We start from the raw sequence: 72,089 nt of genomic DNA, 5'->3' as shown, positions 1-72,089 counted from the left end.
GACCTTTCGTCTGCTTTTTAAAAATCTATTGCGGTTCATGTGCAATACAACAGAAACCTTTGCAGCGAGCGTTTCTGGTTTCTCCCCAAACTACCAACCAATTGCTTGCATTTAGATGGCTGGAGTCTAGCCCTTCGTTATTAATGCGGTGAGAAGTGTTTCCATTCACCCTGGTGCCCAGGAGCTGGATATAGCCTCTGCGTCACCTGAAATCCAAGAGCACCCCTGTGGCATGTGGCACAGAACATTCCCAGGATCTGCAGGCCACTGCCTCGTTTTTAATGTGCCTGTTTCCTCTGAGTGCTTTAGAGCAGCATGGGAATAAAAGGTTATAATTCTAAAAGATATCGCTGCTTCAAATTGTGGTAACATGGCTTTTCCCTGGATAATCCCACTAAAGGGCCTTACAGCTTCCCCTGTCCTTTATCTATAAAACAGCCTTCTTGCTTTCACTGCTCCCTTCTTTTGCTGCTAGTGGAACTGGGAAAAGGTGTTTTTACTGGCAAAAAACCCCCATGAAGTAGGTGTGGAGATACCCATGACGAACTTTGTGTAGAGATGGACTCAGTGGGACATAGCCAGGGGTTCAGGCATTATACAAAATCCCTAAATCAATCATAAGGAATTTTAAAAATGCCTGAAATACCGTTGTTGTGGAAGGGAAGAGACTAAGCCCAAGCTCCTGCCTGCCTGCCCTAGGCAGCCTTTGCAGACAGTCAGGTGATGCATAGGTGGGTGCGTTTTGGGTCATAGCAGCATGAAAACACTCAGGATGTATTGGCTACAGAAGCTGAAGTTATTGATGGAAAGGTTTTTTCATAGAATCATCACAGAATCATAGAATGTTTGGGGTTGAAAGGGACCTTAAATATCTCTAGTTCCACCCCCCCTGCCATGGGCAGGGACACCTTCCACCAGACCAGGTTGGTCAAAGCCCCATCCAACCTGGCCTGGAACACTTCCAGGGATGGGGCATCCACAACCTCTCCGGGCAACCTGTTCCAGTGCCTCACCACCCTCATAGTGAAGAATGTCTTCCTTAAAACTAATCTAAATCTACCCTCTTTCAGTTTAAAACTGTTACCCCTCCTCCTGTCACTACATGTCCTTGTAAAAAGTCCCTCCCTGGCTTTCCTGTAGGCCCCCTTTACGTACTGGAAGGCTACTATAAGGTCTCTCTGGAGCCTTCTCTTCTCCAGGCTGAACAACCCCAATTCTCTCAGTCTGTCCTCATAGGCAAGGTGCTCCAGCCCTCTGATCATCTTCGTGGCTCTCCTCTGGACTTGCTCCAACCAGTCCATGTCCTTCTTATGTTGGAGGCCCCAGAGCTCCAGGTGGGGTCTCACCACAGCAGAGGGGCAGAATCACCTCTCTCGACCTGCTGGTCACGTTTCTTTTGATGCAGCCCAAGACACGGCTGGCTTTCTGGGCTGCAAACATGCATTGCCAGGTCATGCTGTGCTTCTTGTCAACCAACATTCCCAAGTCCTTCTCCTCAGGGCTGCTCTCAATCCATTCTCCACCCAGCCTGTATTTGTGCTTGGGATTGCCCCGACCCAGGTGCGTTTTCTGTGTAAAACACTTTCCCTCAATAGAGGTGGCAGCAGCGGGGTGGAGGCAATAACCGCAATATTTGACAGTCAGCTCAAAAGCAAGACCTCTTCCCCAGTGGTTAAATGACCCTCTTTTTTTGACCCCATGGTTTTGCTTGTGGGGCTACTGCAGATCTGGTAATACCAATGTAGCCACTGCAGCAGCACCCAGTTGTAAGCATTAGCCAGGAAGAACAGCGCAAGGAGAAGAGCTGCTCATTAAATAAGATATTACTTCATGTAATGAGTTCCAGGAAAACGCGTTATATTTTGATTATGGGCATTCAGAGAGGGAACTGCTAGTACAGCACTTGAGATAAGGAAGAGGCCAGATAGACTTAAATAGCAAATCTTAGTATGACTTCTTATGTAATTATCTGTCCCCCATCACCATGAGGTCTGCATGTTTTAGGCAGCTAAAAATAGAGCAGCCTCCCCCCGCTTTTCTCTCCATCCAGCCTGCGGGCGGAAAGACTTGACTCACTCATTTATGTTTGGGTGAGACCTGCGAGCCGCATCAGGAAAGGGAAACAAGGGTCACACATGCTGAAGCTATACTGGTCTCTCCCTAAGCTGCAGCGGAGAGAGAGAGAAAATATATTCGCCCAAATTATTAGTTGACCTGAATGGACTAGAAGCTATCCCTGGAAAGTGTCGCTTCTCTGTGCCCCCGGCTTTGGGGAGACGAATATCTCCTGCTGAGGCACCCCATGCTCCCAGCCACTCTGGGCTGCAGAATAACAGCCAGGGCTTATAGTCACTTACCTTTTGGTTTTGAGGGGTTTGCTGCACCAAAAATAGACCGAGGCTTTTATTCGCCCACCTGTCTGTGAGCCTAAGGGAGGTGCCGCCTGCCTGCAGCGGTAGCTCTGGCAGGGCAAGCCGCGCTGGCGGAGGCAGGATGGGTGCTGGGGATGACAGCGTTCCTCGTGCTTCACCAGGACAGTACAAGGACATTTAGTGCATCCTCATACTTACGCCACCCTCGGCTGTTTCCTTTTGAAGAAAATATAAGCGTAATATTGATTTTCTAACAGGACATCCCATGCAGTACACTCACAAGATGCTTTAACTTGCACTGTCATTGCCAATGTTTTATAGCATTGAGACTAGAAAGTTCAGTTACTACACAAAAAAGAAAACATCCTATAGGCTGGAACAGAACCATGGGCAACAATTTTTCCAAACTGCTTTTTTAAAAAAGTTACTTTGAGAGAGAAGGCTTGGAAACCCTGCCGTTAGAAACACCATTTTTATAGTACTTTCTGGTTACTGCCATGAGGCATGCCAGATTAATGAATGAGGATAATTTTAATCCAGTGCCTGCTATTTAGTCATGTGTCCTAGAGTGGGTCCCAGGTGTATGTTTTGGTGACAATTCCAGCTCTGCGTTTGAGTCCATCATTGAAATTCACTGTATTATACAGGTAGGAATATTAAGTGGCAAAATTTGGATCCCAGTTGAGATCCAACATCACGGTTGTCGCATTGTTTGGATCTAGGGGTTTGGTTTGTATTTTTTATATAATACCTACACCTGAAACGCAGGTATTTTCGTGTTTTTGACCACATGCTGCAGTCAGGGAGGCTGAAAAGTCTGGTGTCTGGGCTTGGGCTGCGCAAAGGAGGAGACTGCCACAACACTGCTACGGTCTGGGCACACGCTTATGCTTTGTCCCAGCCTCTGCTAAAGTTAAATGAGGATAATTACATTTTCCTCCCTCCTAGAAGAGCTGGGAGACAGCCTGTTGATAAGTTATTCCCCAAAGTGCTTGCCAACTGCTTAAATAGTCTGTAAATATTTTGCAGAGACTCTTTCACTGCAAGCACATCACATTTCCGCTCCAATTTTTTCAGGCTTTTCCCCAACTTCCCAGTGATGCTGTTGGAAGAGCAGACAGAGGGCAGGGGCACACCAGGGTGGGAGAGGAGGGGGCAAGAGTCCAGACCAGAGTGTCCAGGGGCAAGGATAAGGCTAAATGACCCAGGACCTCCTCCTGGGATGAGCAACCAAAGCAGCTTTGCAGTCTGCCTGTAGTATCCAGTGACTTCGCTGCGCTGCTGTGCCAATGGGATGGAGCTCCTGGGTTCAGGTGGACAGAGCGGGACACCTCAGCTGGGAGAGGAGACCATCAGTGGAGATGATGCAACCTCAGTGGGGCTCCAGTGAAGGTGCCCATCAGACAGCAATCATCCACTCTCTCGCACCCTATGAAAACTGGAGGGCAGCAAATGCAATTACCAGGCAAAGGGAGGTTCTGTTTTGTGTAAATCACAATTAAAGCGCAGATCCCACAGGGTGTTTTGGTAGTTAGGCTTTCACATGAGTACCAGAAGCGATTCCATAAATCCATGGAAGAAAAAAGGTCTGTGAAAGCTTATTAAATACAATTTCTGGCATAGAACTGCAGAAGGCTGGGAGAGCATAGCAGGAAAGTATTGGTACCTGTTCTGCTTCTCTTCCTAGACTCTTGTTGCTGGTCACTGTTGGAGACAGGATATTAAGTCAACTGGACCCTTGGTCTGAGTTTGTATGATTTTTTTTTTTTTTCATTTTTCTGTGAAAAAAATCATGTTTCTGTCTAATCAGGCTGGAGAGCAAAGCCTAAAAAGAAGGTCAAGGCTCATGAAAATTCATGGTGGTAGTCCTCTGCTTTATACCCAGTTTCATTATTATTTTAGAGTCTGGCTTGTTTGAGTGTTTGCAGTCACCTGCCCTAACCCTCACTGTGTCCGCCAGAGTCCAGGCCTGGACTTCAGGAGCACAGTGGGGCAGCCTTCTTTACTACTTGCCCTTTACCTTGACATGTCCACTGATTCCCATCTAAAGACTGATTGTCTCCCTTTTTTTCTTTGAGTTATTGAAACCGCTGATTTCTCTGTAGCCTGTAGTGTCAGTTTTCAGTATTTTAACACCAATGATGTTCCAGCAGTGCACAATAGCCTTTTCTGAAACAGAGGCATGTGAAGAAAAGAGATTCAAACCAGCAGGCTTTGTGGGGTGGTTAAAACCACCCTCCAAATTTTCCATTTTCAGCCCTTCTTTTACACAAGTTTGGAAACAGCACCTCAGTCAGAACGGAAACATGCTGTGGGAGTTTCTCCTCTGGAAATCTTAATTGCTAATTCTTGCTGGACAGGAAGAACTTCACCCAAAAGCAAACGCCTTGGTGCATCAGCAGCACCAGAGTGTGGCAGGACAACCTAACCATGAAGGACTGTCTGCCAGGCACCTTCAGCAGCGCTCAGAAGCTGTTCCAGGAAAAATCATCACGCCGGGAAAATAAATCCAGACCAGCACAAAAACAAAGGCTTTCTGAGGAAGCATCCTATGCCAGCAGGAATGCATGCCAAGGCATCCATGAGAAAGAAAGAAAAAAAGAACCAGTCACTCCCAAAATAGGCAAGATAGTGAAACCGTGGAAAACCACAGAAGACTTCCTTTCACTTGCCCATTTCCCTTGGCCCTGCAAACCGGCACATCTGGTAGACTAAAGGCTGGGAGGATAAGGCATGTAGCGGAGAGCCCCAGGGGCCTATCAGGGGGTTCGGCACTTGCTGCTGGACTGTCTGATGCTGCAAAATAAGGTCTTAAGCTACACTGCGATTGTAAACACAATTTGGGGCCAGGAGAAGAAGGCCAGACCAGCTCAAGTCCCAGCTCCAGAAAAGTGAGTGGCTTTAGGAAGCATGACGGCAGGGAGGGAAATATAACAAAACGCTAGCTCGGCATTTGCCTTCCAGGCAGCCGAAGCTCAAGCTCATTTCCATATGGCAAAATACCTTAGGGGACAGGCAATTTTTCCACTAAAGTTTGCAAAAAGAATGACAGAGATCCTATTGGTTGCTTGGCAATTTTTTCCCTCAGCAAATCGGAACCACTTATTTGCTCGATGGCTGTACATCATCAGGAAATTTGCTGCATTTCTCCAGTGAGACTCCTGCCTTGTGCACTCTCCTGACAGTCCCATGTGCACTGAGACTTAAAACAACAAAACAACCTCAGCCTATTTAAAACCGTCAGCAAATTAGTAATCTCAAGACATTTTTAATACCAGGATTTGTTTCTGCGGGTATTTACATTTTAAAAAATTTTATTGTTATTCTACTGAAGCAATCAGTGTCTGAGACTGGCCGCTGATGGCTGTCACTGGGGCTACAGCTGGCTGGATGTTCGTATGAGCCTTGAGCTCCATATAAAACACATTTGTTTCTTTTGTATCCTCACGACAGACATGCCCCAGGCTCAAAAAGTACCCCCAACACTTAAAACCTCATGTCATTTTCAGAATACATTAATTCACAGACAGTTTATGCTAACTTATTCCTGTGCCAAAATTGACACTTCACTTGAACAGACTGTTTTCCTCCCCAGACACATGTAAAGATAGCAGTCATATCCCCCTCAGTCTTTTTCTGCTGGGTTTAACAAGGCGAATGAAGTTTGCTCTTGTAAGAGAAACTTTTCTTCCCCCTTTTCTCCACATGCTAGTGCCCAGACGGTCGAGTCTGGTGACAGTGACCTCAACATGACAAAGCTGCTGGTGGCTCCGAGGTCATTTCTGTTGGGTTGTCCGTAGATGGAGTTAAATGAAAAGACCTGGAGGTATTAATTAGTTGGATACAGCTTTTTGCATCTTTTATGAAGATAGAGTTGGCCATTTTGCTGCACTCCTGGTGGCTCAACAATTTCCACTGGAAGCTGCCTTTTTCATTTGTTTTACATTTACCGAACTCAAATGTGTTCAGCCTCACATTTTCCACACTTGTAGTCTGCTATGGGCTGGATTTTTTTTTTCTCCATCTCAGGAAATAGGGATCATTTGTTTCCAAGAGCATGCCCGTGGAAAATTAGTTAATGTTAAATACATCCATCTGTTCTTTTGAAGAGCTTTACCACCTGCTTACAATGGAAAGGAACCTGAAATTTGGCAAGGAGAAACTCTAGGGAGACATCTTCTGCTGTCCCCATGAAAATCTACCCACACTTAGTTTCCTATAAATTTCTGAAAAATGCCACTTTCACATGCACCCACTAGTGCATGTGTCTGACTGTTCCATGGGGCTCAGACCTGCTCCTTGGCACGGAGGAAAAGAGCCAGGGTGCATCACCCTAAGGACCATGCGCCACTGGTAACAGCAGCAGCCCATCTCCTCACGTGTTATTGCCTGTGTCTTTGGCTCACTCAGTCCAGCACAAGGTCCTGAAGATGGCAATGGTCTTCTGAAGCTTTGCTTTAAGGCGAAGAACACATCTGACTTTTTAAATAAAAATACCTGCATGATACATAACCACAAATAAAGAGTAAAAATGTTTCAGAATAAAAATGTCACTATATTGTGTAAGACTCTATCCCCTACAGAAATTTTCTCTCAGGAAATTTTACCATGAAGTATTTGCACCAGGACTACTGGTACGCAGATATATCCCCATGCTGGCACAGGGGAGAATTAGTAAGGCTGGATTTACACCTGGCTTTGACATTTTGCAGTTAGCTTTTCGTGTCCTCATACCACCTGTAGCACTAACAAGTGCAATCAGAGTGCAGACATGAGTGCAACCCAGACACACCATAAAGCAAGTAAAATATACAGACAGACATCTGAATGCTTAGTAAGACATAATGTATGCTAATACACAGGTAAATGTGACAGGCACAACAAAGGCATCCCAGCACCAAACTCTCCACTTAAATACTTGTCCATTCGAGGTGTGCAGACAGAACATTGATGTATAGACTGAGGCTATGGATGAGCTGCAAAACAAGAAATAATCATCAGCTTGTGTTGAGGTGACCCAGGAGGGACAAATGCATCTCAGCTGCTTCTACCTTTTCTGACTCCATCCTGCAGTTGCCCAGTACAGGCACTTGCTGAACTGAAGCACTATGGTCAATTTTTACCTACTCCTATGCGAGAAAGGAGTACACGGTTAAAACACTGCATAATACACACCTAAGTTTCCAGCTCCCCACTAGCTTGCATGGCTTTCACGTGTTTGTGAAAGTACCAGACAAAAAATATCAAGGATAACCTACACAAGGAATCAGTAAAAAGCAGCTGTAAAAAAGAGGGAGAGGAGAGTAAGGAAATTAAAAAAGCAGGTATTTGTCTCCCAGTATTTTCCAATTTTGCCCATCACAACATAAACATTTTTCAGACAGCAGAGTGGAAGGGTTTTCTTGTTCAGGGGTGTCTCCGGAAAGGAGAGAAATGGATGGATGTCTGGGAACTGAATGAGCTTTCTGGAAGAAAGTGGTATTAGGTCCTGCTTCATACCAACCCCAAGCAGCAAGATTCATTAAGATTCAAGTAAGTAATTTTTTTCTTCTTTTTTGAAACCTTTACCTAACCATTGATTTAGCTATAAAAAAATAAATTCATTGTCCATGGTAAAAGAAAATGTTTACACTTGTGATCTGAATTTTCTTACACTCATGAAAACTGGAACATATCCTATAACTGTGCTATACAAAAATTTAGCAGAAACAAATAATTGCTGTTTAACTGTCATTCGGGACAAAGATTACAGACTACTGTCACAGCTCTAATGTATTGACTTTGGTTAATTTTTTTCAATTTTGTTCGCCTGATTCCTGACTTCCCAGTTCAAGTCATCATATTTCAAAAGTTGCTGAGCAACTTCAGGTTTTACCAAGTCAGTGAACTCTAATTTTAGATGCTTTGCACTCAAGTAGGCAAACGCTTGGTTGCACGTGAGCAGTCTAAATGACTTGAAAGGAGCTGCTTATGTAAATAAAGTTATATATGTACCTTTACTATTCACTGGATCGGAGCACTGGTTTCAAAAGCTTTGACTCAACTTTTTTGTTCCTCCCCTTGGCTCCTGAAATTAATGATTAAATAGGAAAAACAAACAATGGATAGTTTAGCTTAACTCCTAAGAATTTTTTTATTCCATTTGAGTGAACCAATACATTCCTTTGTGAAATGGGAAGCAACAGTTAAAATTGTACATTTTTATGTGCCATCTATTCTAATGTGGCAACAGAGAAGTCAGTCTGCAAAATTTTTCTGCATTGCGGCAGTCAATTTAAGACTCATTTACTCTGTGACTGATGTTTCTGCAAAAATCTCACAGTGATTGTAATAAGTCTATCTGATATTTCATACAACTTTAGGTTTTATCTCTCTACTGTTATATCATTTGGCATTCTAGCCTACGTCAGTTGAAATAAACAGTAATCTTCACATTAGCTTCAGAAGCAATGATACTAATAGTATATGAGATTAACAGTATAAAAATGAAACACTTCTTTGCACATACCCTCAAGCCCACTAGTTTTCTGAGACACTTCATTAGTACCAGCACATATGCAAGAAATCACTGGAAAGTCATCTAGTAGGCTAACTGCAAAAATTTGTCTAGATATGGAGGAGTTTTTTGACTGTTACTTTAGGTCTTACTTTCTTCATCCTGTCGGAAACTATGGCAATATCCTGCCTACAGTCTTACCAGTACAAGTCTGTCAACATCTGAGTGCAAAATCTGCTCCAGGGCATGTTTTTACATCTTGGAACACGAAATACATTTTCTTATTGTTATTTAGAGTAATTAAAACAGTAAAAGTCAGGTGTAAGACTTGGAAGCTTTATAAGAACACTTGCTTCCCAACATCTGGCTCAAGAAGAAAGGAGATACAGCAGCTAAGGATATTAAATACAAGAAGAAATAAGGTCACTGACTGCACAGTTGACGTAGGAAAAAAAATCAGAGAGGACAGGTTCAGCAAAAAAATGAAAAGAAACAGAGATGGCAGGACAGCATGTTTAGCCTAGGATTAAGTCTCCCCCATTTTCCATGAACGTTGTATTTAATTAACATTTGATTACTCATTGTGGCCAAAACCATGCACTGGATGAAAGCCCGGCACTGAGGAGGTGCAGACAAGCACGTCCCCAGCCCCCAGCAGCTGCCCCACGCTGCCTGCTCACTGCGCCAGTCCTCGCATGGAGGAATTGCCTTTGGAAATGCTGAGCTGATTGCAGACGACCTTGGCATGATTCCTGGACCCGGTAGGCCAGTGCCGGTGGGCACAGCCTTCGTCAGCCCTGCTGCAGGTACTGCAGTGTGGTGCTGCCCCGGCTGAGCCCTGGCCCCTTGCACCACGAACCAGGGCTGCACGCAGGCAACTGCACACATGATGGGGCTCCGCCACCCTTGTCCCCTCTTCCCTACAAGGTAAGGAGGTGTGTTGGCCTCATTTCTGATGAGGTTCTCTAGACAGCAGAGTACCTCAAATAACAGCAGCATTAAGAGTGTTAACATTGCAACAGGCAGCCTGTCTCAGCAATGACCTCTGCAACCCACCAGTGTTTGGTTTTTTTTTCCTAAAAAGAGCACAGCCTATACCAAAAGCAAGTGCCTCGGTCCTCTCGAAGGTCTGCTGTGCTGACACCCTGCAAAGCCTCAGGTCTGTGAGTTTGGAGGTATTCCTCTCTCTCCTGCCGTGCTTTGGGTTTTAGTTTGTTCTTTAGTGGTGTTCCTGTCTAGCTAGTTGCAAGCAAGATTTGTGTTATCTTCTTTTGTAATAAAAAAATAATTTAAAAAAATAGTTCTATGCTTTCCACCTTTCCATCTGTTTTTTGCGTCAGGAGAACAGGAAAAGAGAAATTACTTCTCAACACCAGCCAGTGCATACACAAAACTTGGAAACGTTCTTAGTGGTCTCTGCACAATCTAGGATACAGTCAAGGGACTAACCTGAGACTATGAGCATAAACTCTCACTCTCTTGTTGGATGTCTGAATGCTACTAGACTCACTGGACCAAATATTTGCACTATTATATCCAGAGAAATGCTTACTTTCTACTAAGGTATACTGATATTATGTGGAGAACCATATAGTTCAACTTGTCTACATTTGAAAGTCAGAGACTGAATGGGAGGATGTGGAGAACATGTTATAGAAAGGGAAAATGAGTAACGAAAGGAAGAATGCAGTTAGAAATAAAATACTAGGAGGGTCTTGTGAGCCTGAGCCATAATGTGAAGCACAGATAAAATAAGTACAATCAGTAACCACAGATAACGATGTGACTGCAGATCCTGTAGCAAACAGCACAGTACTGTAGAGTTTTCTCCCCGAGATGATGTTTTAACCACCCTGAAGGCCTCTGGTAAGTGACCTATAGGAGAATACGTCCGCTGAGTCATTTTAGAGGAGGAGAGGAGAAGAATCTCCTCTGAAAAGACATGGGATATATAGCAGCCAAGGCTTTATTTTTATCAATGACTTATCAAGCCAGCTATGAACATTCACCCTTTTAATCACAGACTTATTAGGACCCATACATATTTAATCAAGACTGTAACTCTGAAGGTGCTCTAAATGCTTCTACAGGTAGTAGTGTATGTTTTAGCATATAGCACCTTGCATTTCAACATTCAGGTGATCGTGCTAATGCTGAGGTAAAATCCAGACTTCTAGCACTAAATTTTAAAAGCAAGTAGTCACTTCCCAGTCACACCATCAGTTTGTTTATTTACATTTAGCAAGCTGCCTATTGAAAAAAAACAAAATAAAACAAAACCAATGCTGCAAATAATTTGATTAAAAGATAGATCAGATCATCTAGCTGTCTGCATTACCGCTGGGGCTGGTGGAAGCTGTGGTCTCATGGTGCTTCCCCTCACTGTCCAGAAGAGAGCTTCCAAACAGGAATGCTGTTTCATGCACAGGTAGCAGAAACATTCAGCAGCTGCCCCTGCTCTCGCTCAGTCATTTTTCTTTCTGCTGGCACCTCTATCTGTGGTTACAAACCAGGGCCCCACGAAGCAGGCGGCCGACTTGACCAATGCTACTCGATCATGCTGCCAGATCTTCCACTGCTCATTTCCTGCAGCACAATCTGAAAGAAAGCCTGTTTCCACGGCTGAGCTGGTCTGGACAAAGATAAATCTGAAGGCTGCCTAGTGACTACTGTATAAACATACAAAAAGTCTGATGAGCTAACCTACAAGGCTTTGGTTATTTGGTATAATTAAGTGGAGAAGATGCCAAGAAAATAATTACCGGAAAGTTTTCTTTTGACAAACTTATGATAGAAATTTCTCAACAGCTTCAAGGAACTCCATGGATGAGCTAAGCCCCTCCAAGTCCAGCAGATTGCCCCTTTTGTCATGAAAGTGGAATAATTCAGTCTCCTCCTCTTCCAGCTCCTCTCGAAATAGGTTGGTCTCTGAGGTAGGAATGATAATGATGCGAGGGACTGTATTGCTAATGACAGAGCCCAGGACTCCATTAACTTGACTTTCTTGAGTTGCCATCTGTGAAGTACCTGAGTCTCCTCCTCTGCTGACACTGCTGCTATTCAAACCGACAGGCAGAGAAGCTGCTCTTAGGGAGCTGGTCACGAGTGTTGCTGGGGGACTGTGTAGGACTGGCCGACCAAGCACCTTCTCCAAACAGCTGGAGGAGAGTGAAACCTGGAGCGGAGACATAAGCTTTAGTGTTGTCATACAGCATATGACTGTGGAAACCAGTATTTGAAATATTCATTACCACTAGTCGCTATTTGAGTCACCAGTCATATTTTCTAAACACTTGAATCATTAGCTAGAAAGAGGAAAAATCATGATGTGTTAACATCTACAGCTTGGAAAGGAGGATGTTAAATGAAGCAAAAGAAGACATGCTCAAATATCAGCAGAAACCAAAAAGAAAAAAAAGAAGAAAAGCCCATTCCTATATCTGACTTATGTTTTAAAAAAATGTTTCTCCATTTTTTATATATCTCAAGGTACTGGATAATTGTACTTCTCTCTCTCTCATGGAAGAGAGCTCAGATAAGGCTCAAGCACAGTGTATTCTTTATTTGCCTAAAATTTCATCATACTTGTGACAACCTCTATCATGGTGTCCCCAAATAGCTCCTGGTACTGCCTCAGGACAGTTAGTGGCTTTGCATTCATACATTGGACTGTACTTCCACCAACAAAAAGGGAAAAACAGTGACTGTGATTTTGCTTTTCTAATCATTTCTCATCTGCCTATTTTGAGAGAACTCTAATTTCTAACTTGGCCCTGATGGCAACTCCCCTGTGACCTTTCCATAACTCTTCGTGCACAGTATGCAAATCCAGAGTAAACTTGTCGTGGTTTAACCCCAGCCAGCAACTAAGCACCACGCAGCCTCTCACTCACTCCCCCCCCCATCCAGTGGGATGGGGGAGAAAATCAGGAAAAGCAGTAAAACTCCTGGGTTGAGATAAGAACGATTTAATAGAACAGAAAAGAAGAAACTAATAATGATAATGATAACACTAATAAAATGACAACAGTAGTAATAAAAGGATTGAAATGTACAAATGATGCGCAGGGCAATCGCTCACCACCCGCCGACCAACACCCAGCCAGTCCCCAAGCGGCGATTCCCTGCCCCCCCTTCCCAGTTCCTATATTAGATGGGACGTCACATGGTATGGAATACACCGTTGGCCAGTTTGGGTCAGGTGCCCTGGCTGTGTCCTGTGCCAACTTCTTGTGCCCTGGCTGGGCATGAGAAGCTGCAAAATCCTTGACTATAGTCTAAACACTACTGAGCAACAACTGAAAACATCAGTGTTATCAACATTCTTCACATACTGAACTCAAAACATAGCACTGTACCAGCTACTAGGAAGACAGTTAACTCTATCCCAGCTGAAACCAGGACAAAACTAAGTAAGCTTTGAAAGTGCTAGTTAATATTTAAATACACTGGTAACAGGAGGCATAAGTGATCAATTTTGGCTTGCTTTAGAAAATGACAGTTAAGGTTACAAAATTACTGTGCCAGGTATAGAGAGAAGTTAGAAGTCCCTCCTTCCTGGAGAAAATCAACATTTAAAGTAAAATGCAGTTTTTACTTCATTAGTATGTGAATTCCCATGAAGCCTAATGGAATTCAGAGTCCGACTAAGTTTTACTCAGATTGCTATAAAGTCTCTGTCAGAGTTATAGTTCTATTTATTTCTTTTAATACTGTTGTAAAGCATATTAATTAACTATACTAAGTCTCTTCATAACTTGAGCTTCCCACAGTAGTTTTGTAAATTTTTTCCTCTATTGCAGGCATTCCTGTTCTTGTCATAAACCTCATTAATTCAACTTTAGTCTTCTTCAAGCATTCAGGCATGTAATTCCCATGAATTTATAGGGGTTTGGTGCTGAAACATCTTTTAAAAATTTTAGATCAGTTTCTAGTATGATTACAGCCCAGCAGGGGCTGTAGTCTTGGCCTCCTTTGTCTCCACCTAGTCCGTGGCCTGTGATGCTGCTTTTACACTGACAAACTAAATGGTTCCTTAAATCAAAAAGGGAAGGCTTTTGTTTTGTTTTGTTTGTTTTTATTTCTTAAGATTTGGGGATCATCACCTCAGTCTTAGCAAGTAGTTTGGTGGATGTGTTACTGCACAGCATAGGTCTAGTCTGATTTTACAGACAGAAAACCAAATGAATGCATTTGTTTTTCACACAAATTTTGTTGGGTTTTTTTTTTAAAAACCCAACACAACAGCATCTTTAGTCCCTCTCTCTCCCCCTCTGTCTCTCTGTCAGTTTGGGTTTAAAATTAGATACTGATATATACTGAAGCATTGTGTAATTCTACTCCAGAAGCAGGAACCGTTCAGCAATGCCTGTCGATAACAATTTTTCCAGCTGCTGTACCTACCCAAGTGGAGGGAAGCACAATGTGCTAAAAAAAAGTGGTTTAAATCAACCTGACAGAGAAGAAAAGGCCATTCTTCCAAATCAAAGATAATAATAGAATGAAAAAACCCAAACCAAAACCCAAACCCACTCCTTCCTGCTTCAAGTGCTGTTTTCACTGCAGCAGAAGGATGGGTTTCTTCTTGATATGGCTTAGTGGGCAGGATACCACTTCCAAGGTTTTTTTTAATAGTTTTCATGCCAAGTAATTCCCTTGACACAAGGATGCACAGACCACAACTGGCAACTCTCCTTTGAAATCAAGTATCCAAACCTATCTTGTCCTTATAATACATGACCGCTTTTTTTAATGCTTCCAGAATGGCCTCTTCACTGCCATACCAGGTTTCCAGGTGTCAGTCTACATCAAGTCTGTTGCCATCCTAACTAACTGCAGTAAGTCATGGGGATGGATCATATCTTTGTGGCAGCACAGAAAACAGTCCCATGTGCTCTTATGCTCTGGAAAGCACCAAGCCCAGGACACTGATTGGCTTTTTTACTTTCTCTTGAGGGATGCCTTTTCTTTTTTGACAACCCATCTGCAACTGGACATTAAGAAGTCTTGATCTCAGTCAGTGAAAAGAACTCAGAGGTACATAAAGTTTTTAGATGTTGCTGAGATGTTCTTCTTAAAGAAAACAAAGGAAGTGTAAGATTCTTTTCCTAAAAAAAAATAATTATATTTTATTAAATCAAAAAGTTAGGTGACCCTTCACCAAATTCACACTTGTATTTCCATAACTGAGCATTTTTGGAAGTGCTATAATTGAAATTCAGTCATAGACAATCCAGTAATGCTATTAAAACCTTGAAATAAATGTCTAAAAATGCAGCAGGGTTTCTTTACAGTTGGTTGGGGTTTTTTAAGGGTAAATGGGTGCCCTCAAAGTGAAATGCTCTAACTGAGCTTGGCAAATAAATATTTATTCTGATAGAATGAATATTGATGCATTGTGTTTAGCTAAGACACAAAGAACCTTCACACCACACAGCAATCTTTGCTGAAAATATTGAGAAAATCAAATGAGGCTTTGAACATTCAATGTAAATAAACTCCACACATCTCAGTGAACACCACTGAAAGCCTCAGCATGAAGGTATTCTGTTTAAAGGTCATTTATCAAAATAGTCCAACAGATGCCTTTCAAAGACAAAGTATAGCACCTGAGCCTTCTTGTGGGCTATGCAGTTGCTAGATTCCAGAATACAGGAATATTTATTTACTGAACACTTTTATGCAGACCACCTCATATTTATTTTCCTTCTCGTTCCTTGTGAGACTGGAGTGGTTCTCTAGAACCTGGAGACAATCTCCTGTCTTTGCCACTTGCCTGCAACCTTGGACACACTGGGCTACTGATGGAGAGCAGTGGAGGTGGGCAGTAGATTTGAGCCCATGTTGCCTGCCACCACATTTGAAGCCATTGTCTTTCCATCAATACTATTCACAACAGTTACAGGAAAAGAGTTTCTTTTCAGGGTTTCTCAGGACTTGATCTTAAAAAGACACCTGAAGGAAGACAGGGCAGATGCATGCAGAAACCGGGTCATGGGATGGCTGGAAACTTCCAGAACAGCTCCTGCTTTAAACTACGCTGTCTCTAGACAATTAGCCTCAGAGCTGGAAGGGAGTACAGGGGACAGAAGCAGATGCTGTAGCTGCCCAAGGTGCAGGTGTTTAGTTACACACACAAGAGCAACCCCATGAAAGGGTGCCTCCATCAAAAAGTGGGTGCTACTCAGCCCAGCCACAGACAGGGGATTGTAAGCCTATGTCTGTCTTTTCTGGAAAATGCAGCACTGATATATGCTTGATGTTGTGCCACCCATACAAATACTTGTTTTGAAACTGGTGTTACAGTTCTGGCAGAAGCTGACTCATGGGTGACCTACTGCTCCCATCCTCAGCAGTTCCTCAGGGAACAGGGTGCTCCTCAACAGCATGACACCAAACCTCAGCGGTTTGGGCAACAAGTGTGATGCATCCACAGAAGATGCTCTGATTACTCACCGTCTCCTCTTTCAGTGAGGGAAGGGTGGCAGCTGCCAGACTCTCCCACCCTTAGGGAGAAATGGGAGTTTCTTTCTTGTCTTCCCCCTCAACAAAAATAAAACATTTTAATGTACACTGAAAAGAAGAAAAAGAGTGGCTTCTATCATGTCAAAGTCTGTTTTGGAGCCCTGACTTTGTAATAAAAGGCTGCCACAATGTGGACACAAGGGTTAAGATGGGAGAAACCAGAGCTAGGGTAGATAAACAGGCAAAGAAGCAAAGAAGTCAGCTTCTTATATTTGATGCTACTGACTGTGCTTTAATGCAGCTTTAGAGCTATGAGCTGATGCTGGCTTTCCAAAAGCAGACAACATCAGTGAAAAAAGTTAAGAAGGCATTATTGGCATTCTCATTAGTCACAAAAAAAGAAATAATATTAAGGATGAAGAGGACATCAGAATCAGTATAAATAAAGCCTACAGATGAAACAGATGGGTATAAAGGCTGAAGTATTATTCCAGAGATTAAGTACTGTAGCAAGATTAACATTTAAATGGAGAGTCCCCAGCAGAGACTTTTTTCCTTACCTTTTCTGCAGTTGCTGCATCACAACTGCAGGTCTTTGGGAGCAGGTCTCTCTTCTCCTTTCTCAGACTTGTTGAGAAAGAATGACTTCGGTGAGGCTGCAGTTTCTTACGAGGTGGCTGTACAGGGTCAAGCTCTACATCGCTCCAGGTCTAATCACAAATGATGAAGGATTTTAGACAGTTACATCCTTCCTCAAATTCTAAAAGGTCTCAAACTCTAGCAGAAACCATGCACGTTTACAGAAAACTAAAGCTGTTCTAACACAGGTCTCACACTCAAAACTCCCCTGGGGAGAGGCTTGGTTTTTAATCTTGTCTTTACCCTGGACTTCTTTCCTGAACCAAAAAAAATATATCTTTGAAATAATGAAAAATTATTTAATCTCTTTTCACCAGGATGTTTTTCACCCTTTTTTATCTCATTGCTCGTGCTATGCTTATAGCTACATAGCACCTGAATTCTAAAGATGGGTGCAAGTACAACCAATCTGTTTAATATAGCTTGTGGCATTCTGCGTGACCATCAGCTGGTACAAAACTATGGACATGGACAGGTCCAAAAGCATGTTTGTATACATCCCAGCTGGATAGCCAGAACACCCAGGTCTTCTCAAGCCCCATGAACTTGCTGCTTCTCTGAACCATCATTAGCAGATGGGAGGCAACAGGTGGGCTCTGCGCCAATGATCTAAGAGCATGCCAGTAATGGAGTACAATCATGACATTGCAGCCATGCTGTTCCATTTACAGGCTTGGGCAGAGGCCATCCATCATCCCTAACTTTGTGGCGACTTTTTGATTGAGTATCAATGATGAGATCAGTCCACTATTTTCCACACCAGCTTTAAGATACAGATAGATAGGTAGGTAGGTAGGTAGATAGATAGGGCTCCACACAAGTGGGAAGCTAGTGCATAATTCCACTTCATCATCTTGCTCACACATCTATGTATTGACACCTGTTTATTTCTCCTCCCTTGCAGAATCAAACTGTAAATACAACTTTACATGACTCATGAATATGTTGGCTCCCTACACTAACACGTACGCAACACACAGAGGAAAGTGTTGGTGGCAACAGCTGCGTCTTTTACAGTGTTGCTGGTGTCATTCCTGTCCATCAATACTTTATTGGAGCATTCCAAAATTTCACTCAGTCCTGCTGTCATGCAAAAGTCGTTGAGCTTAGCTTTTATTTCAGCAGCTGCTGTTTCAGCTAAAATCTGTACAGCTGCACTGAGCTGTCAGTTGCCCCAAGGACAATTACCTTTGGCTGCATCAACTCAGCACAACACAGTGCTGCGCATCGCTAACAGCAGGTGTTTTATTTGAGACTCCTAAGCCAAAGTTGTGCCAAAGGCTGAAGCCTCCTACCCACATTATCCTATCCCTTTAAACAGCAACCCCAGCCAAACCTGCTAACCCCAATGAACCAAAACCAAGTAGCGACCAACAGTGAAGAACAGAAAACTTCTTGGATCAGGGTGGGCGATCCAGCTGAAATTACCTCATTTGACATCAAACAAAGGGTTAATGGGGAGAGAATTTAGGAACAAACTTTAAGTCAAGGAAAATTAAAATGTAAAAGGGGAAAAAAATGCTGGAAATAAGTAAATGAGGAGCCTTCCTGTTTTAAACTATGTCAACACATTTCCATGTTGCTACACGTGCTATCTACAACGAGTGAATGCAGCACAAGTGTAAGCAGACAAGTAGTCCTCATGATCTCAAGGGAGATACAGATACGTGTGGGTGCTCTGTTTACTCAAGCTGTTAAGCAATCCCAAACAAAATATAGTCTTTTTTTTTTTATGATAGGATATTGGCATGTTGCATATACTAACCTCATATTGCAAAGATAATCTGGGTATTTTGGAGTTTATGAAATCATCACAGTTGATACTCTCTTGCATCATTGTGTAATCAGTGGTCTGTGAATGGAATTAAATCAGCAAGATAGATGATCTCATTTTCATTTACATTGCAACAGAAAAATTTATGCATTTATTTATATCTTCAAGAGCCAAGACAAACACTAAATTTCATAGCACGTACAAAGTGAGTCATTCTTTTTTTCTGTCTATCTCATTAAGGTCTTTTGCCCTAATATAGCAGCAGCCAGATAAAAATGAAAGTGTTCTCCATGCCCTGAAGACTATGAGACTCTAGGCAAGCAAATGTGGGGATCCTCGTGCTATGCAGTGTGGTACAGTAGTGTCACACTCCAAAAGAGTCCTATCACACTTCAAACTCACTTGGGCTCAAATCTGAGCAACAGTACACAAAAAAACATTTTTGCCTAGGCTAATAGAGGCCTTTCACTCTTCTATTTATTGTTTCAATTTAAAAGAAATTTTGTGATAGACACATGAAACACTATAGAAAAATCTTGTCACTTCTAGAGCAGGTCTCTCCTCAGAAGTAGCTTGTCCATTGCATGGTATTCAAACACCTTCTAACTTTGAAGGACAAAATGTGCCCCATTTAAGAGAGTTCATGATCTTTAATTATCATCATTACTACCTGTCTGTAATACAGTAACCTGTAGGCTGTTTAGTGATAGCTGGGAATGCTGCTGGGGTATGTGATATAGAGTCACAAAGTAGAATAGGATCCTTGTCCCCAAACAGTTCACAACTTCACAAGCTGTACAGCTGAGGCTACCCCGTAAAGCGCAATTAGTCGTTTTAACTGGAAGCCTACCTGATGCAGCTGTATGGTTAATGTGCAAGAGAGGCAGCAGCATGGACTGCAAAGTAACCTATCTTTTGTAATGGGATAGATTTTGTTTCATTAGGGCTCAGGCAGTGAGCCTTCCCCTCAGGCACTTACTTAAAGTGTTTTTTTTGTTCTGATTTTTGATTTCACAGCCAGAAGGCCTGAATTTCTTATCAGTACCCTGCTAGCATTGGTTGGGTCTCCTGGGTTTCCCAGCAAATGGTGCATTTTTTGCTCAGGTGCGTTTGCTTTGCTGTCTGTCTGCCATGAAAGAGTTCAGAAATCTCCCTGGTGCTGTTACCCGAAAGGAACCCCTTCCATTCTCCAGCAGAATATTCAGTGCATAATGATCTTGTTCAAGAATGGTGCACTGTTCATGCTGGTTTTCCTGCTGGTCCTAGGTCCATTCCCAAATCAAGGACCTCAGTCTTCCCCAAAATACTCAACATAGTTACAATCTCACTGAAATCCAGCTCCGTGGCCTGACTCCCAGCGACAGCACCCAGAAAGCAGCAGCCTGCAGGCCACAGCATGCAAATAACCGGGCCCCATCCTTGCTCAGACCACTGCCACCTGGCTCAAGGGGAGAGCCAAGAGTTTGCCACTCAGCCTGTCATGGTGATTTATACCTTTGTGAAAGGTTACTGACTGCAGCCATTGCTCTGGGAGGCAGGTCCCCGGCAGGGCCTGCCCCAGCCTGGCCCCTGCCCCTGCCACGGCTGCCATCCCTCTCTGGGAGCCACCTTCCCAGCACCTCTGCGGGCAAGGCTGGCTTCTTGTGACTTAGAGAGGCAGGCAAGGTCATGCCAAGAGGGGCTGTGAAGAATCCCAAGGGATCCTTTTATTTTTAACTCCCTCAGTCACCAGCCTTAGTGAGACTTGGGGTATGCTGCTTACAAAACACCCCACCCTTGCTCCAGGTGCAGGAGTCTTCCACTCCTTATGGTCAAAATCCAGGGAAACAAATAAAAAAGTCTCCTGTCCTACAGAAAATGGACATCCTTTAAAATAATAAGACAGCTTTTGGATAGGTTAGAAAATTTTGGATGGGAGACTGTTTTCCTGTCCTCCAGCCCCCTCAGACACTGAATTATAGGAAGTGGTTGGTGATGTGGGGATTGCCTGACAATAGCTCTTTTTAATTCACATTAAAGACTTAACCTGCACATCCATAGTGCTAGTAAGCATCTGAACCATGCAGATACGCTGGCCTGGATGCTTTTTCTGATCAGAAATCATCACACATGAACTCCCAGAAAGGCTTTGCAGAAATGACCTCCCACGACCCAAAAAATTTAGCTACCCCACCTCCTTTTCCATTCTCTAATTTTGAATATGTATTTATAGAGTCACTTATCTGGGGAGTCAGAGAAACATTATACTCACTGTCCTTTATGGAAACAAGGAAAGACTTACAGGTTCTCCAGTGGAAACTGATGAAACACAAGTGCTCTTTGTCCTGCCAGCAAGAGTCTGATGGCTGGAGTGAGAGGTCCTGAACGATGACTCATTTATGGAGCCTCTCAGGAGGTCATTCTTCGATATTCGTATTAGGAACCTCAAGCAGGGAACAGCATTGTGGATGGTTTTTCTGAAGGAAGATGGGAGAAGAAAAAAAACAAATGGCACATTGATGACATGGCTTTGAAAATCACTTGGGGAAAGTACCGTCTCTTTCCATAACCTCAGCACGGCTTCTGTTTTGGTTGAGGAGGTCTTAAAGACTACATGAAAACAGCATGGTATATCTAGTGGAAACTGCTCAAGAGGCTGAAAAGAAAATGGCAGGTGGCTTTGGGACCTTGTGTCAAAACATGTATGGAAGAAAGAGCTGCACGGTAAGTAATAAGAATTGAAAATATCTTGAAGAGCATGATTGCTTCTAATTTAATTAAAAGATTAACGCAGAAATCTTTCAGGTTAGCTGGTATGAAGATCTTCATTGTGCAAAGGCACAGAATGAGAGGAAAAAAGGAAGGGGGAGAGGACCAGGAAAATCAGATATTGTTATTTATTTGTATCATGGCAGCTCCTGTAAACTCCTATCAGGAATTAACACTCCATACAAGCACGGAGGAGAAGGATGATCTAGGCCCCAAAGAACTTAAAACCTGCCTTATTCATTAAATAATAATCTCAGTCATGGTTGTATGAGTCTGTTCGTCCTAGCCAAAGCCCTGACCCTACATAGAGCAGAAAAGCCCAAGAGCCTCCCCTGCTCAATGCCAGCTGGCCTTGCTCCTTGCTGTTTGCCTAGGACTGGCAGGGCGATGCTAGCCAGAGCACTGCATTTGGTATAACACCTCCCCAGTGCCTCCCAACCCATTATTTCAGCCCAACAGATGAAGCTAATACTGGCACAAAACTAAATGAACAGTCAAGAAGCGAGGCAGCACAAGGCTGTTGTGGAAAACAACTGATGCATAGGACTTACAGATCAGTGGAGGATGTTAATATATTGACTTTACACTGAGATGCAAGTCAAGTGGATGTATATTGTAAAATCTTTGCTTCTATAGTTACCAGGCTTGTTGAATAACCAGTACATTTTAAATCATCATTTCTACTCTCAGAAAAGATTGCACATGTTAAAGTCTCAGAGATCTGATTCTGGGATCACAAGATGAGATCACTAGTTTGTCAATCCAAAAAAAGAGGAAGCTTTCTGCCCACACCATCGTTCCTGATTCTGCTGAGATGCCTGTTGGTGAGCTGGCAGAGGCCCACTGAGGTGCTTGGGGATGCAGGAGGCTGCCTACATGCTCCTGGATAAAAAGAAAGAGCTAATGTTGTGTAGAAAATAAAAAATTTTGAGAATCAGCAAGCGTTTACAGGACACAAGAAAATGCCAAGCCCCCATAAGTTCATTTTCATGTTGAAGAAGTCAGGCTAGCACTGAAAAAGCAGCTGCCAGCTTTTTTCCCCAGCTGAGAAGCTGAACCACTTCACTCAGACATAGCTGTAGCTTTTGATGTCTGCCACAGCCTACCTGGGGCTGTAAACTATTCAATAACTTCAAGTTGGTGTAAAATGTACCATCCTGTTTATTAAGTGGGATTTCATACAGAGACCTCCTCACACCGGACGTTCAGGAAGTGTATGTCTGATGGTGAATTTTCATGGACAATGTAAGAACATTTTGATGTCTTGAGGGACCAGAGTCTCAATTTTACTAATATTTGGGAGGGCTGTTGAGGGATATTTTGTGGGCTGGGATGAACGTACAGATTTTGAAGGGAGTTTTAATACTGTACGTGTGAAACACAAAATAGGTATAAACTGAGGTGCTTATTTAATGATGGTTTTATAATTCTCTCAAATAAGGCAGTCACCCAAAGTCAAATATGTAGTAATTGCAAACAAATTTTTGAGAAAATACTGCAAATCAAAATTATTCATGATTATTCAGTTATTTGTGATGGAGTAGTTTTGAATGAATGATTTTTGTATAATTGTGCTTCACTTGGGAGCAAATTGGAAACACGGAGATGTAGAATTTCCCCGTTTGCTATGAACAAATGATTACAAAACCTAAAACTTCCAAAATCTAAGGAAGTTTTTGCAATAACTTTAACACAGCCAAGTGACATTCTCTCACATACAGGTTGTTAAGGGAGTGAAAACTTTCTTCCCCTACAAAACAGCATTTCATGAATTAAAACTTTGCATACATTTCCTTACTTACATTTGTTACTTCCAGTGATACCTACCAGGGAGAGAAGTGTTTTTCTCCTCTATAGTGGTGGGGAGTGGGTGGGCAGGGGTGTATATAACAATATATGTCAGACCAGTTCTTAAAAGCCAAGTGCTAACACAAAGGTCACTCTTACATTTTCAGTTACCTTCATTGTAATGTACTTTCATTGCTTAAGGTAAGGAAACCCCACAAAAAGACTTGTTTGATTTGTTGCGTTGTTACGATGCAGTGACAGCAATTCTCTGTGAAAAAAAAGCATCTTGTTTTGGTAGTGGTACATCATGGGTTTGAGCCATATCTGAACTCTTTGGATCCTGATTTCTAGATGCCTCTTTCTAGAAAGATTTGGCAAATAACTTAGATTTATCTCAGTTCAGTAGTTCCAATACAACATGGCTACTCATCCCCCACCCAAACCCTTAAGTCTTGGGTGTGAACAGATGGGCCCATTTATCCATCATTGGATAAATTACTTTCAAGGCATAATGTGAATTATTAGAAGATTTGGAAATTATCCAGAAACCCTGATATTTACATACATATTCATTATTCACTGTTCAAGCAAAATTGGTTCTGCCAATATGTTTTCACCAGCTGACTTGCTGGTGTACTGTAGCTGCTTTTTCAGTTTTAAAACTGCATGTTTGATTCATCATGAGGGACCTAACATTACTTCTTTTCATGGCTGGATGACTCCCAAGTCTATGAAATGTCTTCACAACAACTCCATAAACATTTCTCTTGTTGATACATCTAGAAATACAAATTAGGAAGCAGGGAAAAAAATAAAACAAAACACTTCTTAAGACAGTGTTTGAAATCCTGGTGTGGACTCCAGCATTTTTCTTAATACAGTCTTAGAAAAGCCGATGCTGGTAGGAAAAAGGCTAATTGAAGCAGTACACTATATAGTATCTGCTTTGAAAACACTCACTTGACCTTGCAAAAATAATATAAGGAATCACTGAACACAATAGCTTTGGATCAGAAAAAAAATACCAGGTTCATAATGTGTCAGCCAGCCATGCTAAACTTCTCATTCAACTTCTGCAAGCCATCAGAGACTAGACATTCTCCTATTCTAAACTAAAATGCTCTGCAAACTTCAAAAAATAAGACAGACTCAGGTTTTTGGAAGATGCAAAATTATATTAGTTACAATAGCAGACATTTTCAAACAAAATATATGGTTTCACCATTTCTGGGTGTATTTCCATCAGCCTTCTGAGAAACTTTAACTGTTCTTACAACCACACTGTCATTCATCAGACATTCAAAACAATGAACTCTATTTCCAGCTCCAAAATCCTAGTTTTCAGTCAATATAACTTAGCACCTTTTCCACTTACTGGATGAGACAAACCTCATGCCAACAACTAACCCTGCCATCTAGTGGCTTTTGTACATTTATCATGTTTATCAACATGGCATCCCTGTGTTTCATCAGAACTTTTGACGCAGCATCCCTTTGTGGCAGATACACTTTGAAAGATTTGCAGAAAAACCTAGAGATATGCTGAATAGCAGTTCCGTTACAAGCATTTTTCTGTTTATATTATAAGTATTTTTCACTTCCAATGTTTCAAAAACACTTCACGTACATCTACAGGAGGAATCACAACCTCTGAGCTATATCTTCTGTGTGAGGTATAGCTTCTTCTGAGTACACTGCTGTAAGTCATAAAGGTGGAAAAAAATATTTAGAAGCCCACCTAATGCTGGAGATAGGGCTGAGAACACAATGGAATTGTATCCCTTTCCTTACGATATACAAACAAAAAACTCAAGAAACAAACACACCAAAACTAATTTTGCTGGATTTTTGGAAACCAAGTATTTTAGAAGTTTTAACAGAAGTGACTTATTTTGCCAATACTTGAACATGTTTCTCAGCTGAAGCTGAAAGGACATTTCTAAATAAAATGTTGACTTCAAAAAAGAAGTTTTAGCTTGCATATTGTCTGGGAAATGCAGGGTAAGTTTATCCGTGTCTGAAACCATTCAGCAGAACACCATGCCATCTTATTCCCTTGCTAAAGTACTTTGTAACTCCTTTTATGACCACACAACTGAAGATGCAATCATTTTTGTTGTGTCCATACTATGCATGCCTCCAGGTCGTAGCTAGCTCAAAGAGCAGGTGACCTTTCTGAAATGCAAGGTGGTTCCTTCTCATGCTTTTCCTAAATGTTGGGGAAGGCTGAGCTGGTCTCTGGAGACCAATTGGGATGCTCTAGAGAAGTTATTAAAGGAGATTATAATGGCCCTTCTTCTGCAAAAGGAAAGGTTTCTGATTCTTTGGAGGAGTGTCTTTTATGGTATATTAAATTATCATTCACCTAATCTTGTAGGTTTCAGAGCAACAGCATGGAAATCTTTTTTTACAATGCAGTGTTACCTTTCTAATCATCTACTCTGTGAGAACAAGTTATCTTTATACTATCTATCCCTTACCTTACTGCAGTCAGAGGGCCTGGATAAAAAACAGAATTCATACCTTTCGGCTCAGAAAATTATTCACTGGCTGTGAGAGGCTTGAGAAGGAAACAAAAAGGCAAGAAGAGTTGGCTAACCATGCAGGTTATTGAGATTGAATAGTGTTTGAGTATTTGTCAGTGAAATTGTGCTGGGTTGGCACAGTGTTCTGTTTTAAAATATACAGTAATTGATATCTGTAATAATAAGTAGAATTATAGTATAATTTGCTTATGAAGGCATAGGTTCAGAAATATTTCATATCTGCAAAAAAACCTGAATTGTTTCACAGAAGTTATCAACATTACATTTTGCCCGTTGAACCCCATTAGCATAGTGTAAAACTTTCTTTTTTTTAAGTCACAGCTAATATTTTTGAAAAAAGTAAAGAATAGAACACCTTTTCCTAAAACAACTAAATGAAACAAGTATGAAGACAGCCTTCAGAAGAGATTTCCTTCCACAAAGTAGAGTATTTCAGAAATGTCTGCTCTATTTTTTCAAGGTAAAAACTTGTTAATCAAAGTTAGCAGCCTGCATATTTTCAGTATTTTCAGCATATTTGGAAAATTTTCTTATTTGCAGGGAGCTCTGCCTGGATTACCTGCTTCCTACAGCTCTCACCTTGCACAGAACTTCTATGAAAATGCTGTTTGCTTCTTACAGAGATTCTCCCAAAGACCAGCAACTTCTTTACATTAGTACTGAAGTTGGTGTACAGAGAATAACTTAAGTACTTTGGAAAACTAAACCTCAAACATATGCATATATAGCTTCTTATACTGGTGATGATGTGATTTTTGAGCCCTGCTGATTGGGACCCGTTATCTCGAGAGTGCTCTTCAGCAGCTGGCTCTGGTATGGCAAAAGATGACCCTGAGCATCACCTCCTCCTCCTGTGAGTCACGGTGCTGTGCAGCTCCACAGGACAGAGCAGGGTTGTGAGGGGGAAGAAAGGTGGAGGAAGGAACTGTTCTCCTCTGTTGGCCACATCTGGAGGCCACATCTGGAGCTCCATGTGCAGTCTGGGCTACCCTGTACCAGGTGGATGTGGTGCAGGGTCTGACCACACAGATCCCATCATGGGGTGGGCAGGGCGGGACCACGCACCCCATGGGGTGAGGCTGAGGGAATGAGGGTAGATCGTTCATTGTAAAAAACACTTTTACATGTACAGTTATACACATACCTATATTTTTACTGTACCTGTATCTTGGGTGAATTATTGCATATATGATGGGGTTGTAGATTGCAGAAGCTTTGGCAATAACTGCTGGCACAGATTTGGAATATGGTGTCAGGGTGTTACCTCGACTAAAACAAAGCAAAAACATTACACGCAGTTATGTCATGGATTAATACTAAATTTCTAAAACATATTACTCTTTTTGACTGTTTTTGTGCTGTGATCTCTTTATAAGAAATACCCCTGAAATGTTAATTCATTCAAATGCATTCTTTGCTCAGATGAAAGGCTTGCATTTGACACTGTGTACTTGGTTTCATTCATTTGGAAAGGATGAAAGACGTGCAAATAATTAGTTATCTGTTTGAGGATGACCAGGAACACAAAGAATCACCTTCTCTGTTTCTACACTAGGCAAAAAAACCCAAACCCAAACCCACCAGAACAGTCCCTATTGTGACCATCTGGGAAAAGGGAATAGTGAAGAAAAGAAGAAAACAGAATCAAACCTAAAAATCTTTCAGCAGCAACACCTGTTGCACAGTAATGGGTGTCAATGACTCAGTTGCAAAAACTGCAGAAGGAAGAGAGAACTAGAAGTGGTTTGAAACCAATATTCTCCTCTTGACTTTAAGCTCCCACAGTCAGGCACATGTGATCAATGTCAGCGCAGGATAATCACAATTAATAGCATAGAATCACAGAATGGTTTGGGTCGGAAGGGACCTTCAAAGATCATCTAGTCCAACCTCTCTGCCATGGGCAGGGACATCTTTCACTAGATGAGGTTGCTCAAAGCCCCGTCCAACCTGACCTTGAAATCAAGAACATGCACTAACAAGACAACAGGTCCCTTTGGAGTGGAGAGCAGTTGGAGGAAGACAGGAGCTCAGGGGTGAATATCGGGGACTATAACCTCTTTTCTGCCCTCTGTGAGAGGCAGCGGTATATGGAGGAAGCTTCTTGAGAGAACAGGTATTAGGAGAGAAAAGAGGTAACTCCTCCAATTCATACAAAGAAAGTATCATGGGGGAGAGGAAACAATATGTACCAAAAAATGCAGGTAAAAAGTCATAGTAGTTTTAAAACACATAGAAAAATAATCCCTTTTCTGGCTTTATCCACAAGGATCTAGTGAAGAATGCAGTATCACCTCTTTTAAACCCTTTCAAAAAGGAGATCTTCTTGTGGGTGACAGTACTAATCATACTTCTATTTCAGACTAACCTATGCTCTTTGGATTATGTTTCCACTTACCCTGCCCAGGCAATCAAGGTGACACAAGCATACGGAGACCAGGACAAGACAAACACAATGATGACCACAAAAGCAATTTTTGCTAGTTTCCATTCATTCTTCATGGACTGAGAGAGGTAGGATTTCCGGCTGCAGGACCCCAGCTTTTGAACATCTCTGTGAGGGGAAAAAAATACAGATATGTCAGCAGGAGAGTGAAAAAGTGAGGTGCAACATCTCTAATACATTCTCAGCAATATGCAAAATGAAGCAGATTTCATCTTTGCCTGCTCTAACTCTTCTGTCCTCTGATATTTAAAAACTCTAGAAGGTAATTAATATAGTAAAATGGTCCCAGGCATTCTGTCTGATCTTTGCTTGCCTGTGGGACTGAGCCAGAAGTCCTGAGACTACAGCATGGGACTGCTGTGTCCTTATTCTAACACAAGGAGGGTTTCAGGTTGGGAGGGTGAAGAAATTGGTACCTTGCCCTTACAGGGACGTTTTTACTTCCCTGCAGATTTATTCACTGGAGAAGAGTATTTTCAGGGGGGACTACAACAGGCAGTCCTAATATTTTTGCCAAAAAATATCCCATCAAATTATCTTCTCACATCATACAAACACCCCACAGTTTATTAAAAAAATGCTTTTATATGGTTTAGCATTTTATATAGTTTAGCATAGAAATAACAATTTTTACATATCAATGTTGTTAAATGAAGATATTTTTCAGGCTGAAGACAGTAATTACCAGCCAGTGGGGTAACAAACTGCTTCCTGGTGCACTGTGAACATACCCATAAAGAGAGTTTACTGTATTAGTGAGCAAAAGGCATAGAAAAATCATGTGGCCACTGTGCTTCACAGGTGTACAAGACACAATTGTTTTAAGTATGCATTCTTTGCTCCTTCGCTTGGTTTCAAATATGCATACACAAAGCATGGTAAAAACCAAGACCAAGGCCAAAAAATAGAGTTCAGTAAGAACTTCAATTTAGGCATACAGTTAAACATGCTTGCAAAAATATAGCCTTGTGAAGCCAAATGACTTCAGCGAGTGCCTGCAGATAGGCGCAGAGAAAAGCCATCGGAGCTGATGACACTGCAAGCAGTGGGAAGGACTCACAAATCCAGCTGGTATTGGATCAGACCAAAGATAAGTCATGTGCTCATTAGGAGAAAAATAACTGGCCAAATGAAGTTACTTTACAGATCTAACACTCTGCTGGGTTTTTTATTTCAAATATAGACCAAGAATTTGGGGAGGGGGGTGGAAGAAGTCCTAACAAGCATAGCCAGATATTATGCATGCAGTTGTGATGCTTGAGTGAACCACAAGGTTTTCTGGGATGCCTGCCTTAAATAAAACTGTCAAAAAATATGAGGACTGTTATGTTTACAGAGCAGCTCAAAGACAGATGATGGCCCCATTGTTACATGCTATTCATCATCCCTTGGGGCTGAAAACTGTGCTGGAATGCACAAGGACCGTGTTCCTTGTATTGCAAGTCTGAAATACAACTAATCCAAACTATCAAATTATCTGATGTACTATTAATTACCACACTTTGGGATAAGATTAGAACAACCAGAGACTTCTTTCCTTAATCCAAAATACATACATACATTCCAGTTTTGACATTGGCAAAAATATTTCTCCAGTTACAGCTGTTAATAATCTACCACTATTTCCAATTTCAATTCAGATTAATTTTTGATTCAGATTTTTCTGCAGCTAAAGAAATTGGGAAAATCTTCTCAATACAAGAAAAGGGAGATTTACTTATTTCAGCTATATTGCTTACCTGCCAGTACGTCTTATGGCCAGGAACATAAATAAATAACAATGGAATATTATTATCAGGGGAATAAAAAACACGCAGCAACATAAAATCATGGTGTAACTTCTGTTTGCAGGGGAGTAGGTTACATAGTCCCATGTACAGGATATCATCAAGCCCTCAGGCACATAGGAACCTATGAAATACATGGAATACATTATTCACACATACACCCAAAGCTTGCGCAGTTGCTGATCTAACAACTGAGCACTTAAAATAAACCCTGTACTATATACATAGTCTTCAAGAGCTATGCTGGCTGCATTATATGTGTGGTCTGAGAATGCGAGTGCACATGTGGAGAGGAGGTCCTGACTGCCAGACCCTCAGATACACCTAATACTGCATCTGCAATTTGTTGTGCTTGAATAGAACATGGGGGTCAGGGGGAGGAGGGTATCTGCAGTGCAATAGGTGCAGATACACAGTACAACAACAAACAATCACGTGGCGGCTAGGCATCCACCCAATAATTTATCCAAAACCTCATTTTTTTATACCCTGAGCAAGGCTAAAGCAGACCACATAGGGAACAGTAGAAGAGATAGAGAGCAGACAACATACTCCACCCGAAGAGTGGAGCCACGCTCCATCCCAGCGAGTACAGCCACACGACGGCGATGATCTGCACGGTGCGTTTCTTTGAAGACCACTGTATGGACCGTAGGGGCTTAGTGATTACAAGGTAGCGGTCAACAGAAATAGCTAATAAAGTCATCATTGAGGTTATTCCAAAGAGTGCCCCACAGAAAGCGTACAAGTCACAGCCTGAAGCAGAAAATGGCAATGTCAGGGATTTTCTTAAAACAGATGCATGTTTTCTCTCAGAGCCTGACATGATAAACCTCCCATTTTTTTCCTGGCTCAGGACTTCTCTCCCATTAGAAGAATTTTCTTAGCCTTACAATTTCATTTATTAGAAAAAGCCACAAATATTAATAAAATACAAACCTACATATTTAACAAGTCCTACTCTCCACCGCAGGCTGCAACTGGGAACTTTTTGTCAATGGAAAACTGCCTCAAAGAAAATCCAATCTAATTAAAGTTACATTTTCCTGGACTGTTGCCCAATATATTGATCTTAACAGGCTGCAGCAGACATCTATCTGCTAATGACAGATGGATGTTTCAAAAAATGACTTTGGTTTATGCGGCTTAAAAATGTAGAAGTGGTTTAAATTTGATGGCTAAAAGACCAGCTGTAAAACATAGCTCCAGCTCCTATATTGAATAGCAGCACTTTTTGAAAAAACTGACAGTTTTTACATGAAACCATCCCCCCCCCCGCTTTGCATTCAGGCATTGCACTAGCAGATGAAAACTTGTAGAGTTATACTATCCCTAATTTGATTCAGAAACCTGTGTTGAATGATCGTTCATTTTTTGAGATCTTGAGTCACTCCGTGTGGTTAGAGACAATAGTCCACCAGGAATGGCAGACAGTTGAAATACCAGATGCAACCTTAAAGCAGACTTCTTCTAAAGTCTTTGTAAGTAACCTGCAATTAAGGACCAAATGCCACTCAACCCAAATCAATTGCTTCATTTATGGCAGCATGATCATATACTCTGATTTTATCTAAGGGGATGAGCAAGACTAAAAACATCCTCAAACTAAAGAAGCGCCCCTTCTGTGCTGCTAAATAATACATGGCCTCTGGGCTTGCTCCACCAATACACAACCACTACTTGGTGCAAATTTCACCCAATGACATGACGAGCAATACCAAGCAGAGCATCAATCCTTCTGACGAATGTGCTATGCTCACATTTCAGCTACAGTGTGAGCATGCATCACCTTTTCTTTCTTGCAGTTGGAAAGAAAGGAGCTTGAATTTGCAGAGCCCTCAACTGATGACCGTTATTTAAATCTCTTAATTAAATGTGATATTCCTAGTAGCATGCTAATGGATATCAACATACATTTCTAAATAAATATATTAACTCCCTCTTAAACTAACGTAGACAGAAATATTTATGACTTAATAAAACTTTTCTACCCGTCTTCAGCCATAGCATCTGCCCTTGCAAGCTAAAAGGTAACATGATTACATGTTGATGTTGACTCCTTTCTCTCCAAAATAAGTAAGATGAAAGGATCAAACCTATAACACAAAACATGTGCCATCATGCTGACTGCTGATGTCAAGACCATGGGTCGTCACTCGAGAGCCTTGTGCTACTGTCTCCACAGCACAAACCAAGGTTGTTATAGCTAAAATAGGCTGCAGACAGTGTAGAGCTGGTGAGGTATGAATTAACGTTGAAAAGTACCTATATCTCCAAATATCCACTTTCTGTGCAAGCTGTTGACAAAGCACATGGGTGCCTGAGAAGCCGACATCAGGAAGTCGCTCACAGCCAAATTCATTATAAAGTAGTTTTGGGGTGTCCTCAACTTCTTGTTGCTTAAAAACATGAGAAATACGTGATTTTTTAAATAAATAAAGTGAACAGTTAACTTTATAACTTTGCTTACCAGCATAAACAACTATCGAGCTTGCAATCAGTGGTTACTTACAAGTCAATCAATTGTTAATCATCAGTCAATTACTGCAGCTACAGATGTAGTCATTTCAAAATGATGACTGACAATAGCAAGGAGGATAAAATGGATTGTTTCCTCTTCAAACTGAGGAGAATTCCAGCTGTCTTGAGTTATGGATTTGTTCAGGAGAAGAGGAGTTCCGTATAAGCACAGTTAACACCGAGCGTGTCCTGCACTGCGCAAGACCGGGATCTGAAGAAGGTTACAGAGCCAAAGGACGTACTTTTGGTGAATTTTTAAAAGCTGCTGACCTGAAGATTCACTAACTAAATGACCCTTTGCAAAATGCTACGGCACAAGCAGAGCATGCATAGAGATTTGAAAAAAATACTTTTGTTCATATACATCTCATATGAGAGAACAAAAGCTCTGAGCTGCAGATGAACAGGTAACATTAAACACCACAAGGAGTGTGAAAGCAGCAGCCAGTCTGCAAGCAAAGTTTATCCAAAGAAAACAAACATCACTTCCAGTTTTTTTCCCCATGTCTCACCACCTCACATAGTCTCACTTCTTAGGGATATCTTTACAACCTCCTTGGAAATTTCAGCTGGTATTCAAGATTACCCTTGGCTCTGGCTAAGAGGAGTAAAGATACTGGTAACATGATAAAGAACTTCTCACTTCTACTTGGGGTTATTAGGTTGAATATGCCCTTATTGATCTGATCAAATATTATGTACCACTAGGAAAGTTAAATCAATTTGTGAGTTCATCTCACCCAAATCTACCTTAAAACTGGCACTTTTGAGGGATATACTGAGAAGGTGTAACACTGAACTAGTAGTCCTTCAATGTGAACCACTGTATTGGTTGCATGATGAAGTAAAGACCTTTGACAACTAGAGTTTGAATTCAGGACTTTTCACAGCGGTAGGTAGATGTAATACAAAAAGAGGTGACTTGGCACACTCTGTGAGACATAGGGAGGAAGCAAGATTTTATAAATAGCTTTGTTCTTGCAACCTGCATGCAGTAGTTCTCAATAGTTTGAAAGAATTGTTTCCTTTCCCCCAAACGCCTCCTTCAGTGTAGAAAGTTGAACAACTGAGGCCTTTCTGATGTGCTTTAAAATATCAGTATTTGCAGCTAACATGAATTTCTTTCCTCGTGCTGATAAAGACATACTGAAAAAGAAATTGAGAAAGCCATCTCAAAGCTGCTGCAATTCTAACAAAATCTTGGCTCACATAACTGCCTGCAACAACTGGGTGAGAGAGGGTGCAGAGTTCACACCTTCACAGCTGCTCATCTGCCTATGGAGATTTTCCTACTTTGACAATTTAATGCTTTTATTACAACAGCTAAAACAAACACATTTCAAGAAAAATGGAGAGCTTGCACTGCATTTCAAAAATTATGAAGGTATCTACAGTTGCAGGGAATTCCATTTCTCCTCTATCATATAAATATGAAACTAACACTTTGTTCATTAGCCCACCGGTGTACGTAGCATTGTAAGCCCCCTCTGCATCAACACGCATGATGACAGCAAAGAGTGAACAAGGAGAATTTTGAAATCCAGCATCACAGTGTGGGACAGAAGAAGGCTATTTTTCCCATGAGATTTTTGCATACTCTAGCTGCAGTAGCTTTGGCTGTCTATTACACTGGCAGATGCCAAGCGAGCACACAAACTGACAGAAATCCTATGATCTGCCTGAAGCAGGGAATACACTGATGTCATGAGTTCATTTCATGTTGTGCACTGCTTTCTTGGTCCTTCCAGGACATCTGGGCTGCTGGGAAGAGCATCAGTTTTTGTCAAGTATTTCTGCAAATTCTACAGGGTGAGTGAAGAAGGCTGCAACAGGGAGACTGTGGTTTCTATCATTAAAAGTATTAAACTCTTCTTTAAACTTTCAACTAGAATTGTTTATAGAACAAGGTATTTATTTTCTCTGATTCCTTAAAACATGAGGAATTTACACTGAGGTTATCAGTGATGTGCGTGGATGGGGGCAAGGGGAAGCTTTCCCCCACCCCATTTGTTGCCATCAGCCTTTGCTCAGAGATTTGATCCAAGAGATAACCAATGCAGAGCATCTGCACACAGGAACATGTGAACCTCAGGGCCAGTCAGATTAACCATAAAAGGAATTTTTGTACCTGTAAAATGCATAGAGAACTAGGAGGTTTCCAATGATGCCAATGGAGCCAATAATGAGCACACATGTTCCTACGGTGTAAAGAACATGGTCGGGGATCTCTGCCTTGGTCACGGGGTGTGGCTGGGTGCCCATGTTCAGACCCTGAATAGAAAACAGAGGAAAAGGAAAGCTTAGCCCATTCAGGACACTTATTCCAGGGGACACACGCTCAGCCTGTCAAAGCAAGGCAGAGCATTTGCTTTCACAGTTCATGCCAATCAAATACACACCTCTGAGCTCTTTTCACATCCCCTGTAATCAAGTTTCCCTCAAGTAGCCTTCATTACTTTAACAGTACATATTTATATTAAAAAAAAAAAAAGAAAAAACCTAGGGAAAACAGACTGAAAAAAAAATACTAAGGAAGTTACAATGATGATGTGAAAAAGGCAAAGATGTGCTAGCATAAAACTCACTCTGGGTAACTGCTGCACTTTGGGGTGCAGAGCTAGCTGACAATACAAACTTCAGTTCAACAAGGAATAGCTTGTCATACTGTGGTTTTATTAGGAGCACCGATAGCAAATCCCACACTTAAAAACATGAAATCCCCTGGGTCTCCCCAAGCTCCTTATCCACTAACTTACATTGCTGTAAAACATGGGAATTCCCCGTGGAAAAGGTAGGAGATCAGAGGTAAAACAGCAGCAGTAGCATTGCCTGTGTAAGCGCAAATACATTAAATAGTCTTGACACCTCTTTCACTGCCCTTTATCTCCGGCACATAAATAAATCCCCACCAACTCTCTCCATGGTTTTTTTTATTAAAAAAAAAAATAAATTCAGATTTATCAACAGCTAAATTCAGCAGCAGGGCAGCCTACAGCTAATCCACTCAGCTCCCATTAGTATTATCAACGAGAAGAGTCCGAATTGCCTGATGGAGACTCTTATTTACCAAGTCAAAAGCAGCTAAGCCAGGCAGAGCGCTCACACACGCAGTCAGATCTGGACAGCTTAGTCAAAGGTATGGCACCTTGTCACAGCCAAGGACCTGCTTTGCATCGCCACGTTTCACTGCTGCGCAGCTCAGCGATGTGCAGCGTGTGGGACAAGGCTAATTTTGCCTTGCGGGAGAGGAGCTGGGTGACAGAACAGGTTGAAGATGATAACTATCACCCCACTGGTAGTATTTAAGTGGCCATTCAAAAATGGTGAGAACAGCCTTTTTTTTTTTGCCCTGTTGCTAGCTCCTAATCTCCCATACTGCTGCTTCTCCTTTTTGCCTTCTATTATTGCTCACTCACCGATGAAGTACACTGTGATGGGTTGACCCTGGCTGGACTCCAGGTACCCACCAAAGCCATTCTATCACTCCTCCTCCTCAGCTGGACAGGGGAGAGAAAAATATAACAAAGAGATATAACAAAGAGCTTGCGGGTCAAGATAAGGACAGGAGAGATCATTCACCAATTACCGTCACAGGCAAAACAGACTCAGTTGGGGAAAATTAACTCAATTTATTACAAATCAACCAGAGTAAGGTAATGAGAAATAAAACCAAATCTCAGAACACCTTCCCTCCACCCCTCCCTTCTTCCCGGGCACAACTTCACTCCCAGATTTCTCTACCAAACCCCCCAGCGGCACAGGGGGACGGGGATGGGGTTTATGGTCATCACACGTTATTTTCTGCCACTTCATCCTCCTCAGAGGGAGGGCTCATCACACTCTTCCCCTGCTCCAGCGTGGGGTCCCTCCCACAGGAGACAGTCCTCCACAAACTTCTCCAACGTGGGCCATTCCCATGGGCTGCAGTTCTTCACGAACTGCTCCAGCATGGGTCCTTTCCACGGCGTGCAGTCCTTCAGGACCACACTGCTCCAGCGTGGGTCCCCCACAGGGTCACAAGTCCTCCTGGAAAACCTGCTCCGTGGGCTCCTCTCTCCACAGATCCGCAGATCCTGCCAGGAGCCTGCTCCAGCGCGGGGTTCCCATGGGGTCACAGCCTCCTTCGGGAACCCGCCTGCTCCGGTGTGGGGTCCTCCACGGGCTGCAGGTGGATATCTGCTCCACCGTGGACCTCCATGGGCTGCAGGTGGACAGCCTGCCTCACCAGGGTCTTCACCACGGGCTGCAGGGGAATCTCCGCTCCGGCACCTGGAGCATCTCCTCCCCCTCCTTCTGCACTGACCTTGGTGTCCACAGGGTTGTTTCTCTTACATGTTCTCACTCCTGTCTCCGGCTGCTGTTTCTCCCCGTCCCAACTTTTTTTTCCTTCTTAAAACTGTTATCACAGAGGTGTTACCACTATCACTGATTGGCTCAGCCTTGGCCGGTGGCAGGTCCGTCTTAGAGCCGGCTGGTATTGGCTCTCTCGAACACAGGGGAAGCTTCCAGCAGCTTCTTACAGAAGCCACCCCTGTAACCCCCCCTGCTACCAAAACCTTGCCACACAAAACCAATACATACACGCACTACAGCTCCCTCCTTGTACAACTGTTCTAGCTGTGGGCATTATCCCCTTAACTGCACGATCCCACTGGGGGTACTCCCCAGGGCAGGCTGCATTCGGCGATGGAGCACCCGGTGAGATGCATAGCCCACCCTGAGCATCCGCACAACAGAAGGTCTGGAGCAGAAATGTTGATGGCAAAGCTCCTGGGGCTAAAGTGATGTGGTAAATGGTACAAAAACTATGGCTTCAAAGCAGAAGGCTGCTTTCAAGCCTTCTCAGTGGTCTGACAGACTCTACCCATAACAGGATGGCTACTGCCAACATAACAGCTCACCAAAGATAACATCGCTGTAAAAGTAGAAAGAAGTTAAAAGAAGCATCTGCTGGTGCTATTCCCAGTGATTAGGCAGCAAGAAAAAACATCACTGTGTAGCATTTACCCTTGAAGAAGGTGTGAGAGGTAGTGTAAGAGTGGGCAGCACATGGGGACATGGGCCAGTGAGGAAACGCAGCTGTGGCTGTTCAGTGGCACCAGGCACAGACGGCACCGTGCTTTTAGAGCAGGGCTGCCTGGGTACGCAAATTAACCATGTTAAACTCCTTTCCTCTTCCCTCAAACCTAATCTTCTTAGCAGCATGCATGCACTAAATCAGAACCCTGCCTCATTTCTGGCAATGCATACCAAAGAGGCTAAACTGGGGAGGAAGGAAAAGGATCCTTTTTTTATTTCCTTTCTAGCTTATCTGTTAGGCATGCTCAGGATTTACCCCTATGTAGAAGGTTATTATATAGAGGAGTATTATATAGAAGTTGTAATTCAGGGCAAGCCTGTCGTATGCATTACGCTTTACTTCACCATGTGGGAACTCACTGTTGCAGAAACTCATTTGAGAAATGGACTATGAATTTCACACCCAAAGGTGTCTCACCTTATCTCTCTACTGAAGAGAAGCTGACTTGGACATTTTGGCCTCATTTATTCAGTTACGGGTGGTGAGCTGTGTCAAAAGCTGAAAAATGTGTCATGTGACACATTTGTAAACTCAGATTACAGTTTGCTGGCAATACTGGATGGAATATAAACATATATATATTTTAAAATATATAAAAATATATATTGATGCTTACAGAGTGAAATTTGGAAGGCAATAAATACTGGGGATTACACAGAACCTGCAATCTCAGCGAGAAGCTAAAGTGAGGGATGTTTAGATTACACAGGCATTGGAGAAGTGATCTTGCCTTCAGGGGAGTCCATAAAATACCACAGCCACTTTTGCTGCAATGTTAATAGCAGTAAGAACAACTTTAAGATCCGAATGAAAAGACAGCTACTTATTCACTCTGTGGGTGTTACCCTGAGACAGCAGGATGTGGCAGGCATCCAGCTGTATGAAATGTGGCAAGCTGATAAAGACAGAAAGCCATTTATAACACTGTAATTTGGATCTAAGAAGATAAATGTGCCTATCTATGTATGTGTGTATATATATATATTTCAGTAGAAAACCTCAACTTTGATAAAAAATAATTTCATTAAACTAGTGGAAATTTTCTAAATAAAACAGGCTGAACAAATACAAATAGCTGCAAGCTAATCCAAGAGAATTTATACCTCATTTTACTCACATAATTTATTTCAGTAATTTGGCATAATGTCACAACAGAAAATTTTAAGAGTAAAGGTTTAAATACTCTTAAGGTTGAGAATTTAAAATCTACATTGTTGAACAAATGCTGCTTTTCTAATACAGACCTGTTCTTCGTACAGAATAACACCCAACTGGAGACAAATCATCAATATCATCAAGGCTTTAAGATACTCACAAACTCTAAGCCTTTCCTCTTTTCCTACAGTATCACCTCTGAGAAGCTGGCCTTTTTGGTAATTTTGATTAAAAAGCTAAATACTTGCTAATGTAAATATTTTACTCTGTGAAGATGAGGACTTGAAATATGAGAAAAATTTCTAAGCTTGGTGATAAGCTCTAATGAGAAGCTGTTTTTTGCTGATATTCTCAAAAGCTGTTACCACTCTATGCATTTTTTTGGTACTTTAATTTCTCCCCAGTAATAAGAATAAATTTAAACTATAGGAGAATATTCCAAATTGCTGTGACTCTTTCCAACCCAAGAAAACCCAAATAACTATTACAAAACTTTCCAGAAGACTTGGTAAGCAGGACAGCAGCTAAGTACAGGAGGTTGCATTCGATATAGTCACTGTTGTGTCTTACTAGTTTGTATCTATATTAGCCTCTCTTAGCACCAAAATGCTGTATGGTGTCCTGGTTTCAGGTGGGATACAGTTAATCAGTTGATGCTAGTGGAAGGGTCCTGCCTTTTAGACTTAGCAAAGCATGGATTTTGGATCCATCTCATGCCACCACTCTCAAACCACTAAAGTACACTGTGCAAGTTATACTTGAGGCTATTCATTTTCATTTTATTAACAGTGAATTTAGACCCCTTGAGAATACAATCAGAAAACTTACAAAGTTAAAAGACATGCTGTGAGATGCTCCCCCAGCTGTTACACACTGCCATGATAATGCACGGCTGCCCTGGATTCAGCACATCTATCTCGATAAATTGTGTTTATGGGTGCTCAGTATCATCGCAGCCACGAAATGTAGAATGGAAAGCCTGTTCTCTATAAGCCACAGTCTTGCTCCTTCTCTTTAATGATGTGATCTAACATAAAGATAATGAAGGTAGGCATTACATTTTATTCAACCAATATATTGAATCTTTAATGGGTGAAGCGAGTTTTCAAGTGCTTATGTGAGATGTGTTTACCTGTCCCTTTTTCCCCCAGGTTGGCTTTGACTCTCTCCATTTGTAGTCTGGGACAGAATCCCAAGCACTCTGCTGAAGACACATCCATTTCCTAAGTGAAGATTTTAAAGACAACATCCAGAACAACCTGACTGTTTCACTCAAAAATACAAATGTAAACAAGCAGCCCATGAAGATGCCAGTAATTGCAACACGGCCAGCTTCTGGCATACTTGCCTATCTTGTACTCGCTTTGTTTGGCTCCTTCTAAATTAATGCTCCAATCACTTGTGTTTTGACTCTGAGATGTTGAACCTGACAACTCACATAAATCATGATGTGGCCTTACCCTTATATTCAATGTGACTACAACATCAAAACGCTGTCACCTACGTGGCTGCTTAGAGGGTTTTTCCTGGCAGGATAACTAACAGATCTGCAGGCAAATGGAGGATAAACAATTAACAGCTGTCCCTCAACTAGCTGGCAAAGGAAGCAGGCACCAGATACAAAAATAAACTCGGTCTATTCCTCCCAAAATAAAGATGGAAAACTTAACAGATGAGGAAAGTTATTCTATGAAAGCTCCTGTAATTTGATTTTTAGTGATAAAACAATGTCCAAATAATTAGAGCCATCTGTTTCTGCTTTCCTGCTGGTAAGATTAACAAAGATTGCAACGCAGAAGACAAAAAATTGTCGTGAAAAAAGGAGGGCAAGGGCAAGTCCCCTTCAATGGGTAGGGGTAGAAAATAATGGATCGAATTCAGAAATGGTGGTATGATTGGCATTAGGTGGATATAAAAGTATCTAAAGCTTTATTTATGCTCTGATTTTGGTCATGGATGCAAGCTCATCTCGTGGAAATGATTTACACTGAAATGAGCTTAAGTAAGGGCTTGCTTACATGGGGGATTAATGTGCACTAATAAGGGAGTGAATTAACAGCCTAGCAGCCTCCCTGCACTGACCCGCTATGTGGATTTGCAACATAGAAGTTTGATTTTACTGTACAAAAAACTTAAGTCTACACAGTTACGCTTGGAAATTTTCAAAAAAAGTAGTAAACAATACTTAGGTATGATGAGATAGGAACAACCCCTGTGTGCCAGCTACCAGGTAATACTTGCTAAGTTCCTTGAAATTTCACTGGTTGTCAATGTAAGAGGTAATTTCAGTATGAAGCACCATCTGGTTTTAAATGATGACAAAATTTGGGGCTTAATGAATATCTTGTATGTCGGAACTCTTGAATCAGCAAACAGAAGACTGTTGCTATGTGGTGACTATAGTAGAGCTAGTGATAGTAAGATTTTTTTCAAAATATGATTTATTTAAAATGAACACTTGTGGAAAATATTGTTAATACCTTTGGGTATTAAAACAAACAAACAAACAAAAAAACCCAAAACAACAACTTTGCTTATTCTGGTTAACAGTACTGCATTACAACACCACACAGTAAGTACAGATTAATTTGGTCAGAAAGTCAAATCAAACCGTGATCATCCACATGTGGAAAAGTTACTTTTCTTATCAGTCTCCGGGCGACACTTTTCTTCCACAGCTCATTCCAATCAGTTCACATGCCAAAGCCAGGAGCACTCAGACACATTTTTATAGCGTGCATTTAATCAAGAAGACAAATGGTTTAGCAAATGGAAATGTGAATTTGACGCAGTTCATCCAAAAGCGACAAACAAAAACACGAACTGCCAGTGCTGTGTACAACAGGACAAATAGCAAAGGCAGCCAGGGACAAAAGTCAGGCATCTGCTCCAGACCTAGACGTGTATTTATCCAGACTGAGGTCATTAGTTTGTGGAAAAAAACTGAGAATTTTTTTCTGTAATAAAATATGTATCTAGTTAATTCCGTTCTAGCAAGTGCTGCTGGGCTGTTACTGAAATGAACAGCCAGTTGAAAAAAAGCATTTAATATTTGACTTCAAGACTCATTTGGGGTATGTATCCTTAAGTTCTCATCTTTAGCACAGACCCTGGTTTGACAAGATGCTTTCTTTCAGGCCCTGAATATCTGTGCTTAAACGTCTTACAGTTGCAAGAAATCTAATGGCACATGGCTGGTGGGGTAGAAAAATCTCAAAAAACCCCAAAGAGAAAAACCATCAAAACCTGATCAAGTTCTCAGTATCATGAGAATAAACCAGTTAGATACTCAACTAGGTAGGCAAACTCAGATGTCCACATATCCAGCTTTATGAGTAGATGTAAGCAAGGGGTATTGATAATTCATATGTTTTATAATTAAGACATGATATAGAAATTATTCACATGAGAATAATACAGCAATCAGAAGTAGACAATAAAAATGAAAATAAGTAAAGTTTTAATATCTGTCTGCTTGTTACAAAGCTATCTAAGGGCATATTTTCATCTCTCTGGAGACTGACTGAAAGAACCTTAAAATGTAAAGTCTATTCTGGAAAGCCCATGGACATTGCTTTCTATGTACATCCCCAGCCACACCACTGAAATCAGGGATAAAAGACACATTTGCTTCTCTGAGTAAAAAAAAAAAAGAAAAAGAAAAGAAAACAACAACAGAAAAATCAGCCCAGCTGAAAAACAAACTGGCTTGTGTTCCAGCTTGAGCACTCTCTGCACCACTTGGGCAGGGGTTAGCAAATATGACGGCTTACTCGAAGTTTTACAAGTTATTCTACTCAGTGTGCCTGCACAACCTGGCCTTGGGAGGAACACTGTGTTACTCACTCCCTTGTTTTTGTGGCGAAGCACTGGCAAGTAACTAGCATACTTTTTCCCCTGCCTTAATCTGAGTTACTATAATCAAACCTTGAGGCAATAGATTTTTATTCCAAGACCTGAAAGTTTTAAAGCAAGATACCAAAGGCATATTTTCTGAGGGCATTTCTGTTCCGGTACTGGTGTACTTGTATAATCAAGAAGGTAACATTAACCAGGTCTTCACAACATTTTCCTCTACAGAAATTTTATGCTCTATTTAAACACATCCAAATCTAACCTGAGAACGCAAAACCTAGAAGAACCAAATTCAACCATGACTTAAGTGTTTTTGAAAAACAAGCAAATAAATGCCCACTACCAGAAGCTATTAATACTCAATCAAGGTGAGGGCTCAGTCCATCTTTCTCTTCTCATCTCTCACAGGCTTGCACACCAGCACAGCCAATCCTTAATGTGGCCCCCAAGACACTCATCATATTGTCCCCTTGCCCATAAATGCCTTTGAAATTATCTGATGCTATGTCCAAATGCACCTCAAATTACAACACAAGCTATGCGTGCTTAGGCAGGCAGCACGCTGAACAATCTAATCAATGCTAACACTGCATCAAAATTAGCTGGACTATTACAGTTCAGTGCATATTTGTTCAGCCAAGAGGGACTGGATAACTGTTAGGACAGTGCAACAACAAAGCAGTAGGCAGAAATCTCAGGATATATTTTTTAGAGCATTAGACCATGTTAAAGAAAAGTATATGTAGTCAAAATATGATATCGGAGTTATTTCCTTCAATATAAGAAATTTTGCAGTCTTCAGGGAGAAATCATTTATACGCTACAGCAAATATTTAAGTTTTTATCTTATTACGCATCATACTGTCATAGGTTATTTTTGTCCTTCTGAGCATCTTACTGCTAACTGCAGCTCTTTGATAATCACACGAAGTTCACCTAAAAAAAGAAATCCCTTTATTCTACATTTGCCACTTGGTGGCAAGAGTGCTCTGAACCACTGGCACTGTAACCCTTTGGCATAACACGGGCTCTTCACCTGAGCTGCTCTCCCCTCTCCACCTCCTTTGAGCTCCTGTAGCTCATCATGGTCCATTTTACTCATCCCAGGCTGCCAGACGACTGACTGCCACTCCCATTCCACTGCCCATGGATGCCTCTGACCGGGATGCCCCCACTCCAGCCTGCCCACCACACATCAAAAGCAATTTCATGGGCTGCCACTGTTCACTGATGGCAACGCAGTGCAGCAGTACCCATCACCTGCCTGCACCAAGCCCTCTCCTGCTCCTCCAGCCCCCGGCTTCAGGCCGAGCAGCAGCGAGCGCGACTGCCGGGTGATGCTCACGTTACTGGTTTTAACATGAGCACATGAGGAAATGTCTTTGTCTGTCCACAAATGTTGGCACCACATTTTGAAATTCTGATCTGTGCCAGTGGATATACATCCTGCCCTGAGGTTTCAAAAAGCTTGAACATATACTCTGGCTTCTGGACTGCTAGACTTTTATATCTTATTTTAAAAAAAGAGAATATTTTCTTCCTTACTGTTGATAACTAAGAGTGAATCCTTCACCAGCCACCTCTGGCTTCATGCATCTCATCTAGACGTTAACAGTTTTTTCATTGCACTGTTCTGCTGCCTGGGGAGACCCACTCAGCTGCTGCCAGAAGATCTGTGTGCGGAAACTGCTCTGAAAAGTGGGCCTTGCATTTTAAACAGATCCCATGAAAACATGTGCTTATTTTTCAGGACTGTGGAGAAAAAAAAAAAAAAATCATCAGCTGACATCAGCTTTTCAAAGGGTGATTACAAAATGAAAACACACTCTAATAAACCAGTTAAGGCAAGATGTTAATAATTTATACTAATCCTATATAGTCTTTCTGATGCTACTTTTAAAAATGCATATAGCTAATATTTTTCATCAGTGTGGTCACTTGGTTCCTGCTGGATTCTCTCCTCTGTATTTTTTTCTATTCTGTCACCTATGATGAAGTGTGGTGAATGATGAAGAAAGCACAATGATAATAGTAGAAATACCCTCCCTCTGTTAACTACATTTCAGTGAAGTTTTATGTACAATTTTTACTAACTGAGCATAAAGAACTGCACTTTTACCAAAGAATCCATCTCACTATCTACATTTCCCTATTTATAAACAAACTGATTTTTCTTCTGCAGGAAATATTCTTAGCTGAAGGCCTGAAACCAGAGATATTCTTTGCCAGCTATGGTAATTTCCATATTTCAACAAGAAATTTTGGTCATGGGTGGTAGGGTGGGGGTGGAGGGCACTTTAAATCACACCCTCCCCCGCTTCTTGATGCCATTTGCATCATTCCGTCATGTACATTTAGGAACATGAAAACTGCTAAAAGTCGTCAGATCAGAGGCCCACCAACTCCCATATCTTACACCTGATGGTGTCTGGCAACAGATGCTTTTAGGGGAAGAACATGGGGAATACAGCAAGTGCACATTCTCAATCTGCTAACTTCAAGCACAATTGTAATATTAGTATGAACACTGTAGCATTCAGTTTCTGTTTAGATCAAAGAAATGTCTAATCACTCTAAGCTGAGGACTATTTCCATGTAATATCTGTTTGCTTCTGTTTAATATTCCTCTATGCACGGAAGGGGGGTATGCAGAAAGCAGAGCCATACTCTTCCCAGAGGTGCACAGTGAACGGACAAGAGGCAACAGACACAAGTCACAGCAGGCAAAGTTTTCAGTGAGATTGGTGAAGCACAGAAACAGGGGCCCAGAAAGGCTGCACAATCTTCATCCATAGAGAATCTAAAAATGTTGAAGTTAGCCCTGCTTAGAGCAGGAAGCGGGACTTGACGACCACCCTGGCAACCTAAAATACTCCATGATGCCAGGAATAAAACCCTTGAAGACATACAGTTAAAAAATATGGGTTTAAGCCATAAGTAAAATGAAATATTATTTCAGTTACTTGAGGACAGGTATGCTGTCTCAGTAAATTGAAATTCTTCCTACCTACCTTCTTTTACCTTCACAGGAACTGGGGACAGACAACAAAAGCCAAATGAACTTTTATGCATCTTTTGCACCCAGACGCTGCAGACTAACTTCAATAGATAATCTGTACAGGGACCATAGTTTTGGGGTAGGAAGGGTGCAGTAAGTGCTCCACTTCATTTGTAACAGTTTTTTCTCCTGTGGCTTTAAGTCTGGCACGAAAAGACAGATTTCCAGAGGTTTTTAAGCACTTCACACCTATTGATTGCACTGGTGGCAATACACCACTTTTCCTGTGTTGTTGAAAATACTCTTTGGTGTTTATCTGCACTGTTAGATGCCCAAGTATCATGAAAATCTAGCTTTGGAATATTTTATGATTAATTTTAGAGAATGTAACTGGATGACTGATACATTGTTTAGTCCAATGGCCTACGCATTTTAGCCTGACAGATTCCCACTAGATACTCTAAGTACTCTGTTTAGAATAAAGCACCTAGCCACCACAGGTAATGGAGATAATGGAGATGACTGGGAAGAGAAAGAAATTATCAGGTGAGATATATTCAAGATGACCCATGTCTGCATTGAAAGGCAAATCTTTATTGCCAGAAAGCATCTGACAGTAGCACAACCTCCCTTAACGCTCCAAAACAAGAGTAAAACAAACTCTCATCCAGGAAGGAGGTCATTGCTTTTCTAGTCGCCTGCAGGGTGAAGCACTTATGAATTCCTTGTGGATTTAGCCTTGCTAAAGGAACAAACAGACCAACGTCCAATGAGCAAGTGAAACTGGCAACTCCATTTATGATTAGCAAGCTACTGCAATACTGAAGACTTATTTCGGAGGAAGATTGAAGCAGCACCAGCAAGCTAATAAGGAACTGCTATATGGGCATAATTGGAGAGAAATTACAGCAATCAAAAGACTCCCAGATTCATAAAATACTAAAATAACAGAGCATGCTTTGGCACGTTTGGTGGGAGTAGGTATATATATTAAAAGCAACTTCTGTATCTCTCAGCGAACTTAATTGTCTCATGGCAGTGCTCATCTTGGAGGAAGAAACAATATGTCACACAAAAGCAAGTGCCTTTACTTTGATCTGGAGAAACATCAAGACAACTTTGATATAGCAGTGAAGGAGCTTCATCCTTTCCCTCTCCACTGCCATGTGTAGCACACTGAAAATAGGGACGATGTAGTTGTTTTAATGCAGTCTCTTGTTTTAATTCTGCAGACCACTTTTCAAGACTCTACAAAGGGTAACAAAGTTTTAGCATATCTATATTAGGAAACATCATCTTCCTCTCACCTTCACAATAATCTCCAGATATGGGGTGCATTTGAAGCAACCCCTGCATTGCCTTTGCAGCATCAGGTTGGAACCATGATGAGCTACCAGAAAAGAAAATCTCAGCACAAGGCAGCTTTCTTTTCTGAGTTAAGAAGAAAGTGCCATTTTACAAAAAAAGAAGCCCATAAGCTGGTTAGGTTCAAACCTGTTTTTACCGTGCCAAGTCAGAAAGCCTCAGGGACTCTCCACAAGTTTTTTCTGCAGAACCCTACCTCTCATCTCAGAAAAAACTAGCTCCTTCTGAACCTTTATTTTTAAAAAGCATATAAGCAAGCCAGCAAAGTAATATGCACCAGCGAATCTCACAAAACAAACAAAAGTAAGTCTAAAAAAGTATTGTGTGCGTCTCTAGTCATGTTCATACTAGATTTAAGCCCGCACTGGCCCTTTCTCTGTTCACCCAACTCCAGAAAAGCATTGCCCTAAAGAACATCTCCCCATGGAAAAAGGGGTGAAGGGACAATCTGCACACAACAGCTGTGGGGGTGAGATACTCATTTAAGATTTCTCCACATTGAAAACAAATAGTTACTGTTAATTGCAAACTCATATTGAACTTTAACAGTAGTTTATTGCTGTTAGTTTTGTTGTGATCAAACCGTAAACACTGAGCTAATAACAGAGTTGAAAAGCAATTTCACAGCACTTGTAAAGTCATTACGGCTGAATACAAAATAATTCTATTGCAAATGGATTATCTAAGGGTCTTGAAGCATCATCCAGGATACCATCAGACTGCTACCTCCTGCACTGTTGAGGAGGGACTGCAAATACTGCAGATCTTGCAGCCCTCCAGCATTTGAGACAACCTGTCTTTCCTCATCAGCTGCTTTAGGAGTAACAGACTGGCACTTACCTGCAGCAGCACCACTAGAGTTTTCCAAAGCACCAGCATTAATCCAGGGGCTCCCTGGTGCTCCTGCTGTCACCACTAACCTTCATTTGCTAATGTTCATCTTCTGTGCAATGGTTTACTGCAATGCCATGGAGGGAGGGGCCTTTTATGTCAGCGAGGGCATGGTGAGGCCAGCACTGCATGTTTCTAAACCATGTTCACTCTTTCTCTATCACAGTGAAGGTTTAGTCAGCTACGTTATTTGAATATTAGCACAAGTTTCAGTATAGAAATCATAGAAACTATGCATATTTTTTCTTTCTAAAAAAAAGGGCAAGTAATTTATTGATCACTAGAGTTATACTTTGCAGAAAGTTCAATGGAAGTACTTTGTCTTTTTTTATAGTTAAACAAATAAACTTTCTTCTCACTTGAGATCAAGTTGTTTTCCAGGTATTGCTAACTTAACAGGGCACAAAGAAAGCAGGCTCCTTCCTGTTGCTCTATTGGTCCTAGACTAGCTGTAGCTGTTTAAACATTGTTCCTTTCATCAGCCCATCAGGTTGGACTAGGTTTCATCTAGCCAGTCATTTTGTTAGCAGCACAGCTGTGCTGATGGCAGTCAATAAATTTCTATAGGCATCAGGCACACACCCCCACCTGACACTGAAGTCTCCTGGTCTGCATCCTCCATTAAACTCGGCAGCCTCTTGCAGTGCTCTGTCTGTTTCCACGGCAAACATCAGAAGGGTCCATCTCCCTATTTCTTGGGCTTTCTACTAGGGTATGTTTCAACTTTGCAAATGCTGTCAAACAAAACATCTGATACCATTCCCTGGGTCTGCTGTCAGCAGGAGAGCCAGTGACTCCAGGCTCAGACCTCACTACAGCAGGCTGCCCCAGAAATGTACATAGTGATCCAGCTGCACAGCAGCTCAAGTCCGCATACTCGAACCATGCCATGCATTCTGCATGTGCCACCTCACATGTTGAACTACTGACTACCATCCAGTAGTTATCTACTTGCTAAGCACTCTCTCAAGTCCCAGTATCTACCAAAGCTGCACATGAAGTTTGAACAACATCTTTTTATTTCAATATTTCCCAGGGTGACTGTCCTCATCACAGTATTTATAAAAAGTGTCTAGCAGCCCTATTCTTGAGTGCTTTGGTAGAGTGCAACCAGTTTGTGCAAGTCAGCCTGACTGTTGCCTCTCAGCTGTATTATGAGTAACTCCTTCCATTCACTTGCACCAGTATACTAAGATTTCCTACTTTTCAGGGCTCAGAGAGCTTGGCTTGTATTGCAGCTGCAATGTTTTGCAATTCCATGTTTCTTGTTATGTTTGCATATCTTTGAGAAACTCTTGGGTACATTGATACCAAGGGCTGAATCACCTCATCTATTAACATTGCTTTGTCATGCTCCGGTGGTTCGGGAATGTTATCAGCCTCATTTAATCACCTGCAATGATATGCAGACACACATTTCTATTCTGGGCCCAGTCTGGCATATGCAATGAATTCTGCTTCAAACTCTGCTTGGCCAAGGACTGCCAGATTAAGCACAACATCTTCAGCAGTCACACTCTCTCTGCAGGCTAGCACCCCAGCACATCAGCACGTTGAAAGTACAAGACATCCTGGGGGGGATAATTTGCAACCTCTGAAGGCAGTCAAACAATGCCAAAAAAATTTCAACTTTAAATCCCTTGATCAACTTACTGATTTATATTTGCACATACACATGTTTTTGAACAGCTAAGTTTATGGCAAGAGAAAGTAATACAGAATGCGAAGTAGTTTAAAAATTTGGTGAGTATGTAATGACAGGGAACAGATCTTGGATTTCCTAGGAAACTTTAGAGAAAGTTTAACAGCAAAAATAACCCACAAAACCACCATGATGTGATTTAAAAGAGAAAATCAATTAAAAGTGAAGACCTTCAGCAGTGCCAGAATGCACTCAGTGCATTTAAATAATTTGGAGTTACATGCTCAAACTCCTGTTCACTTGCCACTTATTTATTACTTAAGAGGACTCTATAAAAAGCTTGCCCAACTTTTTTCTTTCTGATTTATTCCAGGACAATGACCTGCTGCAATGAGATGACATCCACAGCTTCCCTCCCAAGCTGGAGTTTCTCCCATATCATTCCCATAATCCTTTCTCTTCCATTCTTAAGACTAGAAGGAGAAACAAATATTCTTGGTAGACTTCTTTGAATGCCAGGGCTGGGCTGGCTAATGAAATTAAGCCCAGGCAAGTTATCAAAGATTTAAGAGGAAATCTTCTATCTATAGATCTTCTATCTATACAAAGTATTGTAATGGTATAAGGTCAGGAGTATACAGGGGTGGGGGGCTATGACGACAGAGCTACACAAATTCTTCATATTTAGTTTGCTGACCTATCTCAGTCTTCTGCCCCAAATCATCATAACTAATTTTCAATGCACAAGAAAATCCTCTTTTCTTTATGAATGTTTTCAAATAATCCCAGCTAAACATATAAACAATAAACAGCACTTCATTTAGGTCACTTTACATTACATTAATCGGCTCCACAAAAGGATAACAACTCTGAAATCTGCTTTAGGACTTCATTTATATTTCCTTTTTCATTGAAGTTTTCCTGCTGTTAATGACCAGATCACAATAAGGTTTAATCAAGTAGATCTTGATGACGCAACAAGTACCACAGTAAGCAATCACCTGCTACATCCTCCACTGCATAGCCAGTTTTCCCATCAACCAAACTCCAAATGCATCCTAAAAATCTAAACAAAACAGCAGAAAGAAAATACATTTCCCTTTGGGGAGAGCTGGGTCAGCTGCACAAAAAAATAAATCAAAATTAATTACATCAAAACAACTTAAATGAGAGTTGGGTTTTTTCTTCTTTTAAAGGAGAAGCAATTAATTTAAACCATTCCTTAGAAAACAAAGCAGAAAAGAAATGCTCCCTTCCCTTCTCCCTGCCCCACTCCCACTTTCTGAAGCCTTCCTCCTGGCACGTACTTTTTGGGTTCAGCCGAAAGCATCTCCCTTCCCTCTGCACAACCGCCCTGTGCAGGACTGCTGAGCTGCGACTCATCCCGAGGAGCCTTTGAAATCCCAGGGTTTAAAAAGCCACTCGCAAGCAAGCCCTCCTCCGCTCCCAGCCTGACAGCTCCGGGAGTATATTGAACCGCAGCGCTAGCCCCCCACAAACCACCGATCCCGTTATTCAGCCTGGCTGGCCCCACCACGACTGTTTCAAGTGCAAAAAGATGACTTAAAAAAACCCCCAACAAACAAATACCCAACAATTTTTAAAAATATTTTTTCTTTTTCTTTTTTTTTTGTTGGTTTTGGTTTTGTTTTTAAAGGATGGACACCCAGAGGAGCTAGTCTCCGGGGTACCCCAGCCAGCTACCTCTGCCCAGCCCAGCCCGGGAGCATCCCGAGCCCCCAAGGGTACCATCGCCGAGGCTGGGCATCCTTGGGCAGCCAGTGCCCAGGGCTCTGCCTGCTCCGTACCTGCTCCCCGCGGTCCCGGGCGGGCAGTGTGGGCAGCCAGGGACGGAGGGCGGCGTCTGGGATTTCCCTCGCAGCGACTCGCACCCGTGGCCTCTTATGCTTTTGCTGCCAGGAGCCTGGCTCTGCCTTCCCTGTAACCCCCCCTTAGGTGGCTGAAAACAGCAGCCGGGCACCCCCCGCTCCCCCCCCTCGCCTCTCCTGGCTGGTCAAACCCGGCTCTGGCTTTCTCCTTGCGTGCCCTGCGCTCCATCCCCACGGCCCATGAACCCCCATAGCTAGGTTAGGGTGGCTTTACCCTGCTGCATGTGTGAGCAGCCACGCGCCTAAACGCACAGCTGGGTTTCTTGCAGGGCTGTCAAGGAACGGGGACTGGGTATAAAACATAGCCGCTTCCCAGCAACTCACCCTGGAGTTACTGAAATTTCTTCTGCAGCTTATGCCTCAACATTCAAGCGTCGCCTGTCCCGGAGGCGCTTGAGTAACCACAGAAAATAAAGTGAACGGCACCAAATGGGGCACAGGAATTTCTTACCTCACAGCATCTTGTTGGTGTCATGTTTGTAAAGCTGAGCTCTTCAGAGGCGCTGAAAGGTGATGAAAAGAGCAGGGATCTGATGGCAGGCATGCTCTTCGAGAGCCTCTTTCTCTTACACTCTGGCCAGAAAGACATCACAAAAATAGTTACATTTCTATCCCTATATTTTTTTTCTTCAATGCATGGACAATATTTTCAACATAATTGGTTTCAGTGTTCCCCTTTTAAAAGACATGAATGGAAAGGATTTGTGAGATTGAGCTTTGTCTGGAGAAAAAAGGCTCAAAGTAGTACAGAGAGCAGTAGAAATAAAAATTTAAACATGTTATTCAAGGGACTTATGTGCCCCCTTCATCTGGGGCATGACAGTGGTCACAGCTTTGCAGGAGAAACTTAAAATTTTTTTCTGCCCACAGATTAGCTTTTTTAACTGATGATTTTAAAGATGATAGAAATTCAACTACAAACATAAAACTTACAAATATGGCAAACATATACCATACATAATCTGTAAATGCTGGGGAATACAGCAGAACTTTCTAAATTGGAGACCTAGATTACAAAACAAAGTTTGTTTTGGCATTTAATATCCCAAAGAGATGATGGATATGTTACAATAAAATGAATAATGTGCCAGAACAGGGAAAAAAAAAAAAAAAAGGTGCTTAAGTGAAAACACAATATGCTCTTATGCACTGTATTGTAAAAGCCTAAATTATAGTATCATTGTCATACATAAATGTTTAGATATTGGTATTTTATGTTGGTCATTATTAATTCATCCTTGGTTTTCATTCCTTATTGAATCACCTTATTTCTATTAAATTATTTGCCTTGAGAGGTTCTAATTTCCTCCTCCAAAGATGCCCAGTAAAATAAAAGATCAGTATTAGCTGCTGTCTCTTACAGTCAGTTGTACCTTGGCATCTTGACATTTTATTTTTCAGGTCCACCTGTTGACTTGATCTCTGTGATCTGTCGGTTGCAGATAGGTTTGGAAGCAAACTACAGTTTTTTCCATTGCTTTATATGCTCCAAGCTCAAATCCACCAAATGACACATACTTTAGACATCATAACAGTTACATAGTTATTATTTTCTTTGTCCATTGCATCTCTCTATTACCTAAATGATGTGATCCATTAGGTTACCTTTGTCACCTTTAAAAATATTATGTTGATGTTCTAGATGTAACGTGAGGCATAAAGTTTTTGCTTACATTACAACTTTTTCCATAAACATTGGCTTTCAGGGGAAAATTTATACATGATTTCAGAAGTACTATAACTATCTTTGCAGTTTCAGAACCTGTAGATTCATAATTTGTTGGCTGATAGCATATTTTATCACTAATGTATTTTAAACATTTTTTTAAGACAACAGAGGCCGCATGAGAAATTATCAGCCCTCTAACACCCACTTTTTTTCTTTACTTACAGAAATGTGGAAATGGTGCTCTCTGAAACAATGAGAGACCTGACAAACTGTTCAGATGTCCTTTCTTAGGAACTGCTTGCTTTGCTTATGTTGTTCACTCGTACATCTGCAAGTTGGAGCTGAAACTTCTCTGAGGTCAGGCCACTACACACAATACCTCACAGAGCTAGACTCAAAATGAACCCTATTTTGTGTAAGATACTCTAAAGCTAAGAATTGGATGCCAAGGGGAAGTTAAATGCCAACTAAAGCAAACTTTTTCAAGCTTCAGACTTGTTTAGACTGACAGGGTTTTGATTGATAGTTTGAGTTGGCTCCATGAATGACAGCGTTTAGGTGCAACTAAGCCTCCAGCTAGGGGCTTACTGGACTGCTGACTCACACAGCTCTTTTCCCTGCACTCACACAAAGATTAGTTCTTTGTCAGGCCTTTCTTTTTCAGCTGTTTGTAATTAATCCTGGGACATGGGAAAATACAGTAAATCAATCAAGTGAGTACAACCAGACAAAGTATTTGGACTCACTGAGCATTAGGAACTGCATTTGCATGCTTAAACTCATGATGTATTTGAGTAAAATGCACTGAAAATCAGTGCCTTAAAATTAGCCACAGAAAACAGATTGCTAAAGTAACTAGGGAAGTAGGTAAGGTAAATAACTGCCTAACAAAGGTCAGAAAAATGTTCTTTCTGAGGGTAGTTGAGATTCTAGGCTAAGGAACTAATGGTAGTAGTTCCATGTGGAGACTCAGAGAAACCAACCAAACATTGAACAAAATGCAGGAAAGAAGTATACATCTTTTTGGGTTTTTTTTTTTTTTTTAGAAAATGGAGCAGAGTCATTTAGGATGAGTAATAGCACTTTAAATTTCTATGACGCTTTCCATCCCAGAGGCTCCCAAAGCAATTGGCAAATTTAACAAATTGAAGGACATTATCTACCTTACACTGAAATAATTTTATCTGTCACTAAAGGCATCCCTGCGGGAGCAAAAAGCAGTATCTGTTTAACAGGTTAGATCTGTTGTGACAAACACCGCATCTAAGCAAAGCTACAGGGAGAGTATAATTGTCAACAGCTGGAACTGGTGCTGAATCCTGCATTGAGCAGTTGTTGGGAAAAGTCTGCTAGTATTTCTCCAGTTACCACTGGTAATAAAGACTTTATCACAGATCTTGCAGACCCGCCATGCCCAGGGCAGGCATTCTCACAAGCCAGCTCCTTGGGGCATTCGCCTCCATGCAAGGTGCTTTCACAGCCCATAGGCCCCCTCCTTGCAACGCTAGAGCGTTATATTCATCGGACAGGGAGAGAGCAGAGATTGACTGTAAACATCCAGGCACAAAGACAGACCCAGTGGTCAATCAAGAGGCGCTGGACACTGCAACAGTCAATTTTGATCTGAGCCTTCACGAAGGTCATCTTTCTTTCACTGCAGGCTGAACACAGGCACTCCAGAAAAAAACATTCTTTCTGGCAACACAGCGAGGTTCAAAGGTGTTTCACATCCAACAGACAATTCACATGTGCTGCTTCCTGGGGCACATGGGTCTGACAACAGCCTGCCTGACCAGCTCCTCCGAAATCTGTGATCACTAGCAATACAGGGTAGCAAAGCAGGTTAAATTCAGTGTACATTAAGGACTACTATCTAGAATGGCAGAGGAAGCAGAGTTGCATCAAAAACCTCCTCCAGGCTACAGATTCAGTGGGATGGGAGAGAGTTTCACACTCCCCCTCTCTTACAGTCATGTCAGAGATCTCAGTCCTTTTAAGGAATTATGGCCATACTTGTGGCCACCCATGCTATGATCACTGAAGAGTACAAAATAGGACAAGCGTGATTATTTAAAAAAAAAAACAAACACAAAAAAACCCCACAAAAAAACCCCACAAAAAAAACCCCAACAAAAAACTGGCAGAAAGAAGAGAGTGTAATGAAAGAGAAATACACAGCCACTGAACTGGTATAGACTAGCTTTAAAAGGAAAAGAAATAGCATCCAAAGCCCTTTCCAGGCTGTCAAAGATTGATGGATAATCTACAGTCACACGTTCAATTTGGGATGGCACAGAGGAATGTTTGGAAATGTGTTTTGAGCTGTAGAATAAAGAAGAGTGAAATAAAAAGTGGAAACAGAATCATATGCCAATGAGCAAAATGGATTAATTTAGCAGTCCATATCTTCCACTGGTTTAAAATAGCTACAGGGTCGATCTGGGAATTAATCTCGGGATTGTTATAAACTGCAGTGCAAACACTCAGTGTCATCCTACTGAGCTTCTGACATCTCTGAAAAGTCTCACATATTTCACATGGCAGCTGAAACATTTTAATTGCAGAGGAAAACAGAGTTAGCATGGGCCAGGCCAGCTTGTCTTGTGAATGAGAGAACTGTAGAAACTTAAGGGCTTGGAAAAGCTCTCAAGAAATTGCCTAGTCAACTGCTTCTCAGGTAGGGTTAGTCACCATGGAAACCCAACAATTTTTCAATTTCTGAACATCTAAAGCATGATCTAAGATTTGGATATGAATGAAGCCAGTTAACATCAAGGCATGGGTTAGACTCAATCACAGGACTAGAATGCATGTCTCACAGTTTGCTCACAAGGGACAAAAAAGAAGACATGGCACTGCTTATCCAGGATACATCTTATCTACAGGTCATCTCACTAGCAAAAGTGTAACGCTATAAAAGTTTGACTCTTTTCTTCTCCTCCCCCACTAACAGAGGGCATATGTTAATGCCAATGGTAGAATTTAATTATGCATTTGTCATTTCTTTCTACTTCGACTATGCCAAGCCTACAGAAACCCTTGCTTGCTGTGACTCTGAGAGGGAGAAGCTAGAGGTACCCAAGGCAGTGGCCTCTGCTGGAACAGGGGCTTCAGCATAATTCCTCTCTCCCTCTCCCAGCCTCCTTCCCCTTACCCCATAGGGGTTGATATCCCTCCTATCCCCTTATTCCACCAGCAGGAGTAAGTTACCAGGACTCAGACGTGATTTTTCATCTCAGGTTCACCCTTTCCTACAGTCCTTTCTGTGGAAAGAACAACCCAGCCAAGATCCACTCCCAATCTTGTTCCTTCAGTGAAAACATTCATTTTCTCAGGTATAGCAGAGGATTTTTAGCCATGTCTTACAGTCTTCATGGCCTTTGAAGCTCCTGCCTCCCAGGAGAGGGGCCTCAGCACCAAGCCACAGCCAAAGAGTGTTATCTCTGTTGGAGACAGACAACAGCAGAGGAAGAAATGCAAGTGTCAAAGGGCCAGAAGGCAAGGGAAGAGGAATTCAACTTCATAGTCCTCTGGAGAGACACTCACCTGGGGGACAGGAATCCTGGCTCTTAGTTGCTGCTTCTAGCACCGTTATGTACCCTCTAGAAAGACTGTTTGAGCTGGGATGGAAATGGACCTTTCCTGGAACAGGGTCCTCAGATCAACAGCTTTGCTGTGCCACCAGTCCTGTAAACCAACCCCAAATTATCATTGTTTGACAAAAATTTTAGTCAACAAATACAGTATTTTTTACTTTTAACACTCATTTTACCTGAAAAACACATTTTGTGATACCAGAATTTTCCACAGGAAAGACATTCTGATTTTTTACTAACTCACAAGTTTTCCTCTAGCCTCATTCAATCACAAAGTTTTCTCCAACAACTTATGGAAAAACCCGAAAAGTCACAACTTTTGCTGTCAAAGTCATGGCGGTGACAGCCACACAGACATTTTTTTGTTGTACTGTTATCTTCTATACTGAAGTTTTCCATTTCTGGTCAAAGGTGACTTATTTCTATAAATGGAAACATTTTCACACTTTAAATGCTTAAAACAAAATCCTTTTGCGTAAAAAGCTGGCCTGGAGACTTTCATCCCGGAAGCTGAATGCATCAGAGTCCTATCAACGCTTACAAGGGCTCTTGGTAATAAGGTAAAAAAAAAAAAAGAAACCCAAACTTGGTATTGGTTCCCTAATTCAACCACTGTTTTAAAAAGAGACATGCAGAAACAAGGAAGCCCTTATAAGTCCTCAGTTTCTATATGCTAAAGGAGGGAAAATTATACTTGGATGTGAAGTAACTATGACCGGCACGTCCTTGAAGAGCCAGAGGGACAACTGTTAAAATCCAGAAGGAATACATGTTAGGCAACTGCTGTGCTACCTCCCCGACCTCCCAGCCCCAAACACTTAGCAGAAAATGCTCTGCCCTGTTAAGTGTCGGCTCCAGGGGATCCACCACAGCACCTAACACAGCTCTGACAGTCCGTGGTGATACAGTGACATTGGCTCTGCGTGCAGTAGGCAGTATGCTAGCAGGTAATGGTCTGCTCTGTTCTGACTATGGCACTTTGCGGAGTGCAGCAATGGAAGCACGTGTGATGTGACCTTCTTGAGCTTTGCCCTGAGAGATAGCACCTCAGTCATCAGACACCAGTTCCAGCTCTGCAGGCCCCTTTGTTGTGATCTATTCCTACCAGTCAACTCTCAAACCAGGGGAACTAAAATCCAGTTCCCATTAAAATTAAGGGTACGGGATAGTAATAAATTTCAGAAGCTCTCAAGATGTACTGTGATGCGAAGACCAATACATAACAATTTCTTCATCTATTTTAGGCCCAATATTGTCCTAAAACAAAGGCTGACCCAGAATAAAATGGAATTTAAACTACAAGCTCCTTTAAAATGTTGTTTAGAATCTTGTCTAAATATCTCCAAGAAATGGCAAATACAAAACCCACTGTTGATTCTTACCTCAGAAAACAAAAGCAATAAAGTGCAGTAACTGAATTAAATGCTTCAGGATAAATGTAGTATTATGCGAGAAGAAACCTGAATTTCATCTCTGCTCTGAAAATAAGCCATCAGTAATACCTTCTGGATAACAATTTGACATGTGAATCTGAGACTGGTTTTCAAATGCGGGTGCTAAAATTAAAGAAAAACAAACTCAAATTATCTAACCTTTCTTTCAGGCCATATCCTCTGTGATTTTTATCTTCATGAACTTCAATTCTGCTCCAGAAAAAAAGAAGCACAATTTAGAAGAAACACCTTAGAAAGAGGTATTTAAATTCACATTTTTTCCAGAAGAAACAACAAAAAAAAGGCTACCCAAACCCTGTTCTTCCCTTCACCATACAATCTCTGGTCTATAATCTCTTCTCTGTCATGGACTCAGCCCATTTCTGGGCTTTTCTTGGTCTGATGCCACATGGGTTTCTGTAATCCCTATCCCATCTGGTACAGAAGTCATCAGGGTGCACTTACCTTCTTCAGCAAAATAGCTATTACTGCAAAACCAGCACTTCACTAAGATCAAACATTTAAGATCAAACCCCTTTCCTAAGAGCAGAGCATAGAAATGAAGAGACCTGATGAATAAATACCACAAAGGAAGTTGGTACAGGACTCAGGTGTCTGGGCTTCTGTGACCAGCTGGTGTCCTCCTTCCCTTTGCAACAGGCATAAGCAAGAACAGCTACTTCCAGAGCTTCTTTCCCGCATTTCTTACAGAAACCAAACCACAAAGGTACATGTTGCCCGAGAAGGAGATGAAGCTTTGCTTCCTCTAGAAATAATTCATGAAGAAAGCTTTGAAATGAGCTAAACTTTTTTCCCCAAACACGCAGTGAACAAGGGATAGTCAGAATGTAAAAGCAGCTATGAGCTCTAGGTGCTTTCAGGGATAGATACTCTTCCCCAAAGCTCAAAACTGCAGAGCAGAGAGAGAAGCAGATGGAATAAGATATTAGAACAACAGGCTAAAAGGAGATTTTTGTCAGGAGATGTGGTGAATTACATAGGGCTACTTTGAGGACCATTTCAGGTATATCTGAAACAGGCTTCATATTTCTTTTAAACATTTTAAATAGAGTGGGCTTTTTTAAACCACAATTTTACACATAGATGTTACAGAAAATTTTGGATTAGAGCTATAAACAGGTCAGATTATACACCCTAAACTGCTGGGAGTGCCTGCATACATGTTTATGCAGATACACACTTTGATAAAAATTCATTTCAATTAAAAAAACATTTCCTAATATAGAGAATAATTCATTGCTGAAGTTAAGCGTGCCTTTACTGATCATTTCTTCTGGCAACTGCAATTTTGAACTCTCCATCTGACTGTTCAGCTCAGGAGAAGGCTGGCCTACAGAAGAAAACATCTTTTGCTCTTTCAGAAACATAATGGAATGTTAGACTGTAAAGTACACTTTGCTGCAGTTAAATTCAAGAAATATAGCTGCATAGCATAACAGGGAAACAGTATAAAATAAATTCTTCAGTTCTTTTACTCTTTTTAAGCTTCTCCCAATGCTCCCAAGTATTCTCCCCATCTTTTCCCCTAATGATACAAAGAAAAGGAACTAAATGTTTCTCTGTCAGAGGCACACTCTGGCAGCAAGGCACGTGTCTCTGAGGTTTAGATACCTTAGCAACATATATTCAAATGCAACTTCTATTCAAACTAATTTCCAGATCAAAAGAAAGGAGTAGAACAGTGAGAAACCAAAAATTCAGAGATGGAAAAAATCCAGCTAGATCATCCAATTCTCTCTTGCCCACTCCATCAGTCAGAACAGTGTATTGCGATCATTCAAGGAATGACTAGAACCATTCAGTTTTATAACTGGAATACAAGAAGAATTAACCAAATTTGCTTCAGAGGAACCAAAGCAGCCAGTGCCTAATGCAGATTCTGTCAGGCAGACAGCATAGCTTTGTGAGCTCTCAGGTATGTTTCATGTTGTACTATTTGTCCAGCTACACCATTAAGTTCAGTGTTGCAGCTCTGTCAGAAACCAACAGCTGATGCCGAGGAAACAAAGACACCTCATGCAACATCACAGCAATGGTGTAGCTTCATAAACCAAGGAGGGAAGAAGTCCTGTGCTCAACTGGCAAGATTTGCCATGGGGTTTTGTTATTAATAAAATAAAAATTAAATTAAAAATTCAGTCCTTCCATCTCAATCTAGTAAAGTCAAATGATGGCAAATTTGGCTTCGGTATGATACAGAGGAGAAATACTAAGCTGCTTTTCAGTGAAACCTGTTCAAATTCAGTTGTTATGCCTCCTGTCAGTTTCTCCTTTAGCCATTGGGACCCAAGTAACAAATCACTTTCCTTAAATCATGGAACCAAATTCTACTGTTATATCACAAGCTTCATTTGGGCTTATATATTGTGTTAGGGTAGTGAGAACAGAAGTCGGTCTACAGCATTGTTCTTCACACATTCATTAAAAACACAGCCTTATTCTATTTTCATGTTGTTGATGAGAGCTATTTCTGGGCACAAATCACTAACTGTTAGCCTTTCCTTTGAGAATATTGGCCTTTCTTTTTCTAACTTCTTCACTCTGCTCACTTTTTCCTCCACCTAATTTCCAAATTTAAAAGTCTGCCCAACACAGAACTGTTCTCATCAAGCCCCTGCTGGGGCTTTCAGGTGATGCAGTACCTAATGGTCCTGACAGAAAATGAGAATCTACCACCAATTTTGGAGGAGACAAATTTTCCAGGAAGCAACAGACCATGAGCAGATATTGCGATGCTTGCAAAAGTGGAAATTTAGGCTAATAGTTAACTGCCAAAAGGAATTAAAAGTTATTGCAGAGTAATGTGCTGTGCTAGGAACCAAAAATGTGATTACTCGCTCTGGGCTTCTGAATTTCAACACAAAGGTTAGATAAACCTAAGTCATTGCTGCCTGCCAACAGAGCCCAGGATCCCTCGGGATATCTAGTATGCTGCCCTAAATCTACATTCAGTGACTGGAAAACAGTACTTTGTTCCGTCACCAGCGAGATCTGCTCAGCTCAGGTTTCATACAGAAAGCACACGGTAACAACCAACGTCCTGAGAGAGAAGGGCTTGGGCAACTTGGCAGTGCAGAAGAAAAGTAATACATCAGGCTACAAGAAACTGGCAGTGGAACAACAAGAAAAAAATTGCTACAGCTGATGTTTCGTGGCACTGCCTTGCAGGTTTTAGAAGTGAGACAAAAACCTGCAAGTGTCATGTAGCCCTCCCTCTCCGGGCAACTTTTAGAAAGAAAGTCAGCAAGCAGCCCACACACAACTTCAAAGCACAAAACGGTTACATACTGGCTAATACAGTCAGCTAGCTAGGACTGAAGAGCTACTAGAGTAAGGATTAATATGCTTTCCCCTCTCTGTTAGATGTCTGCTGACCCTTTGCTGCCAGATCTGCTGGGCAGGTGGGGAAGCGCCAGCCTCCATCACCACTTGGGCAGGCTGACCCTTGATGTCGCTGACCTACCAACTTCAAGCACCCCGTCTTCTCCTTCGGTTTTATACCTCTTCGTATCACTGTGTTTTTTTTCTTGAACCCCTGAGCTTCTAATCTTGCCTCTGCCTGCAGTTTTACCTTTCTTATCTTGCAAGGCTCTCATCTCTGTACTTTCTCACAATTAAGCAATTTTCTCAGAAGTCCAAGCCAAGGTTTTGCAGCTGTGCTGTATCACAGCAAGGTCTTAGACCACAGAGAGCTGAATCCTTCAGAAGAGGGTCATGGCTCTATGGTCAGGGCTATAAAAGGTAACTGGAAGGAACTGAAGTACCAGAAAAAATGGCCGGCAGACTAAGCCTTAGAAAAGCTAGCTAGAAAAAGGCTACCAGGTAGGTAAAGGGGGAGGAAAAAGTGAAAAGAGGAGATAAATTACCAGTTGGCTGGGCTGGTAGACTGGATACAGAAGTGAAAGTCATTACACAAAGAAATCATAAGGAAAAAAGCAGAGCACAAGGCAACCTCTGTCTGACTATGACAAAGAAACAGAGATGAGCAGCAGACTGGAGAAGAATCTAAGGGGTTGGAGAGAATATGGTCAAACATAGAAACAGACGAAGACTATTCAAACATGTGACGGAACATCTTTGTATGTCTTCTACTGCTGCTCTTCAGAAAGCAGCCATGTCAGACATGAATTTGCCAAAACGGTCTTATTTATATAGGGCTTATAACGGAACGGCAGAAAAACCTCTGCTTTCCATCTCCTTTGTAGCTGTGGATAACTATATAGAGATTTGGAATAGTCCCATATATGTTTGTAAGATCCAGTTTTTCCCTTGGCCAAATACCACATAATGATCACAGAGAAGATAGCTGAGGATGTAGTTTTGTGCAACCAAACTGTTTGTATCCAAAATGATTTGACAGTTTTAACAGCAAAACCAAGACTTGATAAAAGGAGATTTGACCAGAATATTCCAGGCTTTCTGATCCCAGTGACATTGGATGGTGAAGAAAGGTATTCTTGCGCAGGCAGCTGGATGTCTATGACTTACTGATCCCGAAGGACCATCTGGCCATGGAAAGCCTGTCAGGATACAAAGAAACAATAGCACCTGACAGCGTTACCACAGCCTTGTGAGTTCCTGACTCAGCTGAGCAACAGGAGCTGCTCACGCCTTTGCTCCTGGTCCATCACATATCCAGATCTCCTTTTTAATGCATGAGCACACATGGCGATTTGCAGCTGAAATAGGCTAGAAGTATAGATGTAGCTGCTCAGTTAATTATAACATAGTAGATTGCGATAACCAGGTGAGCTGTAGTTGTCCCTGTTCGGGCCGGGACGTGATACAGGCCCTTGGGAATCTGTTTCTACCATCTGCTCTTCGGTGCAGCTTGAGGTTCCTCCCCTCTGCTTGGGGAGGCTCTTTGTACTAGCTAAGCATGGCCAGAAAGGGCTGCTCAAGTGGCTGATGTAGGAGCCCCCAACAGTTCTTGCCCAGGCAGGCTTCAGCCTCCCAACAACTGGAAAACTTCTTCCAGCATCTGACTGCCCGGTCTCCTGTTGGGAATTGTTTCACATTGTGTGTAAATAATACCAGTGAGCCTCAAAGCAGCTTTCCTAACAGTAACTGGTATGGGAAACACATGCCCTGGGGCTTGGGAAAGTAACCCATGAGTCACCTACTTGACTTTAAATGCTGGAGGAAAAAAAATAAAAGGAAAAGCACCAAGTTTATTCAACAGAGTCAAGGTTTAAATTTTGGATTACAAGCATGAAACAAAGCTAGAAAAGAAAAACACAGACATGACAACACTTAAAACAAATCTAACCTTGGTCTGTCCTTCTAGCTTGACCAGGGATTTCTCCAAGGCATATCTTGGCCTGAGAAACCAGGCTGGTGATTAAGCAAGCCATCTCCACTGTCTTGTCCCGCTTGCCAAAGCTGACTTGTGGCCTTGTTCACCCACAGAGCCAAAACAGCATCCCCCAGACACATCTTCCTCCTGGGCACTGTCTTTCAGAGCCGATTTTTCAGTGTAACAGGCACCTCTGCCCCAGCTGCCTCCAGGCAACATTGCCTGAGATGCAGCTGAGGCTGTATCTTCTCCCTGCTTCTTGTTTCTTTCAGCACCTCTCACTTCAGACCTCCCTGATCCGGTTTTGGTCTCACAGGAACACAGCACAGTGCATAGTACAGCACTGTGCAAAATTGTACAACCTCAATTTTGCCCATGCACCAACTTGCCTTTATTTCATTTAAGTGGCGTCATTGACAGCATGACATTTTCATTATCACTGTAGCACTTTATAAACCATACATCAACCGAAGGATTAACTACATAAACATCTTGTTAAATTTGCTGTCACTATTTCACTATGATCTGATGATAATCGCATAACTTATTGCTAATACTAATTATCGGTCTTGACAGATTTGGCATGTATAAAGATTTCTACAGTCCCTTCCCGGAATAAGCATTTCCCCACCTCCTGATCACCACTGCTTTTGTGTTACCCAGAGACCCTCCTGCTTTCTCCACAGGATTTCTTAACTCTTTCAGCTGATTCCACAGCTGCTCTACATCCACCTAACTGAAGTGGTCCCATCTGGAAAGGAAATGTAAGCATGAGTTGATATCATATGATTGCTTCTAGACATGGTATTTCCTAGTGATGTCACACATCTCATGAAAAGTCTGCAGGCAAAATGCATCTTAGCCAGAACTGAAAAGAAGAATTAGAGTCAAAGACGAGGAGTTGATGAAGGCATGGTTTTTTCCTCCTTTGTGGCAGGAAAATTACAGCCACTGACCTGGTTTAATAGTTGACTCATTAAAAGATGTACTACAGCCAAAACTGAAAATATAGAAGCTGGTTTTGGTTTATAAAATTTACGTAAATTATTATGAAGTATTTTTTGTTTAAAAGTGGTAACTCAGCACACTTAATAACTAGGGTGCCAGCAAACTGATAATTTTATCTTTACAAATCCTGGTACAAAAATGTCTTCCAAAAAACTTTTGGCTTCCAGATATGAGAACTAGGTACCTAGCAAACTTATCCTGGGGTTTAGATTTAGTTTCCAAAACTATGTTTTTTCCAGGTGGTTAACAGAGGTTAAAAGAGGCACTGCTAAACCTTCACAGGTTTGGAGAAAAGGATATTTGGTAGATTTTGGAGAGAAGTATAAAAGCAGAATTTCTGAATTCAAGCATGCTAGCTAGTGCACGTCCTTCACATTTTTCAGAAAGCAAAGGATTCCCCAAAAGAGACCAATAGTTTCCAACTATGAGTTTACTGCATAGATTTATCTTGTACCTTTTTGAGAATGAAATTAATTTTGCTTCAGAACAAAAAGTATCTCTATATATACTTTTAATGTTAACTACACAAAAAATTTGTTAGACCTTTAGAGTGTTACTACTGTAGTAAAAGCCACATTTCTTAAAACGTGCTAGCATATATTAGCTAACAGATTTGCACAACACTTTAAAACCTCAGGATTCTTGCTTAGGATGAAGAACAGGGAAAGTCTGTTAACAAAGCTAGTGCTGTTCTGTTTGTAAGGTCTAGCACAAAATGGCTTTATGTTCATAAAATGGTAATACATTCACCTATTGCTTTACACTTACCCATAGCTCAAAATGTGAATACAGAGCAGTAGGACTTAGCTAAATATAATGGATCTGTGATGATTCTACCTGGTTATAAAGAACTGTTGAAATTGGATTAACCTGTGAAAAGTGAAGAGACAATGAGTTATGGAGATAGCACTTGCTTCTCCCATAGTAAAGCGTCTGCTACATTATGCTGTTAAAATAGTGCTACTATTTGGGAGGGACTTTTCACAAAAGAATTGACATCTTACACACCACATGGTCTGCCCTTCAAAAACCATAGCTAGATGATAGATATCCTACCTTAGCAAATGGACTGCTGCAGCAGTTCACATCCCAGCGCTAATGGCACATTCTCGTCCATCAGTGGCAAAATCCCATCCAGCCTAGCTTTAAAAGCCTGTGTGTAAATGGAGGATAGAATCACTATAAGTTTATCACATCTAAAAATGTATTAACATGCTAGAAATTATTTAAATTGATTAATTTTTGCAGCCATATTTGATTGTATAAGTACTTTTTCCCTTTGACTTGCCTGCTTAAGAACTCTTTTAAGCTGTCTTCCAAAACATATCTGCAGACTTTTTTTTATACTTGATCTGTTGCCGGTTTTTCAATTTCCTACCCTGGCTAAAATAGCAGAGGTGTATTAATATTACTCAACATTCAAAGTAGTGCTAAAAACAAGAACTCAGCAAAGGACTAAATATATCTTCAATGTTTTACATAGAACTAACCAAGAGATCTTTATTGGGGTTATTTCAAACAGAAATACATTTTCAGTTAACTTTTTCCAAAGAAGTACAGATTATATAGGAAATTTTCTGCATTAATCTAGAATATTAAAAAAAACCAACAGCATTTCATTTCAGGTTGGCTCATACAGAAATTAGTGTATTTCATTTTGCTGAGCCGACTGACATGATTTACTTTCTGGCACTTAAAAAACCAGGAAACTACCTCTCCCTTTGCCCCAGAGGAAATATATTGAGTCCCATTCTCATCCAGGGATGACATTACAAGTTTCTCTCTGGCTGAACTGCTTGATGTGTGGGAGTCCCACAAAAGTAGGTTGATTCACAGGAAAATTATTTTTGTAAGGGAAGCATATCTATAAAAGATATTTTTTTAAAAAAAAGGACACTTGATCACCCCTCCAAGGCACTCAAAATGGGAAAATCTGGATAAGTACTGAAGTTACAAAGTGCCTTGGGATATTTCAGTAATTCAAGTCATGTGCAATTTACAAACTTTAAGTAGTAAAATACCTTGTTGAGGTTGAAAATATTTCTACATTTGTAAATTTTTTATTTTTAAGGACTTGATTCCCAGGAAAAAAACCTTGACATATGAGCATTTCATATCAGCAAAGCTTTCCATGCAAATACCAGAATTCCTTGTGCGGGGCAATTCTAAGCCCTGCTTAGTTCTCATAATAGTCCCCTTCACTCTGAGAGGTTTCTGTAGCATGCATCAGGTGAGTGTTATTATTACTCTCCTAGAAATTCTTCTATTAACACTTTCTGCTTATAGTTCAAGGTAAAGAACATTTCCTCACTCAGGCTACTACTCAATGATATAACTGCAACTTCCTGGAGCTGAGATTTCTGTGTATTGCTCTATAAAGCCAAGAAATCTTTTAACGACATTTCTCAGCTACATCCTGACTGTGCAAACACAAGTCCATGGGGTACCAGGTGGATGCAAAACTTCTCCCAGGTAGAGAATCCTTGTCCTCTCAAAATCTTCTTTCCAAGGTCGCCGTTTGTGTGGAAAGCACCATGGAGAAAACAAAACAAAACCACACTCCAGAGCAAAAGCAGTTGGGTGTCTTGAATTTCTTTGGACCTGTTGCCCATCAAAATGATTTAAAACCAAAGAAATTTGGTAGTCTACTGATGTCTAATGTTTCTAAAAAGTACTCTCATGTGTTTACCCATAAGGACACAATGGATTCCCCATTCCAGCTCAGCAAAGGACTTATTCTGCAATCAAAAGGTAAAGCACCCACTGAAGTTTTTTACAGTCCCATTTTTCTCCCCATGATATAAATCTGGCCACACCAAAACAACCACATCACTATTGCACTGACGACCCCTAAGACTGAGCTTTCGCTCGCATATCACTAAGTAAAACCTGTCAAACTGTTCTATGACCGCTAAACTAAGACTAATGACTTCTTCATCAGCAGCCCCTAGGCTCTAGCGAGCAGGAAATGACATTGATCTTAATCAGATCAGACACCAGCTTCTCTCAACTCTATCTCAAAGTCTATTTGATTTCATGCTTCATTATAAAATCAATTAATTGTTTCATTGCCTAGTCATTTAATATGTTATTTATAAAACATATTGTGCTGATAATCAAACGATAGCAGGTAGTCAGGATATTTTGTACTAGCCCCAAACAGCATGCATGGAAAGCAGCATTATTTTTAAAAGGTGCAGCACATATAAACCAATGCCATGAATGAGTTCACCTGATCATCCAAAGTGGCGTGATCAATTGTACCAGCCAGGGGGCATTTTCTGCACGCCTAAAAGCCCTGCTTTCACAGGGCCTTCACAGCCTTTGACAAGGAGAGAAGTGCCGTTCACAAATCCATCCTCAGCATCACCTTTTGCCAGTGCACTTGCACTTCCCCGCAGAAGAGCTCAGCCTCCTTAGAGCTGAGAGCCAAAACATCTTCAGTGCAGTGAGGTATTGCAGAAGCTGAAACTAAGCATGGAACACCAAGTTAATTAGTACAGACATTACAACATGCACTGGACGTGTGGAAAATTGAAGCCACCATGAGCCTCTTTTGTTGTTTTGCAATAATTATTTCATTTTCCAAGTAACTTGGAAATTTGAGTGGATGTTTATGGAAAATGGCATCATTCACTCGAGCATGAGTTTCCAAATGAAGTTTATTTTTAAGGAAGTTATTTATAGTTTACTCTATCAAGTTTTTCATTTACATCTAGTTTCAGTAAAGCACCCAGCCGTGACGCATTTGAGTTCAAGATGCACTTCTGAGGATATATATCTAGAAACATTCATTTCAGACAAACAGGATTCTAACATTAGCAATAAGAGAAAGAATTTGCTAAGCCTGCACACATTCCAAAGAGCACTTTGCCTTAGCTTTCCTGAATAAGTGCTCCTATAAAAAACATTTTTTTACCTTGGATTTAAATTATACAGTGAAGTTCTATCCACTATTCCTTTAGTTTATTTGTTGATAAACCATCGTGTTCTCTTTTTCTGTGACTTACAAATAGTCTTTGGAAGTGGCACAATGACATTACTTTAACCCTGCCCCACTTTTGAGATATCAATAATTTATATAACCCTGTCCTGCAGCTCTTCTGAAACCATTCCTTATTCATGTTGAAGCTGTACAAGTCACAGTCAGAGCTGAGTTTCATCCAGCACAGTATCCCACTTTTGACACTGACCACCACTAATTATTTCAAAGGACATGCACCAGGACTTAAAAAAGTAGATACAGAATAGCTTGCTGCCTATAGAACAATTTTTTGCCCTATTAATTAGAAGTTGATTTAGGTCTCCTCCCACATTTTTATTTCATTTAATCAATATCATGACAGCTTTTGATAGTTGAATTATCTATAAAAGCATATACCCTTTTTTTGAGTCCTAAAGCTCTGGGTGTGTAACAGGACACATCTGACCACCCTGGGACACTGGCAAAGGCAGTCCACTACCTTTCTCAGGCAGGACATCTCCTGTCAGTCAATATGATCAATGCCACAGACCTGACTTCAGTTTGGCAAGTACGCTACTGGCAATGCAGGGGAATGACTAGAATTACAAGTGACTGGATGGCTTTCAATAAGCTGTCATATTCACCCAGAACACAAGTATTCAAGGGAGAAATACTAATCTCAAGCCAGCTTAAAAGTATCTTTCATTTTAGGTGTTCCTCCGTCTTTCACACAGAGGCAGCTAAAGTCCACAGTGTTTCACATCCTCCCTGCTAGGTCCTTGTCTTCTGGTCAGGGTCTCATTTCTCTCCATTCCTGAAAAGTGATCTGTACACAAAGGTTATACTTCTTCAAGCTTCTTCACTACTAGTCTGACCTCCTTTCCCAGCACAAAGCCCTAACAGCTGCATTTACCTGCATTGCTTAACTGCTGAGAAATTGCCTTAATCCAATTTGTCCAACTAATGAAAACCCCAAGTGCATAAGTTGAGGTCACATGAGGAGGACCACGTCTTGTGACAGATATGCCCCTGTGAATGGAATGAGCACACTGCAATGCTTTATTGCTGCTAGGGAACCTGCCTTCAAGGGGCCCCACATATTTGGCCTGTTGAGTAGAGCCCTATCTACGCCATGGGCTCCCAGAGTGGGAGGGCAGCAAAACTTCCATGCTACAAGTGTAGTAAATGCCAACTGGAAAGCATTGGAAAATAGGGTCTGAAGGAATGACTCTCACTCTGAACACCCAAGGTTAAATAAGCCTATTTGACAAATCCTTAGCTTTTGGAAGATGAAAACTATTACTCTTCTGGAGTGATGATGTGCATATTACAAGTAAACACTTGGCCTCACCAAATTGCTGATAGTTTCCATTGACTTGGTGAGGGATTTCATAATTTTTTCCTTTAAACTATGTGCTACTAGGAGACATTTTTATTTAAATATCAATTTCCAATATTTCTCTGAGGCATAGAGGTCTAATACAGCTGGATTACTTATTCAGCAGTCTTTGTTCTCTTTGCTTGAAAGATACCCATCTCTAAGAATTAGGTAAAATATTTCTTCTGGCAAATCTACTTACAACAGCACTTTCATAAACTTCCATAAGTTAGGATGATTGTATACAATGGTCATAAACTGAGAATTACATTTTCTCATGTGTATCATCCATAAGAACAAGAAGCTTTGCTTCCAGGCTTCTGCCTTCACTATTTCAGAATCAAAGAGTGATTAAGGACTTGCTAAATAACCCTCCCATCTTGTAACTAGGAAGATAGTTATTGATTTCAAATTCAGAGGAGAGTCACTTTCAGGACTGTGCCCCAATAGGCAAAAGAAGAAAAACAGCCGTAGATCATAATATCAGTGGTTTTGACATCCATGATCTGTCTTCTCTACTCAGTTTATTAAAAATTAATTTCACCATTTGGCCACTGCAAGGATGCCACTTGGGAATAAGTGGATTTAAGTCTAACTTAATCATGAACAGGCCAGGTTGTTTTCACGTTTCTGTTGTGTAGGATTCAAAAGTCTTGCTCAGTGCCAAGAGCTCCCATCAAGTGCTACAGAAATTGAGATTGCACAACACCTTCCTGGAATAAGTTCTAAATTTGCATAATTCACTTAGGCAGCAAAACTTTTCCCAGAGGATAGCACAAGTCCACAAACAGGTTTAGGTTCTCACTTCTGGTGGGTGTACCTTCACTAGCTTGAGTCACAGTTCTAGGCATGCCAGTAAAAGAAAGATATGGACTTACTGGAGTGAGACCAGCCCAGGGCCACAAAGGTGACTAAGGGACTGGAGCGCCTTTCATATATGGAGAAGCTGAGAGAACTGGGGTTGTTCAGCCTGGAGAAGAGAAGGCTTAAGGGATCTTATCAATGTATATAAATACCCGAGGGGAGGGGGGTGAAGATAAGGGAGCCAAACTCTGCTCAGCAGTGCCCATGGACAGGACAAAAGGAAATGGATATATATATTAAAGCACATGAAACTCCATCTGAACACAAGAATACACTGTTTTACTGTGAAGGTGGTCAAGCACAGCAACAGGTTGCCCAGAGATATTGTGAAGATATTAAAAACCCAACTGGACATGGTCCTGAGCAACTGGCTCTAGCTGCCCCTGCTTGAGCAACAGGGCTGGACTAGAAGATTTCAAGAGGTCCCTTCCAACCTAAAAGACTCTAACACTAACACCATAATCTGCAACAGCAACACTAAAAGAATTATTCTATTACTGCTATGTTCTTGCACATATAATATCAATTTTTGCATCATCTGTAGTTTTCATTGGGCTACAAGTAACTGCAAATAGTTTCTATTGATTAGCCTCTAGTTGGTGGATAATGTAAGGAAATGAGGTCAAAGATAGCTTCAGCAATGGAACAAATATGTCATCTCCAGCATTAGTGGTCAGCTAAAGTGTTTGCAACCAAAGTTAGACAAAGGGCAAATCCTCTTTCCAGCAACTCATTGTGCTAAAAGAGATAATCCTTGCATTGCCTGTGATTGCTTTTGGTTCAGTTCTCTGCTGAGGAGAAGGACCTATGTAAAATAAACCTTGTGAGAAAGTGTAAACTATGCTAAACTTAGAGGATGGGTGCCAACATTTTTACCTTTTTACTTTCCACCTGAAGAATGCAAACACATTCCTGAACCACTGAGTAACTAAATCAACAAATGTACTTCTGCAGGTGGCAAAATTCTCCCTTACTTTTAAACACTAACATGCACATATAGGTACTCCCAAATAAACTCTTACTGTACTTTCATTCCAAAGCACTGAGCTGTGTCTCATGCAGTGTCCTCGAAGCCCTTACCCCTTCTGAATTCTATCAGAAGCTAACTGATCTATCTCAGGTCATAAAGAGAAATGTCACTCTTCAGCTTCTACTGGATATAGAAATCTCCACAGGTAAGTCAGAAAAGAGGGCTCCTTACCTAGCTAGCTGGATTTTATCATCTGTGGACTCTTCTCATTTCCTTTCTGGCCAGAATTACCCTCACTCATGGCAAGAGCTCAGCAGTACAAGGTGTAGGCAGATAACACTGTTCCGCTTTTTTTTTTTTTATATCAGCTTCCTTAAATGAATGTACAACTTTAATTTCAGTTACTTTAACTCAACAGCTTTAAAAAGTTTGCAA

The 72,089-nt window shown here is 41.4% G+C and overlaps 1 protein-coding gene across 1 annotated transcript; it reads right to left on the bottom strand.

The window, feature by feature from the left end:
- Positions 1 to 11,653: 11,653 nt before the first annotated feature.
- On the bottom strand, positions 11,654 to 51,999 carry LOC104843306 (melanopsin-like). Its single transcript, XM_010586166.1, has 10 exons — positions 51,907 to 51,999; positions 34,709 to 34,851; positions 32,326 to 32,459; positions 30,613 to 30,816; positions 30,013 to 30,184; positions 28,226 to 28,381; positions 26,989 to 27,096; positions 21,027 to 21,201; positions 16,893 to 17,042; positions 11,654 to 12,043 (listed from the first exon to the last, which is right to left on the bottom strand). The coding sequence occupies exons 1-10, from the start codon at positions 51,997 to 51,999 to the stop codon at positions 11,654 to 11,656; spliced, it is 1,725 nt and encodes a 574-aa protein (XP_010584468.1).
- Positions 52,000 to 72,089: the final 20,090 nt, after the last annotated feature.

The sequence above is a fragment of the Haliaeetus leucocephalus genome, unplaced genomic scaffold (assembly GCF_000737465.1).
Source record: "Haliaeetus leucocephalus isolate CR32 unplaced genomic scaffold, Haliaeetus_leucocephalus-4.0 Scaffold140, whole genome shotgun sequence".
Taxonomy (NCBI): domain Eukaryota; kingdom Metazoa; phylum Chordata; class Aves; order Accipitriformes; family Accipitridae; genus Haliaeetus; species Haliaeetus leucocephalus.
Note: the sequence above shows the minus strand (reverse complement) of the source record. Positions and strands in the feature narration are given on the sequence as shown.

Bases quoted from the DNA above. Each gene is read 5' to 3' on its own strand.
- LOC104843306 (XM_010586166.1), bottom strand. From the start codon at position 51,999: ATGCCTGCCATCAGATCCCTGCTCTTTTCATCACCTTTCAGCGCCTCT. The intron at 27,097-28,225 runs GTAAGTGGAAAC...GCTTTGTTTTAG, and splicing joins ACCTTGATTGCCTGGGCAGG to TCGAGGTAACACCCTGACAC. The intron at 21,202-26,988 runs GTACAGTAAAAA...ATCTTCCTTCAG, and splicing joins ATAATTCACCCAAGATACAG to AAAAACCATCCACAATGCTG.